This window comes from Siphateles boraxobius, unplaced genomic scaffold, assembly GCF_051911475.1.
Source record: "Siphateles boraxobius isolate OS27281-9 unplaced genomic scaffold, OSU_SipBor_1 18, whole genome shotgun sequence".
In the NCBI taxonomy this organism is placed as follows: domain Eukaryota; kingdom Metazoa; phylum Chordata; class Actinopteri; order Cypriniformes; family Leuciscidae; genus Siphateles; species Siphateles boraxobius.
This window is the reverse complement of record NW_027508788.1, coordinates 8,217,962-8,289,333: the sequence shown is the minus strand read 5'-3', so window position 1 is coordinate 8,289,333 and position 71,372 is coordinate 8,217,962. Positions and strand designations below refer to the sequence as shown.

Here is a 71,372-nt window from a genome sequence, read left to right as displayed (position 1 = left end):
TGCGGTTCTCGATGGCCGCCCAGCTTGTGCCCTTTGGAAGGACCCTCATCTTTCTTGGCACATAAATTGCCTCGAGATGAGGGCGGTATTTCTAGCTTTGAAACACTTTCCCCTACAAATAGGGGGCTACCATGTGTTGATCTGTACATGCAACACTACGGTAGTCTCTTTCATCAATCACCAGGACAGGTTGTGTTCGCGCCCCCTTTTTAGGCAGGCGCAGTAGATCCTACTCTGGGTAGAGACCAAACTGTTATCTCTGAGGGTAGTTTACATTCTGGGGCATGTCAATTTGGGGGAAGACTTCCTGTCGAGGCAGGGGCTGAATCCTGGGGGAAGACGAATCCATTTACAAGTGGAGGAGCAAATATGGCAGAGGTACGACAGACCAGAAGTTGATCTGTTCACTTCCAAGACGACCCACTGTCCCCTCAAATTTGCCCTCTCACCACCAGCTCCATTAGGGCTGGATGCCATGATACAGATGTGGGCGAGGCTGCATCTGTACACCTTTCCTCTGATAGCTCTTCCTCAAGGGATCGCCAAGATCCAGTTCACCTGCATCCAGTGGCTCCGCTCTGACCAGCCCGAGTTTGCTTCTGTGACATTATATCTCTCTTAGACGTCACTCCATTGGAGATTCCTGTCCGGAGAGACCTTATGTTTCAAGTGCAGGGGACAATATACCAACCCCAACCAGAGATTTGAAAACTTTGGGTCTGGCCCCTGAAGGGTACTAGCACACATATTCTGTTCTATCAACTGAGGTTGTTGAAACAATTCTGAGTTCCAGAGCTCCAGGATGTCGCTTCTAGGAGTTAGGGCCCACTCCACTATATGAGTGTTGTTTCTTCAAAAGCTCTTGCCAGGGGTGCACCTCTACTGCGTCAGACTGGTCACCTCCACACACATTTACAGTTTGGATGCGGATTCAACCCCAGCACCTTCAGGGAATGTTCTCAACAGTTGTCTGTGCCAGAGATTCTCAGCCTTGTAGAACAGGCATCATCCCTGGGCATGGCGGTGTGGGTATTAACATTCCCACAGCATCAATGCCATGATGCAGCGTAGGGCTGGGCGATATGGACCAAAAGTCATATCCCGATATATTTTGGCTGAATATCGATATACGATATATATCCCGATATTTTTTTCGCAAAGTGAGAGCAAATGTTCAGTCAAAGTCAAAGCCAAATATAGTCTTCACTGTATAAATTATACCTTGATTCGTATTAAAGCTATTATTAAAGTTCTCAGTCAAGAGCAGTGAGTGATTTCCTCTGTGTTTTTGTTGTTTTATTAACATTAAATAGATAGTTCTCCCAAAAATTTTAATTGTCATCATTTACTCTCTCAAGTTGTTTTAAACCTGAATAAGTTTCTTTGTTCTGTTGAAGTTAATTGGAAGAATGTGGGTAACCAAACAGTTGATGTACCCCAGTGATTTCCATAGTATATTTTCCCTATGGAAGTCAATGGGGACCCACATTCTTCAAAATATCTTATTTTGTGTTCAGCACAAGAAATAAATTAATACAGGTTTGGAACAACATTACAGTGAATAAATAATGACAGAATTTTTATTTTTGGGCGAACTATACCTTTAAGGACAAGCAGCTGCATGTTTACTACTAGGGCTACTGTCTCTTTAAGACCTGTACGCGACGCGTCTATACACGCATTTGGCAAGCAGATTTCTCTCAATTTTCTCGGTTTGCTTTCAGTTTAGACATAACCAACTTTCCTTATGTAAACTTGTGTGTTTTTGAGAGTATTAGCAAAATAAGACTCGAAAGATAACTTAGTCCAGTAACCAGGCGCTGTTTGTTAGACAGGCTTTTAGTGCATGTGCGGGTGCATGTGGGTGTTCGCGCTCAGTAAAGCGCATGTTAGAACAGCGCATCAGCAGTGAATGACATGTTTAACCGGCAAGGCTTTAAAGCAAATGCAAAAAATGAACTTTTGTGAACTCACTGAGCTGATGTGTCCCTGTTCCTCTGTGTTAATATTTGATGTGAGTATTTGTCGCGTTGTACACTAATGCTGTTGTTGAGACGGAGGCGCCAGAACTGCTACTGATAGAATGCACAATATACTATATATTTCTACAAAAGCAGTCAGCAGCTTGCTTGGAGCAAGGATCATAGCGCAAATTTGAACTATATCGATATATGCGATATGGTCTAATTCCATATCACATTTAAAAATATATCGATATATTTTTTTATATCGATATATCGCCCAGCCCTAATGCAGCATATAAATTCCTATTCGAAAGGGAATGTCTCAGGTTACATAATGTAACCTGGTTCCCTGAAACCATGAGACATTTTTAAAGTCAGCCCATGTAAGCCTCAACCAATTTAATCACAAACAGTAGCAGCTCAAAATATTGACACCAGCTTATTTGTTTCTACATTATCTGTGCATTCATTTATACAACTATAGTGTAATACAAGAGACAGTCAGGTAACATGAAAACAGTTCATTTAAAGTTATCTGTGATATTTATATTTTCAGGTTACATCATACAACTCATGCCACTTGTATAACATAGTAAATGTTGCCATGCCCCTTGGACACTGTTGTTGGAGGAGTGGTCTCAATATGCGCTCAATATAAATAGATGTTAAAGTCTGTACAGAAAATATTTTGTGAACTTGACTAAAAAAAAGTAAATTGAAAGATTTGTGCAGATCTTTTTGGGGGGTGGTTAGGTTACTGAATTTGTTAATAATAAAATACGACGTTATTATTCAATCACTTAAAACTCAGATAAAGTATATTAGGCTATATTTAAATTTGTATATGGTCATCTATAGCCTACTTATGTTGTTCTTAGATTAAAAAAACAACAACACAAGAGTCTTGCTTTAACAATCTAAAGGGTACAAGTGCATAATAGGATACTGGCCGGTCGCATCATAAAAAAATATTTTTAGGAGTTTAACAGTAGCAAAACAAAGGCGGAAAATAACAGTGTATAAAGAAAATATATGTATACATAAAATGAAAGCTTATACGTTTAATTGAAAACAGCAGAATCTTAATGTAAATTGGCTACTGTATATGGTTCCATAATTATATTTTAAAAGTGAACATGTTTAAAAATGGCATAATAGTAAAAGAGAAGCTCTTCTCTTTCATTAAAAGAGAAGAGCTCTCAATTACCATGTAACGTTAGTGCTTGTTTAATGTTAGTATGCAGGGAATAGATTAGACACAGAGTTTTGTTAGTTAGTACCGATCTGAGGGATTTTTTTTAGCAGAATCTTTATCAGAGGAACATACCTAGCTATTATCATAATGCTAATAATAGCTATGTGGTTCATTTATTTTGCCTCTCTTTGCACCCCCTGCTGGTGACCTATAGAAGTGTCGATAAAGCGCTGGGGAAGTGCACTTCAGAATCCAGTATGGCTGAAACAGTAGTAAAATATATGAACACTTATTTTTGTCTGTCTCAATAAACTCAGTAGTGCACACAGTACTATCCAACCACTATTTGTGGACATGATACTTATCTGTATCATTATCTGGGGCCGGTTGTATAAACATAGCCATTACGTTAAGGCAGTATCTTAAAAGGATAGTTCACCCAAAAATGAAAACTCTGTCAGTAATTAGTTACTCACCTTCATGTTGTTCCAACCCCGTAAGAACACGAATTAAGATATTTTTGATTAAATCTGAGACCTGGATCACTCCTCCATAGGCTTCTTAAGGGATTGACACTTGTTCCCCCGAAAAGTTATTAAAGACATCGTTAAAATAGTCCAAGTGACTACAGTGGCACAATCCTAAGTTTATCAAACGACGAGAATACTTTTTGTGCGCAAAACCCCCCCAAAAATAACGACTTTATTTCAACTATTCATTTACTTCTCTGTGGGCCTCTAGTCCCTTAACATAGTGTGATCGCGTATGAGCTACGTCACACGTAGGCTCACTATTGGCCAACGCAGGTCATGTGTGTGATGCGTGTGACCTATCCACCTTATTCTGCTCTAAACAATGGGCGCCGCCATGACGACGATTCCGGTTGCCTACTTCCGGTTCGTACTGTATTAGCAGTGAGAGAATGAGTTCAGGCTCTACATGTGCTGTTGCTGGTTGTTTTAACAATTCAAAGAAGATAAAAAACTTTTTAGAAACTGGGTGTTTTGAGCATAAGATAAAAAGGAGAGAATGCCTTTGTCCGGTTCGTATCAGCTACATTCAATACCAGAGAGTAGACGTTTTTGGTTAGCTGCGCTAAAACTGAAGCATCCAACGAAAAAGGTGTAGCTAATACGTTACCAGTAGGGATGGGCATTTCAAGCAAAAATAATATTCGAAGATCGCTGGGTATTATGCAATTAATATTCGAGAATCGCACCCCTCCATCACATCACGCACACATGCATGTAAAGGCTATAGGCTACACACCAGAGCACATGAGCAAAGCGGAGCAGTGTGACGCTTAAATATAAGTTAAACAAAAAAAAACCCATACGTTTTATATTTAAGTTTCACAATATAATGTTTTTTTTAAAATGTATTTCATCTATGTTGATTATATGAAAAGGGAACCGCATGAGATGAGTCATATGATCATAAGATGCCCAATATATCGAAAACATTTGGAATGGCTCAGACATGATTTTGACCACTTATCAAGTTTTGTTTTGTAGAAAGCCTTTCTTTAAAGTGAATTTCGTTTAGTATAAATTGTATCTTCATTTTTATCAATGTTTTATCAACAAATTGCCTGGAATAATAAATAAGAAGCACAAATAGTAGATATACAGGACACGGAGCCGCGGGCGCGTGAACTGGAGCGCGTCTTATTAATCAACGAAACTCAGCGTATAAGTTACTTTCCTCACATACATGATAAGTATATCTATAGAAAGCTTGAAATGTGTACTTTTAAACAAAATAATTAAAAACGAGCAGAAATGGGCTGCTCTCTGCTTATGTATAGGTTAATTCGTATGAAGTGTGCATTTCTCTCTATAGGCACGTTCACTACTGCGAAGATGGCGAGTCAGCATCATCAAATTTATCTTTGCAGTCGACACTTACAGAAAACACTAGTTATTAATAAACAATTCAAATGTTTAATGCATAATCATTACTTTTGCCGGGTTTTTTTGTGGCAAGCTTATGCGTGCGTTGAGATGCAGAATAGGCAATATATTACGAAAACGCTCATTATGGTTTAGCATTCTCTCCCATATAGTATACATAACTTCCAACCCAACTTCAGTCGTGCACGGGCAGGGGCAGCCCTACTTATTTCACATATTTTCTAACCAGCACATCACTGCGGCGTTCTGAGCAAGCGGCGCTTGATCTTCATAAAGCTTCGAACCGGAAAAGGACAACCGGCTTCCGGTTCAACCCCGCTATGAATCATGGGTAAATTCGTTAACCAGGAAAAAGGTGGATAACAACAGAAGCTTACGCTATTACACTTATGAATAAAGTATAAATATTGATGTTGTAATTGTGGTGTTAGTAATAATTGTTGTTATTACTATTATAATTATTAACATGCAGAATGAATGGGATGAGGTGTGTGTGTGAGTGGGAGAGGGGGATTTAGTCTGTAAACCTATTTTCTGTTCCACACTCCGGAGCAGAAGGTGGCGGAAATGCACCAAAAGTTGGATGCGAACCGCCGTAAAATAGCAACAACAAGAACAAGAAGATTACACTAATGAACTGACTCGAGGTTTGCCACATCTGCATAAAAATCTCGTGCATGATCGAAGCTTCCAGGGTCTGTCGCTGCTGTAAAGGTAAAAGTAGGCTACAACCAGACATTAAAACAAGAGCAATGTGTTGCTACTTAAGCACATGTCTGTCAAAATCATAATATGCTGGATTCATTGACTAAATATATAGGGCTGTTGTTAAAATGTTGACTCGCTTCAAAGATAGCCAACGCAGGAAGAAGAACATTTTAGCGATAAGCTGAATACCAACCAGTGATGCGCGGGTCATGTATAAACAACGCGCATCCGACCGACGTTTTCAACTAACCGCCCGCGCAAAAAAAAGAAGAAAATATTGTACCCGACCCGCATTTTTTAAAAAGTAGTCAGTGTTGTGCAAGTTACTTACAAACTGTAATACATTATAAATTACTTGTTAGCCTTCTGTTATTTAAAAGTAATTCATTACCTTACAATATTACTGTCTCAGAATTGCAATGCGTTACATTATCCTGTATTGGCCTACTTTTGAGTTACTTTTACCAAAATAGATATACAGTAGTAGAACTTAACATTCTAAGGCTGTAACGATATGAATATCAAACACTCAGATCCACGAACCTGCAGAATCGCGACACACCCCTTCCAAACTCCAAGAGTTATCCTTCCCGTCCAGATCCAATGCTACCACATCTTTAAATTACATTAGTATTATTTGAATTTTAAAGTTAACATTATAAAATACGTAGACCTACACCACAAAACTAGTTGAGGATACATTATTTAAAATTGGGGAATTCCAGTGTATGGACGTGACATTTGCAGTCAAAACTTGAAATATAAATTCTCAGAAAATCCATTTAATAGCCTACTGAAACGTCTGTTTATCCATAGGCTACCCCTTAAAGGAGTCCAGACATTAGAAAAATATCAGTCTACACATGCGTTTTATATTTAATATGAGGGAAATACACACGCATTCATCTGTGACAAAACAAATATTTAGGAGGCAACATTTTTTTTGTAATTCTGTGAATTACACTGGGCAAATCAAAAGTAATACTACCCAACGGATGAAGAAGGGTTGGCTCTCCACAGAACATAAAATTCTTGTTTTATTTTATTTTTCGTGTTCGCATTTGAGGAAAAAACAATGTAAGGACGTGACAGTTCTCTGGACGTGACCGCTCTGAAGCGGCACTAAAATAGGCTGTTTTAAAACTTTCACAGAGACCTCAAACAGAAGACACAAAGCCTTTCTTTAAAGTGAATTTCGATTTGTACTAATTGTATCTTAATTTTAATCAATGTTTCATCAACCAATTGCCTGGATTTAATAAATAAGAAGTAAATATAGCAGACAATAGACACGGAGGCGTAAATTAACTCATAAATTAACCGAAACTCAGCGTAGGCTATAACTTCACAGACCTTGCAACGCAAAGTTGAGATGGCTCATGTTGCCCAGAGAGAAAAACATTAGATGTCGGATGAAGAGATGCACGAGAGACGAAAGTTGTAGTATTTTCCTCGCGTTTAATAAAACCACTCAAACGTCACACTCGTCCGAATACATGGGGATTGAGCGAGAAAAAGTAGGCTACACAAAAACAAACACCTAACTCTGGTCACAATAGAAAAAGGAAATAAAAGAAAGAATACAAAGCGAGTCGGCAGAGCTGTTATCTCCTCTCCTCACTTGTCAAAATCTAACTGACACTTTGTGCACATGGGCGGTTCTCATTTTAACTCAGATTGCCATAAAACACAAAGTGACCGTTACAACCTGAAAAAATAGATTTCAATCTATATTGAAATGTCTACTTGTAAACAGAACAATTCAAAACGAAAGAAAATGGACTGCTCTCTGCTTAGCCTATATATGAAATGTGCATTTCTCTCTGGCGCATTCACTAGCCTACTGCGAAGATCGCGAGGCAGCAACGTCAACTTCATCTTTATTAATAAACAATTCAAATGTCTCCTTGCTATATTTGACATATTCATAATCATTCATTGCTTTTGCCGGTTCTTTGTGACAGCTTTTAGGTGCTTTATCGGCAGCGCCACCGCCACCCTAACCCCTAAAATCCACTGGATCCGTCTACGGCGCGGAACGTCAGCGTCGCGGATGCCGCAGCTAATCGCGGCCATTATAGTCAATGCTCTAAAGTCCACCAGCTGCGGACGCAGCGCGTCTCAAAAGCGCCCCAGAAGCGGCTCTCCGCGCCGCTTCGCTAAAGATGGGCGCCTAGTCTATTTTTGACGGACCCGCGTTCAAGCCGCACCGTGAATACAAAATAAAAGTCAAAAAACACTTATCAATTTCAAAATAAACACCCTGTGGAGACTCCGCATCCCTACAGTTTGGACAACAATGCCTCTGATTGGATACCAAGTAGGAAATAACAACAGAAAAAACTAATAGAAAGAATTCCCTTAATTAAGTAACCCACTTACCTATTGTAGAAGCACAAAGAGGAAAATTGAAGAAAAAAAATCAATAAGGTAGCACAATTAACTGTCTGCTCCTGAGCCAAAAGAAGACAAATGAACAACAAATAAACAACGTTCCGATTCTGAGGAAAAATGAAGACGTCACCAACGCTCCGCTGCTGAAACGCGTCTGAGACGCTTCCAGTGGACTTTGACGCCGAGCTAGGGACGCATCAAAAACGTGGCGCTGACGTTCCACGCCGTAGACGGATCCAGTGGATTTTAGGGGTAAGTCCACCAGCTGCGGACGCAGCGCGTCTCAGAAGCGTCTCTCCGCTCCGCAGAGAATAGGTAGCAGCTCTATTTTCGCCGCTTGCCGCTTCAAACATCGTACCGTGCAGGAAGTCAGACACAGAACGGAATAGAGGATCTGGTCGATTTTCAAAATAAAACACCTTGTAGAAGCACAAAGAGGAAAATTGAAAAAAAAAAATCAATAAGGTAGCACAACTGTCCGCTCCTGAGCCAAAAGAGGACAAATGAACAACAAATAAACAACGCTCCGATTCTGAGGAAAAATGAAGAAGTCACCAACGCTCCGCTGCTGAAACGTGTCTGAGACACTTCCAGTGGACTTTGACGCCGAGCTAGGGATGCATCAAAAACGTGGCGCTGACGTTCCGGGCCGTAGACGGATCCAGTGGATTTTAGGGGTGACCTAAAATCTTTTTAGGGGTCTTTATCTTTTTAGGATTTTAGGGGTGACCTAACGTCAGCGTCGCGGATGCCGGAGCTAATCGCGGCCATTATAGTCAATGCTCTTAAGTCCACCAGCTGCGGACGCAGCGCGTCTCAGAAGCGTCCCAGAAGCTCGTCTCCGCTCCGCAGAGAATAGGTAGCAGGTCTATTTTCGCCGCTTGCCGCATCAAGCAGCACAGAGTACATCGTACCGGGCAGGAAATCAGACACAGAACGGCATAGAGGATCCGGTCAATTTTCAAAATAAAACACCCTGTGGAGACCAACGCTCTGCTGCTGAAACACGTCTGAGACGCTTCCCCCTAAAATCCACTGGATCCGTCTATGGCGCGGAACGTCAGAGTCGCGGATGCCGGAGCTAATCGCGGCCATTATAGTCAATGCTCTTAAGTCCACCAGCTGGGGACGCAGCGCGTCTCAGAAGCGTCCCAGAAGCGTGTCTCCGCTCAGCAGAGAAAACGGGTCCTTCTCAAAAAATTAGCATGTTGTGATAAAGTTCATTATTTTACATAATGTAATGATAAAAATTTAAATTTCATATATTTTAGATTCATTGCACACCAACTAAAATATTTCAGGTCTTTTATTGTTTTAATACTGATGATTTTGGCATACAGCTCATGAAAACCCAAAATTCCTATCTCAAAAAATTAGCATATCATGAAAAGGTTCTCTAAAAGAGCTATTAACCTAATCATCTGAATCAACTAATTAACTCTAAACACCTGCAAAAGATTCCTGAGGCTTTTAAAAACTCCCAGCCTGTTTTATTACTCAAAACCGCAATCATGGGCAAGACTGCCGACCTGACTGCTGTCCAGAAGGCCATTGACACCCTCAAGCAAGAGGGTAAGACACAGAAAGAAATTGCGGCGTGGCATGGAGGCAATCAACCTGTGGCACTGCTGAGGTGTTATGGAGGCCCAGGATGCTTCGATAGCGGCCTTAAGCTCATCCAGAGTGTTGGGTCTTGCGTCTCTCAACTTTCTCTTCACAATATCCCACAGATTCTCTATGGGGTTTAGGTCAGGAGAGTTGGCAGGCCAATTGAGCACAGTAATACCATGGTCAGTAAACCATTTAGGGCTGCAACAACTAATCGATAAAATCGATTATAATCGATTATGAAAATCGTTGTCAACGAATGTCATTATCGATTAGTTGGTCTGCTTACGTCACGGGGAGCGTTTACTGGTACGCACACACACGCAAGGTCTCTCTCCCTCAGGCGCTCTGCCGAGCGCGCGCGCTACACGGTTTGGAGCAGTCTCTTCTGTCTCGCATGCGCGCTCTTGCTTGCGCGCTCTAGATTTCGGGAGTTTGAACTAATTCGCGGGCATCAGGGAGCCGCAATCAATATGCGGGAGACTCCCGGGACTTCCGGGATGTCTGTATTTTGTCTCGAGCATCAGGTTGTGCAATCAGTTCGCTCGCAACGTAAGTGATGGATTAAAATAGCGCTACCGCAGAAATAGGTTAAATTAAAACGGTGTTTACAAAGTGAAGCATTAAATACAAAGGCAGTTAATAACAGCAGCAGTAAAATATTGTTTTTTAGTCACTGTACTCAGTGGTTTTCAGCGAATGCTTGTGCACTAATGCATAATTTCTCCTGTCCTTTACTCAAGCCTGTTAGCTTGCTGGGTAACGTTACCTCCATTCCGTTCTCTTTTTATAGACTTGGTCTACTAAGTTTTAATTGTTTTTCAAACGCGATCTACTGCGGCTCTACATTCACACAATTGTTTTCAGTCTTTCTATATTTATTTAATCAATTTATCCTTATATTATATTCTTTTATATATTATATATATAATATATATTATATTCTTTATCCTTATATTCCTTATATATAATTAATTTTAAATAAAAATTAAATGAATTATATATTTTAGATGTTTTTAGTTTGTTTTTAGTTCAGATATTCACATCTGAACAACATGTCTGTGTAAATTTGTTTTAACAAAAATTGTGTTAAAACATAATATGTTGGATATCATTTTTTTAACAATAATCATGTTTGTCAACTTGCCATCAGCAATTATCATTAAAAACAATGCAAATATTGATATTAGTAAAACTCAATGTGTGGCTTTTGCACTTTTTAAAGTACACTTTTACACATAAATACCCTGATTTACGGTTTTATTTAGTTATAAAAAAAAAAATCTAATTTAATTTCTATCCGATTAATCGATTAATCGAAAAAATAATCGTCCGATTAATCGATTATCAAAATAATCGTTAGTTGCAGCCCTAAAACCATTTACCAGTGGTTTTGGCACTGTGCGCAGGTGCCAGGTCGTGCTGAAAAATGAAATCTTCATCTCCATAAAGCTTTTCAGCAGTTGGAAGCATGAAGTGCTCCAAAATCTCCTGATAGCTAGCTGCATTGACCCTGCCCTTGATAAAACACAGTGGACCAACACCAGCAGCTGACATGGCACCCCAGACCATCACTGACTGTGGGTACTTGACACTGGACTTCAGGCATTTTGGCATTTCCTTCTCCCCAGTCTTCCTCCAGACTCTGGCACCTTGATTTCCGAATGACATGCAAAATTTGAGCAACAGTCCAGTGCTGCTTCTCTGTAGCCCAGGTCAGGCGCTTCTGCCGCTGTTTCTGGTTCAAAAGTGGCGTGACCTGGGGAATGCGGCACCTGTAGCCCATTTCCTGCGCACGGTGGCTCTGGATGTTTCTACTCCAGACTCAGTCCACTGCTTCCGCAGGTCCCCCAAGGTCTGGAATCGGTCCTTCTCCACAATCTTCCTCAGGGTCCGGTCACCTCTTCTCGTTGTGCAGCGTTTTTTGCCACACTTTTTCCTTCCCACAGACTTCCCACTGAGGTGCCTTGATACAGCACTCTGGGAACAGCCTATTTGTTCAGACATTACTTTCTGTGTCTTACCCTCTTGCTTGAGGGTGTCAATGATGGCCTTCTGGACAGCAGTCAGGTCGGCAGTCTTACCCATGATTGTGGTTTTGAGTAATGAAACAGGCTGGGAGTTTTTAAAAGCCTCAGGAATCTTTTGCAGGTGTTTAGAGTTAATTAGTTGATTCAGATGATTAGGTTAATAGCTCGTTTAGAGACCCTTTTCATGATATGCTAATTTTTTGAGATAGGAATTTTGGGTTTTCATGAGCTGTATGCCAAAATCATCAGTATTAAAACAATATAAGACCTGAAATATTTCAGTTGGTGTGCAATGAATCTAAAATATATGAAAGTTTAATTTTTATCATTACATTATGGAAAATAATGAACTTTATCACAATATGCTAATTTTTTGAGAAGGACCTGTAAAGTCTAAATGCCCATCTTGGCGAATATCCTTGTAAACACTGCTGGTTATGTCTTAAATTAATGTAAACAGTTTAGAAAGAAATTGGATTATTAGGATGTGTATATTAGATCCATGCATTCAGTCTTAAAGTGACAGCAGCAGTCATTAATGTCTCTTGGCTAAAGATATTTTATAACTTTAACAAGGATTGTTCGTTCTATATTTACTTTATTATTATTACAGGCTCAAGGCCCACAGAAGACAATACTGAACACAGATCAATAAAAACATCACACATTCATATATACACATTATATACAGCAACAACAGAAGAATAGAGCTAATGAAGGCACAAATACCAGTGATCCCATATTTTTGACATGTACCTCACAGAGCTACGACTTGGATCTACTATCTGAACAATAAGCTCATTCATGGATCGGTCCAGCCTGTTCATAAACTTGAAAGTTAGATTTCTCACCAAGGCCATGAAAGTAGTTAAACCCAGCCTACAGAACAGCTGGCTTGCCCTGGTACTTCTTGGTTTCTTCAAGATAATCCTGAGACAGTCATTATAGGCTACTTTTAGCTTAAGCAGGCTCTCCTTCTTATATCTAACCCAGAGAGGAGCTGTGTAAAGAGGTGAGCAGTAAGTTCGAAACAGGTTGATTTTGACATCTGTAGTGCAGTGATGGAATTTTCTAGCCAGCATGTTGGCTTGGACATATAGCACTCTCCTTTGTCTGCTCATATCAGCATCATCCTCCAGTGTATCTGTTAGGATGTGCCCCAGATATTTTGTGGTATTAGCTACTTTCAGCTCTTCTCCAGATAGATAGAAAGAAGGGAATTTAATGTTTAAATCATCTCTTGTGCTACATATCATAACCACACTTTTCTTTGCATTATATTCAATATCAAATTCTACCCCATAATCAGAACAGATATTAGTAGCTGTTGGAACCCACTGCTGCTTGGCGACAGAATGACTAAGTCATCTGCATACAAGAAATGATTAATCAACATTTCTCCAACCATACAGCCGGTTTGGCATGTCCCCAAGTGCCTGGACAGGTCATCCATGTAGGCATTAAATAAGGCTGGAGATAAAATCCCCCCCTGCCTTACCCCATTACTAACATAAAAAGATGTAGATAGAGTGTTCCCCCATTTAACCCGCACACTTTGGTTAGAGTACCAAAAGGCTAAGATTCGTACCAGGCTGCTGGGGACATCCCTGTGCATGAGTTTATTAAACAATTTAAAATGATTAATGCGGTCAAACGCCTTGGACGCATCAATAAAACCTAAAAGCATAGTAGAGCCCTGACTTCTATATGCCTCAACAACCTCTTTCAGTGCATAGATACATTGGTCAGTGCTATGTTTGGGCTTAAATCCGAACTGATTATCAGTGGTGGATATACAGTCACTTATTTTGTCAAGAATTAAACTTTCAAGAACTTTTGAGATAATGCTGGCAAGGGCTATCGGTCTATAATTATCAATACTACCAACCTTACCAGCTTTGTCCTTGATTACTGGAACCAGAATGACTGACATCAGGGAATCAGGCAATATTCCATGGCACACCAGCCCAGAGAAACAAATGGACAGTAGCACTGCTAACCTGGGGCCAGCTAGCTTTAGGTGCTCAGATGTAATGTTATCCATGCCACAAGCTTTTCTGTCAGCAAGTTGCCCTATGGCCTTAACAACTTCGTTTGGATGAAAATAGATATATTTGTCCTCTATCACACCAACATCATAAGGCTCACTCTTTATACAGTTGAATAACGCTGAATAATGCTGCCTCCAGAGGTCAACAATGTCCTCTGGTGCAGTCACCCCCTCAATGTTACAAGGTTACTATCTTTGGAAAATCTCAACATACGTTTATAAAACAAAGACTTGCTGTCTGCCAAGTCAGCATTAAAATCACCTAAGACATAAATACATGTTGAGCTGTTGTCTTCGATGAAAGACTGAATACAAGCAAGCCTGCTAACATACTCATCCACATGATCATATGATTGATATGGTGTATATACATTAAGAATAATAAAAATCTTTCCATTGAAATTAAATTCTAAGCCAATGGCCCAGTCCACGTTGAGACGCACAACTTTCACCATAGAGTCAAATTTTACATTCCACAAGATCACCACACCTCCAGCAATCCTACCTTTTACGATCTTGGTGCTGAGGTCAGTAGTTGATTCACCAGCACCATGGAAGTCGGGGTGCAAGACATTTAGTTTGTCCAAGTCTTGTTTGGCCAGCCAGCTCTCCTGAATGCACAGCACATCACTGTCACCCAGCAAAGCGTCAACAACAAGGCGCCTGGCCTTGTCAGCTGCCGTGTGACCAACTCGGAGGCCACGAGAGTTGTAGGACACCACACGCATTTATGCACTTTTGTCAATCCCAGCGGAGTCGCTGGTTCGCGCAATCGGTGAAGGGGCCGACGGACCCATGTGTGCTCCATGGAAGAGCACCTGCTCTCCGGTTGACTTGGGTAGATTCGCCCCGCCTACCCCTTTGGCACGTCGGGGCTCGAAGTAACGTCGGATGACTGACCCAGCAGGCCAAAACAAAGGGTTATACATTTGCTTCCACTCATTCCATTCTGCTGTAACACAGAAGGAGCTGAATCTGCTGTTAGGGATGTCTATTTTCCTACACTTAACCTCACGCTTCATCTGCTCTTGAAGAAAGAGACACAGAGTATCAGCTTCAAGGTTCGCGTTAAATTTAGTGGCAAAGACACTGACCATCTTCGTGCCCACAGTTGACAGATCATCGTTGTTAATCACCGCGGTCCCAGTGATACCAGTCATCTTTCGTGTATACCGTTTCCCTTCATAAATTTTTACAGACCGTTTGCGGCCCTTTTTCACCACAGTACTCCCAACTATTTTTCTTAGCCGTTACCTGGGCAGTTTCCTCCTCGCATGCAGAGGTCAACAAGGCTGATGCTCCTCTAGTTGGTCCCTCCCGCTGTGGAGTTTTGTCCATAGGAAAAATATCCTCTGGCATATCCATCTCCGTCTGAGCCACAGGCCTACTTGGTCGTGGATCTTTGTTACGCCGTGGATCCTCGCCGTCAGGCCAACGAGGAGTAGACACTGCCGGCTGTCCTGCAGTGGGGAAATCAGCACTCCCACTGCTCACCACCCCACTGATTTTAGGGTTTTCCACCGCCGCCAGTCGTTGGGTAAGGGAGTCTGATATCCCCAGCAGTTTTTCACAAGCAGTTGCCTGCGAGGTGATTGACATCCGCAAAAGTTCAATGTCGCCGTTTAGTTGCATAATCCGCCCCAGTAGCGCAGAAACATCCACATGCTTGAATGAGACGGGAGGCAGTTCGTCAATGTAGTGCGAGACAAATCTAGGCAACTCCACATTCTCTTTTGAAGACAGCCAGGCACATTTTGATGTACAGTTCATCTTTCTTCTCTCCCCTATGGGAGAACCAGCGTTTGTTGTCAGGAAACAACTCTGCCATCACAGCCTTCGAGTCTTCAATGCGTTGTTGACTGAAGCTAGATTTAACCAACTTAATGATGTTATCTTGGTCAAGAGTTCTCAACTTAATCAGGAGAAAGTTTAACAGTTCATCTTCCACGATTGTTAGGCCATCGGAAGTTTGATAAATCACAGGTTTAGTGCGCACAAACGCACCTGGATCTGCCAGACGCTGCCGACCGTCGGCCATCTTGGATCTTGTATATAATTTTTTTTCTTGTTATTTTACATTTGATTATTCAATTTCTGTTCCTGGATACTACTGATCAACCTACCTGAAAAACGTACAGCCCTGTTTATTAAATTTGCATATTTGTCCTATAGTATTTCTTCGTGCTTTTGCTTGAAGTTTGTTTATTTGTTATTATCACTGACTGTTTACTTATTGTCTTTAATACATTTTTTAACTTGGGCAAACAAAACATTGCATAGTGCTGCTATTGCATAGTTTTATTTGTTGTTTGTTGAGTTTGATATAAAACTTGGTGAAATGATTTCAGTGTAGTACTTTTTAAACATTTCCAGCACTTTGTTTAACAATACCGTAATAATATAGATAACTGTGATAATTTTGGTCACAACAATCATGATATCAAAATTTCATACGTTTCAGCTCTATTTTGTATTTATATCTTATTGACACTACATGCTCTTGAAAGGTTCGCTTTCGACTGGAACTCGAGCCGGGTGCCTTGACAGAGCAGCTTCTTCAGTCTGCTGGATTTGAGGAGCTGTTTGAAGTTGTGACTGTGCGGAGCCCAAGCTAAAGATAGATTGGCTCGATGTGAGACGAGCAGTTGTGTGCTCAAAATTAGATGACAATTCCTCACACCTGCACGAGTGCAGCCTCTCCGTCACCATCTCCCGTTCTTTCCCGATCTCCACACTGAGGTTTCAAGATCATGGAGGAATCCGTACTCCACTCATGTACATACGCAGGCATCATGGACATACACTACAGTGGTCGTATGTGGCGATACAGAGGGTGGAAGAAACGCTTGCAGGCTTTCTCTCCCCCTCATCTGCATTGTCTAGGAGGAAACCTGTATACCATAGGTTTTCAATCCTGCTCCTGGAGGGCCACTGTCCTGCAGAGTTTAGTTCCAACCTGCTTCAGCACACCTGCCTTTGTATATTCAAGCGATCCTGAAGAGCTTGATGACCTGATTCAGGTTTGTTTGATTAGGGTTGGAACTAAACTCTGCAGGACAGTGGCCCTCCAGGAGCAGGATTGAAGACCTCTGCTGTATACTATAAAACTACAAAAACTATCAAACTATATTGAACTTTAAACTTTATATATTGTAGAATTAAAACACTTTGAACCCAAATGTCAAAAAATGTACTCGAATCAATGAACAGCATTTATGTAGCTCCATTCTTACAGATCATTAACCACAAAAAGTTGTTTTAGTGTTTAGTTACCCTTTAAGGCGAAAGAGTAACTTTGACCTGACGTATTGACGAACGCGGAAGCACAGAGGATTGAGCGAAACAAAACACCATTCACGAATTAGAAGTTTAAAACGATAATGTTTTAAGAGAAATGTTGGAGGAGTTTGAGTTTGTTGCCCAGCCCTGTTTGTTTGAACCGCGAGAGGCGTCAAAGCTTACACTACTCCTACATCCTACGTCATACATCGTCAAGTGTTACTCTTTTGTGACTTGCGTTGGCCGTCTGTTGGAAGTTAGTTATTTTAGTCGATAAAGTTTTAAATATGGATATTTTTCTTACACAAACTCATTGCTTCGCTTCAGAAGGCCTTTATCAACCCAGAGCCGTGTGAAGCACTTTTATCATGGATGGATGCACTTTCATTTCAAAACATAAATGGCCATTCACTGCCATTATAAAGCTTGGAAGAGCCAGGGCATTTTTTAATATTACTCCGATTGTATTCGTCTGAAAGAAGAATATCATATACACCTAGGATGGCTTGAGTGTGAGTAAATCATGGGGTAATTTTCATTTTTGGGTGAACTATCCCTTTAAATAGGGCTAAATCCTTCCCTCTAGACAAGTACTTCCTTAAGGTTGATGCCGGATAAACGAAATCATAGTAAGCATCCTTCTACTCAAGCATTCTCTGTTGTGTATCCCCCTTACAACTCTGCTCTTAGCGCTCTAGGCTGAGGCCTGTCCCGCAGAGACGGAGGAAGGTTTTGTACACTGGTGCTCCAGACACCGGTCACGCTGATGAAAGTGAAAGTGAAAGTGAAAGTGACACGTGATGGCCAAGTATGGTAACCCATACTTGGAATTTGACCTCTGCATTTGACCCATCCAAGTAAGTGCACACACATTAGGAGCAGAGTAGTGAACACACACTGCAAACGTGAATGCACACACCCGGAGCAGCGGGCAGCCTTGAGTGGCGCCCGGGGAGCGATTGGGGGTTAGGTGCCTTGCTCAAGGACACCTCAGTCATATTCCTGCCGGTACTGGAATCGAACCAGCAACCTTTGAGTCACCAGTCCAACTCTGTTACCATTAGGCCATGACTGGCGTCTCCCATAGCAACAACACCAAGAAGCAGAACTTCGTTCCCCGTTTAAAAATAGAAGTAAAGCTCACTGAACCCTTTCACTTTAATTTTGAGGCCAGATTGAACAAGTGTTGTTGAATCAAAATGTTGTGAGGCCAGATTGAACAAATGTATTTTTAAAAATGTATCTATTATACCATCATAAAATGTTTTTATTTATACACCCAATTATGCCAGAATTACATGAAAATCTCTGCTGCATTCAGATTTAAAATGTGACGCTACATTGAAGGATGCAGGGTCCGTCACTCTCCAATGTTAACAGTCCCTACAACCAAACATATGCAAAAGCAATGTAAGACCTTCTCTGCTGCGATAATGCTGGCATCCCTTCTTGTCTGGTAGGAGAAATCTGTCTCTTAGTCGTATGTACATATAATAAGATAATAAATGTGAGAAGAATACATAATAAAGAGCAACAAATGGACATTATACAGGTTTGTTCATACAGTATAATGTGAGCAAACAGATTAATGCTGAACTATTTCTATGATCACTCTATCTGTTAATAATTGAATAAACTATTTAAGCTCATATACAGTAAGGGTGGTTTATTTACATGCATGATGAACTATACATAAATGTTGTTTGTAGATGCAAAAAGCCCTGAAAAGACTTAACAGTCCAAAGGTGTACAAATGCATAAGACAGTCTACATATTTAATTATAATTACATGGAAATGTTCTTGGTGAGGTGTTAACAGTTTTTATTTTATGTTTATACTTATGTCCCGGTTAGGAAGTATTTTTATTTTAATATTAGTTGTTTTTATACTAGTGTAATTTCAGGACCCATGTACAAACTTGTCAACAATAACTTCTTTATTAGAATATAAATAAAATGAAAGCATTAAAATGAAAAGAATGAATATATATATATATATATAAAAATGAATAAATATTATGTTAAAACATGCACAGACATATCACTCACCCAGATAACCGTCTTAAAAATATTTTGGCAGATAATTTCATCTGAGAGTTTGGTGAACAAGTTTAAATATCGCAATTATTATTATATTATGTTTAAGGTTTTTCAACTTGTGAGCCACAATATCTTTTTGGATATAACCATTTGTCAAAAAACCATAGAGTTAATGTACATTAATAGAGGGCTTTACTTTTCCTGAACGATAGCAGAAAAAATATTTGAACAATGGCCACACGGCTTCATCTCTCATACCATAGATCAGAGGACTAAGGCAACGTGGTAAAATGAGAATAATAAGAAAATTTAGATATCTGAGATTTATGAAAAGAGAAGAGTTGGTACCAGTCATCATGTACAGTGATCTTTCTATTGTGGTATACAGGAAAGAGGTGAGACACAGTCCCAGCTGAATCAAGTGCAAAAGCACCGTTCTGAGGGCTTTTTTAGCTGAATCTTTATCAGAGGAAACAGACCTGGCTGTGATCATAATGCTAATGTATGTGAAAATGATGATCACTGCAACTGACACAAAATAAAGAACATCAAACGCTTGATATTTATCCAGCTGCCATTTGTATAGAAACAATTTTTCTAATGTGCAAAATATAATACCGGCTAAATAATTGGGGTTGACAGTTAAAACAAAAATAATGTCTGTTATAATATTTATAGAACTTAGAAGCCAGATGATTCCGATGGCGATTCCTGTCCTTTTTGGTGTGGCGATGTTGCAGTGTCTGAGAGGAAAGCAGATTGCCACATATCGCTCCAGAGACATCAGTGCGAGAGTCAGAGGAGCGTTACGAAAAGTGCAGTAGGAGATAAAAACTAACAGGATGCATATGGATTTGGGTATTGGAAGGAAACACTGAGCCACTGCATACATTAAGATTGAGACCAGCAAAAGCACAGAGTCATTCATAAGCATGTGGCCAAAAAGAATGTAGCGTGGCGTCTCCAGGAATACGCGCTTGCTTCCTAGAGCAAAGAGCATCACACAGTTTACAAAAACAAAGAACAGAGATGTTAACACAGCCACTGCAGTTTTAGTACTGAGCCCAGCATCCATATCTTGATTAAAGATTTGCTGATAAGTGAAAGACGCATCCCCAGCTGTGCCATTGGACCCTGCCATAAACTGAAAGAAACACTGAAACAAGACTTATTTGAACAATTTATACTAATGATCAATGCAGTTTGATGTAATCTTTTTGCATCTGTTGATTATGTGAATTAAAGATTAATATTTTCAAAAGTTTGCATTGGACACAACAGACCTCTTACACAAACGTGTTGTCTTTCTACAGTGAATAAGTCAGACATCAACCTTCCATCTGCTTCAGCTACTGTACATCCAAAACACAAACACTGCTCCTGAACTTATATAGATGTTAAACAGAGACAGACAGAACACATGGGTATAGGCTATTGTACATGCCATTGGGTGGGAGGGAGTCCTTTTTTATTCAATACTAAATTAGTCATTTTGTGCAATTAGTGAAAAGTTTAATAGAAAAAATAGAACCCAACTTATTCCATTTTACAAAACCCTGTTTTTCGGTCACTTTTTTTTATCTGAGAAAGTGCTTCATGTGATCATGCAGCGACATTCTTGCACATTTTTAAAGAGTGCACGTGTGTGTTGTGGGATTACTAAAGTAACAGGAGATGAGGAGAAAGGCCCGTACCGACCGCACTGCGAGGCCAGCATAGTCCATGTGAATGTAAATGTGAACGCCACTTTCTTGTTTTAGATTTCTTGCAATAAGCGTTAAAGATTTAATAGACTATTTGTAGTTGAAATGATGAAAATCTCTGATGCATTCAGATTTAAATAAGTGGGCTAGCCTACATTTGAAGAATCCAGGGTCTGTTACTATAGGCCTACAGTGTCCACAGTCCCTATAACCAAACATGCAACAGAAATGTAAGACCCTCTCTGCTGGTATAATGTTGTCATCCCTCTTAAATTCAATAAAATACATTAAAAAGAGCAACAAATGGACTCACCACATGGACATTATACAGGTTTGTTTGGAGAATATATTGTGAGCAAGCTCAACTCTACAGACAGAAAATTAAATAATGACCTATTTTAGGATCACTGTAAAACTAAACGTTTTGTTTAGAGTTACAAAAAACCTAAGTCTTTCTTGTCTAAAGTGTAAAATTGCAAAATACAGGCTGTCTGCAAAATTATATAGAATTTATATAGAATTCTAATAAGGTGTTAAGTTTTTTTTTCTATGGCACTCCTATACCTGTTTAAGAGACATTCTATTTTCCCAATATATATTTTTTTTTATCTGTCTTTTTCCCCCTTGTACAAATGATAACGTGTAGTTTCAGAAACCAGGTATGCAGAAACTTGCCAATAACCATTGTTTAGAATATGAATATAAAATTAATTAAAAAGAAAGTATTAAAATGTAAGCGAAGATATAGTGAAATTTGAAATTATACATGTGTGTATATCACTGACCCTTTTAGTCTTAAACATATTTTTGCTAAATTGATCTGATAGTTTGCTCTAGGAATTGCTTGAGGGCATTAACAGGTTTAAGACACAACAGTCCTTACAGTCAAACCTGAAAAACAGTTGTAAAATTTATTTACTTCAGAGAACTCAAAACCTGTTTATTACAACATGCCATGTTTTAGAGTGAGCAGAGCTTTAATGCATTAGTACTTCTGCAACATTCGAAAACAACAGTCCATGAACCAAAAGAACACATATGAGTAATAGTCAAATAATTTCTTCTTTTTTTTTAAGAAAGAAATTATTTAATTTATTTCTGATTCATTTCTGATAAGAATGTAAATGTGTAGGCTACCTTGAAATGCAATGTAAGTCTTTGGATAAAAGCGAACAAAATTGCCTGAACAAAAGCAGAAGAAATGATTTCCATTACACGAGAGTAGATGTTACAACTTCGTGCTGATTTGTACTCGGCTTTCGCCAAGATAAGCAACACTAAGACGTAGCTTTACAGTAAACTATGTGTGGCGTTTCCCAAAGGACAAAAGGTGGTCAGTTAGCGACTACGCCACCCTGGAATCCTGCCAGGGACAATACAATAATATTTCTTGTTTAAAGCAACACAGGTTCGCTCGCAGTAAACAGCGGGAGACGTGGATGCAAAAAAAAGGTATACATTTTATTACAGATAAAATTTGAGGTTCATGAGCAGAAAACAAACCTTCAACAACAGTTATTATAGACCACAACAATTACACCATTTGACAAAACACGCAAAACGACTGAGTAATCAGTTACAGCTGAATCTGGACAGGGGAGCTGAAGTTTGACAATAAAACACAATATGGCCTCCACGGCAAATCACTCTTCCCAAACCCCTGTGCTTCGGCACTCTCGCACACGTACACCACTCAGGACACAGCACTCGTGATAACAGACCACAACCAGCTTTCCGCTCCTGCACTTAACCCCTGTAACAGATTCAGAGCATACACCACTCAGGCTTTCTCACACTAAACAGTCACTTTACTAAAGACAACAGAACAAGGTTTTCACCTCTCTACTTACACATACAAAATTATAATGCCAAAATAAACCCAATACAAAAAGAAATGAGTAGAACCACTTCTGGCCACACAAAAAAAAAAAAAAATAAGAAAATAAAAACTTCACGTTTAACAAAATTCACATTAACTTGACCAGTGTAATATCACAACCCAACCATACACACATTAACAATATAACAATCTTACAGAAAGAAAATAAACACACACGCACCCACACACACATGCACACACACACACACACGCTTCGGTAACAAACACAAAAAAACAATTTCGATGCAAATATCAGAAGCAAGCAACAGCGCCTCCAGACGATGTCCCACGTAGTCCAACAGCACGGAACAAATCGCCCATAACGAACACGACCACTCTGTACCCAATCCCTCTGTAAAATTACCAGTTAACAATTAGACGAAATATCCATAATTTAACTAGTTGCAGCTGTTCATAAAAATCAGTTTCTCTCTACAGGAGATCGCCACCCTTAAATTATAAACGCAGATACTTTATAAGTGCGATCGCCAGACACCCGATCAGTTAGGCAACCAGATATACTTGGAAGCTGAGGGCTCGTCCAGTTTATCGTGGGGAAACGTACGCGCCGGTGACGACCAAGCGCCTTCGTACTGGGCTACAAATAGCCTATAAACACCCGTGCTTGAATCAGCCTCACTCCAACCTTTGACTGTAAACACACAAGGATACTGCTACAGTAGAAACGGATACTCAGATAACACAATCAACTCTTTCACCTACCCGAAGAGGGACAGTCTCGTCTAGGATTGAGCCAAGTAGGGGACATCTCTAGGGTCTTCAAGTGGGTACCTTCCATCCTCAGTGTTTCGTCGACTAGCCCACGACACCTCAAGAGGGCTCGACAGTGACTCTGGCGCCCAGAGTCACCCCCCTCCGTCCCCCACTCAGCTCAGCCCAGCTTACTGACCTCTACATCCCTCCTGCTGCTGAGACCTAACCACAATGTCACAATCTCTCCGCAACCCAACCATACGCGCCAACCCGTTTGACTAAGGCTGTCGAGCCCCACTGGTGCGTTAATATGCAGTTTCAGTGGGAACGGTTCCGTATGGCATACCACCTACCGCAAAACACAATATCTGCCCAACCACCCGTCATTCACAAAATATACACAGGAACGTAATGACTGTAAATACTATACAACCTATACAAATAAACCAACAGACTCTTCAAGTTTTCAAGAATTCTACGAAACCGTAGCATGGCGGCCTGTACACAGCCAGCTAGAATCTTTCCGTCTCAACCACAGCCAGTTGCTGCTCCTTTCTGCTGCTTCAGATAAGTTCTTTACTGTGCGACGCAACTCTTGGCCACTGATTTCGACGTCTCTGAGGAACCGGGTTGTAGAGTGTGCCACAAAACCTCGACAACCCACTTCCACTGGATAAACCTGGACTCTCCATCCTCGCTGTTCTGCTTCAGTGGCCAGATGAGCATACCGCAATTTCTTCCTCTCATATGCCTCATCTACCGCATCCTCCCATGGCACTGTTAACTCTATCAGTTGAACAATGCGTACTGATCCAGACCACAAAACAATATCTGGTCGTAGGTTAGTGGTGGCAATCTCAGGTGGAAAAATAAGCCGTTGATCAAGATCAGCCAGCATCTTCCAGTCCCTAGCAGCTTCCAGTTGTCCTGGGCGAGAATTGGTGTTAGCACCTTTTCTTGGTGGTTGCACGCCTGGGCGGAGGAATATTGTCTTCTGCGTGTAATGTTTTGCTAGAACAAGCGGCAACTTATTGGTCATACTACGCTTGCCTTCCAATGCTAAAGCCAAACATCGCAATACTTGGTAATGGCGCCAAGTAAACCGACCTTGGCTAAGAGCCACCTTACATCCTGTCAAAATTTGCCTTAATGTGGCAGGTGATGAACACAAAGGACAAGAGGGATCCTCTCCTACCCAGAGGTTTAGGTTCTGTGGTGATGGGAGAACATCATATGTTGACCTAATAAGGAAACTGATCCTACTCTCTTCCATTGACCAAAGGTCTTGCCAGCCCATTTTGCGTTGTTCCACACTCTCCCATCTCATCCACTCTCCCTGCTTGGCCTGGAAAATGGCCTTTATACATCTCATCCTCTCATCCTGCTTTCGCACCTTGTGGACTACCAGCTTCCTCCTTTGAGCTGGGCCTGCCTTGTGCCATTTAGGAGGAGCTAAACTGAGCCCAAAACCCCCTCTTCCATGCTGTACCTGTCCCACGATATCCCCAATTTGAAGGTCAGCCTTTGCCTCTACTACAGACTTCTTTGCTGACCACTTTCTACCAGTTTTTACCACAGGGGCTGCCTCCCTTACACATTTGTCGCGTGACTCTGCTAAAGTCATTTCCAGTCTGACCTTGGCACACTTAAATTTCTCGGTTAAAGCAGAGACTGGCAGCTGCAATACTCCTTTACTATAAAGTCCCACTCTGCTTTTGGCAGCGTGGAACTCCCAACCATTTCCTGATGTATGAACTTATTAACGCTTCCAGCTTATCCACTGTTGTCAAAGAAACCTCGTACACAGTCAGTGGCCACAGCAACCTTGGCAGTAGACCAAACTGAAAGCACCAGAGTTTTAGTTTGCCTGGTAGAGCACAGCTGTTTATGCTCTTCAGCCCTTCCACTGCTTGTCGTCTAACTTCTCCCACTCGAACTGTGTCCTTTAGATCCCCATCGTACCATCTCCCAAGACTCTTCACTGGCTTCTCAGAAACTGTTGGTATTGCCTCACCATTAATGAAGAATGTTTTATCTACTACCGTTCCTTTAACTATCGAGATGCTCCTTGATTTAGAGGGCTTAAATTGCATTCGTGCCCATTCAATATTATCTGTTAATTTCCCCAATAACCGATTAGTGCAGGCTACTGTTGTAGTCATGGTTGTCATGTCATCCATGTATGCTCTGATTGGTGGTAGTCGCATCCCAGAAGCCAAGCGCCCTCCTCCTACTACCCATCTTGATGCCCTAATGATTACTTCCATTGCCATGGTAAAAGCCAGTGGAGAAATGGTGCATCCTGCCATTATTCCAACCTCTAAGCATTGCCATGCGGTGCTGAATTTTGGAGTTGAGAAACTAAATTGCAAATCTCCAAAATAGGGTTTCACTAAATTTGTTATTGACATTGGTACTTTGAAAAAATCAAATGCTGCCCTAAGAAGCTCATGTGGCACTGAACCATATGCATTAGCCAAATCCAGGAATGTCACATGGAGCTCCTTCCTCTCCTTTTTTGCTGACTGAATTCGTTGCCAGATAACATTGTTGTGTTCTAAGCATCCTGAGAACCCTGGAATGCCCGCTTTTGAACTGAAGTGTCAATGAAGCCATTCTTTAATAGGTAGGTGGACAATCTCTGGGCAATAATGCTGAAGAAAATCTTACCTTCAACATTTAATAGTGAAATAGGACAAAACTGACTGATGCTTGTAGCATCTTTTTCTTTAGGTATAAAGTCTCCACCTGCTCTGCGCCATGCTCTAGGTACAACCTGTTTTTCCCATGCCACTTTTATCAATTTCCACAGAATTCGCAGAACTCCTGAAGCACTCTTGTACACTCTGTATGGAACTCCATTAGGCCCTGGAGATGATGAAGCCCTTGCCTTTCTCACAGCCTGCTCTACCTCTTTCCACTTAGGTGCACAGACCTCCATTTGGTATTCTGGTGGGTTGATAGGTGGTATGTCTGATGGAATTGACATAGGCTCATGCCTTTTTGCATCTGTATGCGTTTCCTCAAAATATCTCTCTAGCTAAACCCTAGATGCTTTTAAAGTGCCATTCTTCTCCCTGTTGAATAACTTCTTCACGAATTTGAATGGGTCTTTATAGAAATTAGCCCTCGCACGTTCCTTCTTTTTGTAGCGTTTCCGTAGACACTCAGCTCTGCGTAATGTTGCCAGCTTATCTTTTATGGCCCTTTGTAAGAGATTGAGTCCCTCCTTCTGACTTTGTTCTGCTCTTTTCCATTGCTTGCTCAGCTGTCTCCTTTCTCTAACTAACCCTTCAATTTTCTGCTGCCGTCTAGACATTCCATGATTAGTCTGTAGTTTTTCCTTCCTTTTTTCCACACCAAACCTCTCACTTCCATATGCGTAAATGATGTCCCCAAATTTATCCAGCTTCTTTTCAACTGTACCAGTTAATCTTTCCAATGCAAAGCATAGATCTGTGTTTACCGTGTCCCATGCAGTTTTTTCACAAGCTCTTGGCCATCTAACTCCAGGCCTATGCCCGTTGAGGTTCTTTTCTCTCTTATGCTGTTTAGTCTGACCGGGTTCACAAGTATGAATATGTTCATCACTAACTGTGCAAGCCCTCCTCTCCTCTATGACAGGGGTGCTGATATCCTGCGAGCTGTGGTTTGCTTCCTGTCGCTGGATTTAATTCGACTTACTTGACTGACTTCGTAAGAAGTACTGATCAATGCAAGGCCCTTGTCCCTTCTCCCTCAAGCATTTAATTTTCCCTTGATGAATCATCAAACCCCTGACCGTTGTCGCCTTGCTCCAGCCACAGACACAAACTTGTAGTTCAATGACCTTACTAACTGCAGATCTTGGACTAGTCTTACTCTCCATACTCATATCCGTTTCCATTCCTAAGTGGTTAACCATGTTGTCCAACATTGAGTCATCTTCCGCCCCCGCTCTCGCAGACTCTAGGGGTATTTTTCTCTTTAATTTCTTAGAAGCCTTGGGCAGGTGTCTCCAGCATCCTGTAAACACGGAGCTGGATACTGCTGACAAGGGTAACTAACCCTTACCAGCCCCATTGGGGTCTCTTTCCTCCTGTCAGCTGTCTCTCCAGGCTGTCACAAGGTCTTTCCCTTGTTGCCAGCAGCACTATTCACCGCAGTCACTGGACGTATCCAGATCTTCATGATTTCCATTACACGAGAGTAGATGTTAAAACTTCGATCAATATTTGAACAAGGGTCACACTGTTATAAAAAGACACTTGAGCCACATGTGTGTTAATATAAATCATATGGGTTTGTCTCTAGTTAGTTTTCAGTTGGTGTCCATGATTTTTTCATTAGTTGATCATCAGTTACACCTGTTGTTAATTTCATTGATTGTTTTGTCTATTTAAACTCTCTTTCCTTCAGTTCTTTGTCAGTTCTCATCACGTTAGGGTTCCTGTGTTTTCTGAAGTTCTGTGTTAAATAAAACTTTGACTGCTGCGATTAGATCCATTTCATCAACTTTATTGCAACCTCACCATGACAGAAGAACTGACCCAAAAGCATGGATCTAGCAGTCAGATTCAGAGGAACCAGTCCCTAGGCCTAGAGGCACACATTTCCTGGATTTGTAACATCTATAACGTCCACTACAAAATAAAGAAATCACAAATCACGCCGATGTCAGCCTGCGTGTGTTTTTCTGGGCGGGCCTGAATGAAAAGACCAAGGTGTGCCTGTCTGGAGATTAGCCTCTGGGAAGTTTTAAGGAGTACGTGGAGTGGTTAGCACAATGGTTCCCCATTCACAATCTGCAAGATCGAGGAGGAAATCAGCGTGCCAGCCCCAGCCATCAGCCCAGCGACAGTGAAGCCTGTGCCCACTGCAGGCGCAGAGCTGGATCCTGCTACTATCGGAGTGCCAGCATCATGAACTGAGCTATAAGGGTTGTCCCAGAGCCTGAGCCCGACATAACGTCTGACCAGGTGCGTGAGCCGGCTACAACGACTGTTCAAGAGGGATTACTGGTGGAATATGAGGGCTTGATGTGGGGCCTAAACCCCTCTACAGCGGCTGATTAAGTGCTGACATTGAAAGTGAGTGTGTCATATCTGTTTCCCTGTTCACTGAGCCCGTTTCGTCACCCAGCACCTTGTTATCAATGTTCCTATCTTGCCTCCCACTGCCACCGCCTCTGTCTGTTCTGAGTTGACCAAGAGCGCCGTTCCAGAAAATCCTGCCTGTTCCACGTCAACCAAGAGTGTTATTCATGAATTGTATGCCTGTCTGATGTGACCCTGATGTTAAGCCTGCCTGTTCATCCCCATCTTCACTGCCTCTCCTCAGGCCTTTGGCTCCTGCCCTGGTCACAGTGACTCGCCTCGATCTGAGTGTTCGCCAGCTTAGTCTTGGATTTTCGACCACATAGCTCCGCCCAGACCCTCCAAGGCTTGTAACTCGGCCTGTCAAGCAGTCTGCTCCAACTTGGCTCCTCGCCCCCTTGGCTCCACCCGGGACTGTCATCCCTACTACTCTGCCAGGCTTCCTTATCCCTCCTGCTCAGTCAGTGCTCTGCTGGCTCCCCAGACTTCCGTGCCTTCAACTTAAGCTAAAACAACTCGCTGCAGACTGTAGCGCGGTGACGTCACATATTCACGTCACGTATGTACGCACGCATGCGTCAAATCCTAACCATTTACATCCGGGGGGAAGTACTCTGGGTTCGGGCCGAACTCCGAGCTCGGAGCCCTCCCCCCGGACAGCGCGCCAAATACGCATTAAACTTTACTCCCTCTAATTATTTGTAAGTGTGAATTCGTGAACGCGTCTTTAATACAACCATGCGCAAATTTTACATATTTTTCAAAAAATGTAATGTATTAAAAGAACTCAAAGTAATAATGTAAGCAGCAATAAGAAGTACAGCACACATCCTAGTTATATGCCTGATCTAAGGTAAAAATAAGGAATTTCAGAGTATATATTGTGTAATATCTGTGTAGTATTTTATTTAAAGTTTATTTTCACATTCTGTTGCACTTCACTGTGTAAATTACTGTAAACATTAATGGCACCTTATATTTCTTATTTTAATTATTCCTATGTAATAGTTGTTTATTTTTGTGCATTGTATAAGGCTATTATAAAACATTTATTCAAATAAAGTAGTTTGAAGTTAAACCAACTACTACATACAGTACATTGTCAATCTCTGTATCCCATATAATGCATGCCAACTCAAAAAAACAAACTCATAACATTATAACCTTTATTTCAAAACAAAGATGATAATTGTGTAAAAGAAATGTGTACACATACAGATAATCACTTGCATATTACATCCACACACACACACCTCAGCTTGAAATTCCCCTCCTTCATTGAAAAAACAAATCAACCGAGCAATAGCCCTCAACCTCCTTATCGGAATAAAATCCACACAGGACTCCCCTTCTGCCATCACTCACCCAGGTGGGCAGTCTTTGCAGTGCAACTACAGAGTCAATGGTTAGGGCACCCAGAACTCTTGCTTATACTGTCTGGAAAATGCACTCCAGTTCACAACACCTAATTTAGATAAAATACAGAACAAACAATATTGAATCATTTTGACGAAAGGCTTTAATATAGTACAGAGTCATACAAGGAATTTCTTTTAAAAATATTTTAAACATATTATAGGAAGATGTTAGACAAATATATGTTTGAGTGTTATTGGCTTTGTCTGTTAGAGACTTACTTTGTTTATAAACAACATAAACTAGGTTAAAAAAAAATTTTCAAGACAAACTTTAGGTTGGCTTGAGAAAGCCTAGCCTGAAAGTTTGAAATAGTTTTAAAAGCTTGAAGTTTGAAGTAGTTTTCAAGCTGAAGGTTTTGAAGGCAATACAGTCTATCAGACACAGACAGACAGATAGACATGACTGATAGGGAGATAGAGATAGATGGATGGACAGACAGACAAATAGACATGACTGATAGGGAGATAGAGATAGATGGATGGAAAGACAGACAGATAGAAAGAACAGACAGATAGATGGATAGATTGCACAGACAGCACAGTGACAACACTGTAAAACTCCCTTGGTTTGTAGACCCAGGGCTTACAGAATGAACACTTCTAATATTTTTGTTATGAGTTTAAATGTTGGCAATACATGTTAAAACGGTATATGCTGTATTGCTGTAGCCTACTCATCGACAATAAAGGCCGATGTCTTGTATAACTTTACCTGTGGTTGTGTGGAGTATTTTCGGTTTACAGGAAATTAAAAGTTAATATTACTCATAAATAAAAACAATTAATATTACTCATAAACATTGTTTTTATTTTACTGTTTTCCTCAATTATTTCTACTCAATTTTATTTATTAATGTACCAAATACAGTTAACTTACTCAGATCTACTTATTTTTTTAACTTACATTTACTCAGTTCATATGGTATATGTAATTGATTTCATTGCCTTACAATGTAATCAATATTTTTGTGTAAAAATGTTTCACCAAAAAAAATGAGTAAATCATAGTAAAAGTTTTTAGTGTGTTTATAATTACGACAATACATTACAATAATATGGTTAGAAATACCAGATTGCAATATCAAGCAGCAAAATGCCTGTTTATAAAGCTAAAAATAACTGAAAGTGAATGACACCGGAAGCCGGAAACATTCAGTTTACGGATAGTCTAGTTCTTACTTTAAAAAGGTGGATATAGCTTTGTTATAAGTTACAGTGTGATTACTGAAATGTTCTCTTCATGTATTCTCTAGTGTCTGTTTTTGATATCTGAATGCAGTTATGGACTCATTTTGTCTTTGAGAAAGGTTGTGTTAGTCTTCTTGACTACAGGTTAAGGAACCACGGGCATTATTGGAGATTGACTGAGTTGTTATTCTGGACAGGCTGGTGCCCAGCAACCCAAATCTGCGACCTGGAAGGTCACGACGTGCCTAACTTCAGGGTCCGAGTGTCAGCTGCATAATCAGTGGAGATATGCTCCAATCTATCTGTTTATGTGTGGAAAATTGCTATGTTTATCTATCTTCTTAGCCAATCAGAATCATTCAACTTGAAGCAAGGACGTAGCTTAGACCGTGGTGAAGGTAACTGCTATAATCTTTGTAACTGTAAGCAGGACGCCCTACGAACTCCTGTGTGAGACTTGAAGCTGACTTCTGCTGATGAAACTGCAAACTATCTTCAGTAAAACCTTTCTGTAATTTATTATAATTCTGACTCCGGGTCTTCATTCATCATATCTGATTCTGAGTCTTAGACTGTAAATCCCCTTACAAAACCATAAGAAAAGAAATTAAGAATTCAAAGCACATATGTTACAGGACAATTTATTATTTCTATGTTTAATGAAAAGTTAAATAGTATTATCTAATTTAGAAGGTTGTCCAACACACTAGAGCTCCATGCAGACAATAAATGCTGCCATATTAATATTAGGAGACTGATATTTGGATTTATAAATAATAAATATAAATGCAACATCTTTTTGTATTAATTAATGGCTTGATTGAGAACTTTGACTGGGCTTTTGGTAAACTTATGGGGGGAATAGTGGGAACATTGTTTTGCTTTTACAGCAGCTATACTGTTATATAAATTGTATCTTTATATAACATTATATATATAAAGATAGAAGCACAGAAAACCGCATGGGCACAGTTAATCCAGTCTGCCCTAAATTGCTCCCTGATCTCCTCATTATGACATGTATTAATAATTTATGATTCTTCTGTCAATCAAGTGTGTTGTATTTGTGAAAACATGGCTTCCTTGGGGAAGAACAGTCTGTGAGCGCATCAAAACAAAGACACACAAAATAAAGATTAAACGTGTATAAACAACCAGTCCCCAGTGGTTTATACACATTTACCCATAATCTGTTGTTCAGGGGTCCTCAACCTTTTTCAGGCCAAGAAACTCTGGATGGATAGAGAGATGGAACATGTTCCCCTGATTCTTACATTGAATATTACATATTAAAAATTATTGTTGAAATATAGACCTGTATACATTTCATATACTCTTTATGCTTTCAGTTTTACTTAATATATTTAAGACTTTACACTCTCAGAAAAAAAAGATACAAATCCGTCACTGGGGCAATAGACCTCTAATGAAAAAAAACATATTTCCCTACATATGAATGATCAATATATTAAATGTTTTAACAGTATATTTGAAAATATACAGAATAATATATTGTGTTAATATATTACAATATATTGAATAATAAGGAATTGCCGGGTATCACATATTTAAAAATATGTGACAATATATTTACTAATATATCATAATGTATGTAATTTTATATTTAGTAATACACTTCATAATAGATGAATATGTGATCAGATATGGTATTGCATGCATGAAACATTGTAAATATACTGTATAATATTTACTCATGCATGCAGCATAAACACAAATAGAGGACATAAATTAATAAAGCCTATATGTTATATTTTCTAAAATTATTTACACTTTTACTGACTCATAAGGTAATAATCAAAAGCACAAGTTCACCTGCATACACTATTGAGTCAAGAAACTTTCACTGTGATTAGGGGTGAACAACAATCATTATTTCATTATGCCAATTGCAACCTCACAGGCTCTACTCTTCAGTACAATGGTACGCCCAAAATCTTAGAAATAGCAGAAAACATGTTAAATTCCAAAATAATAGAACATTAAACACTAACAGATATCCCCCTATATTAATATTGAGCAAAAAACATTGAATAACACTTAATTTTAACATTTGCCCTCCTTTAACAGTCAGAAGCAAAGCATGCTGGGAACTAGAAATCTGTGTAACTCATTCTGTGAATGTGGGTGCACAATTATATGGGAACATGTATGTTCAATATATGTACACAATAAAGGACACAACTGTGTGATATTACATGTAATGCTATTTTTGTCTTCATTTATACATATTTTATATGTATTAATATATAGCCATACATGGTCAATGCATGTATTGCAGAATATTGCAAAATATAAGCACTATATGGAAATGCATTTTGTAATATACCGCATTATATTTTGCAGTATATTCCCATATATTTTTGTTCCGTGCAGGGACTACCCTTTCCAAAGATACTAACATATACCATTTAGGTACTAATATGCACTATGAATGTAATATGCACTAATATGTAATATGTATTCCTTTAAGGTACTAAAATGCACCCTTCAATGGTAAATAAGGTACAAAAATGTACCTTATTATGAGACTTTTAGAGAGTGTACGATCCCATTATTTAACATTAACGCATAATGAGCAATATGACTTGTAATAATATTCATTCATCTTCATTCATGTTAGTTAATAAAATGAAAAATACAATTGTTCATTTTTCAGTGTTCATTTTATCCTCAACTTACCTAACACTGATTATCAAGGGATTCCTGACATGACCAAAAGTGAAGACTTGTTTTTCCCCTTAATGATGTCAAGTGCCTGAGGTCTAAAATGGCAAAGATTTAAATAATTAATGAGCTTTAATGAGAAGGTTTTAATGTTGATCTTTGGGGTGTTTTTGCTGCTCTCTTGTGTCTCTTACTTAAATGTTTATAAAGTATAAAGTCTGTCCATCATCATCATCATCATCATCATCATCATCATCACCATCATCAGGTCAATGACGTATCTATTGAACTTGAAACGTATCAATTGAACTTGAAAATCTCATTCCATTTTTGTCTTTTTAAACAAATTGTTGTGTTGACTGCATTTGTCAGCCCCCACTAGTACCCAAATAATTATGAGATAAAGATGAACAAACAAATACATCAATTTATGGGAGACCAACTCTGGCACGAAATTAGACAAACTATTAATATAGTAGCCTAGTATTAGTATTAATAATAACAATAATTTATTAATAGTATTAATAAATTATTATAGTATAGAATAGTAATAGTATAACAATAGTATTAATAATAACAATACATTTTCAGCCCTGACATTCATTCTGGCATATTTCTTAATTTAATTGTATTTTATTACTAACATTTTCTGAAGGTTAAACACCTTCAGTGACTTGGCAAAAAAGTATTTATTTTTTAAGAGTTTGTAATACACGTGTTAGTAGATTGATAGCAAATAAGACTCACATTATTATTTTTTATTGTGTTAACTGCTTTATTTAACTGCTGGTTTTCCCACGTAGCGCCTGTGTTCTCCTGTTTACAGGAAATAGGTTGCGAGAGACTCACCTGCTGCTCGAAACTGGGTGGGAAGTGACACTTTACGATTTACAATAAATATGTTTGTTTTTCAGATCCAAAACCTACATTAATAATAAAATCAACAGGGTTATACCGTCTGGACTCTAAAAGATCATGCAAAAAAGGGCTGGATGGAGGGCAAGTTTCTTGTGGTAAATCCAGCAGCAGACACCTACGCGCGCGTGTCAGCGGGTTTCGCTATAGGTGAAGTCAAAGGGCCGCCTGCATGACACATGAACGGCGACACAGTGGACTGACAGCTGCCAATTTGACAAATACCTCGAATGACATGGAACCGCTCAAATCTGGGAAAAAATTTCCGGTATGTTTTAAACAGTATCTTTATTACTATTTATTTTTTCTTGTTGTCAGTTGTTTCAGGCGTTATTAGCCTTAAACAACAACTGCTGAGGCTATTTGCTCTTTGTACAGTGCTGCTTGTGTTTGGTAAATTATATAATTAACAGCCTCATTTGTCGGTAGTTAAGATATAGGCAATTTTATTATAGGCTATACATATACTATACCTATGTCATGTATATATCTATATATATCTGTCTATCTATATATGTGTGTGTATATATATATATATATATATATATATATATATATATATAGCCTATATATATAGCATATATATATATATATATGGTTATATATTATAAAATAATTGAAATAATTATTAATTATATTATAGCTGTAATTGTATTATATATTTAATGTATATGCCTATCTAATTTTATTTGCTTCACTGTTTTATATAGCTTAAACCAATTGTTATATTGACATTGGAGTTTCAGTCTCAAGTTTACATTGTGCTTGAACTTAAAAAATGATTCTTCAGTATCCTCCACCAATATTTTAAAAATAATTATCTACTGTAAATATATATTTAAAGATGTTTAACCAAAAGATTGCCATCCAAAGAACCTGTTTTTCCTCAATTACAAAAAGCTGCCACTTCAGTCACGTGACACACACACACACACATACTTGTGCCAACGCATACTTGTTTGGGGTGGATTGTTGACGCTGATGAGAAAGGTGTTGGTTAAGGATTTAGAAAACAGTTGCAACCACATTATAGCAATGTAGGCCTACTCATACCAGTGAGATTGGACTGCTTAAGAGGAATAGCCTGTTTTCACATGGGTGGTTCAAAATTGCATTTTAGTCATGTACAGTACAGTGTGTCCTCAGGATAGTTACAGAGAGTAACTCATTCTATACGTAATACTAGTCACATGTAACCAACTCAAAAAGCACAAGCGTATTTTAATTGTATTTTATATTTCTCTGTAGGACAGTGGCTTGGACCAGAGAGACCAGTTTCTTCCTACATCGAATACAGATAAGTTACGGAAGAAGAGGATATCATGCAGGGCGATTGTGCTAATAGGTCTACCCACAGCATTTGCCATCATTGCATTAGTAACTGGACTGCTAGTGTGGCATTTCCATTGTGAGTTATTTAACCTGCAACACACTGCTATTATCACCGTAAACAGCAAATCTGAATGATTTTTACTCCAGCATGTTCATTGTTATAGTCAGGCCAATTGGAAAGGTGAAGAAGTTGTACAGTGGTTATTTGACCATCTCCAGTCAGACGTTCTCAGATGCTTATGAAAACTCTAACAGCACTGAATATAAAGAACTGGCTTCAAAGATCTCAAAGCAGGTGAGGTGGTCATGTTTCTTTGGAAGTTTTTTTCCCCATGTTTTTATTTGTGTACTTCATTAATGACTGTTTCCAGGAAGTGGTATATTAAGTTCATAAGGGTAATTTTGACTTAATACTTTGCATAATTCTACCTTGTCTTTCAGCTCAAAACCATATACGGTCAAGTGCACTTGCTGTCAAGGTACCATGTGGTATCCAGTGTGCAAGGTTTCAGGTAATTAAATAATTCTACCACTCATGAGAGAAAATCATGGGTAGTTGACATGAGAGGTCAATCAGAAAGTTCACTCTTTCCTTTTTTCTGTAGTTATTTTATATGCAGATGACCTTATATGACCTCATATGAACTGACAGACAGCATGGAATATTTGTTCTTTAAACGCTAACTCACACAGCACAGACAAACACCAGCAAACAAGTATGCCAATGGATTTAGAATTTTATGACAAATAACTGTCATATTCACACTGCCCCAACAGACACCGACAAACGCTGATTCAAAGCGTTCAGTCGGGTGAAAACAAACCCCGTCCAACACCAACAGACGCCGACAGGGGTAACACCCAAAAAAAGAAAATCCAACAAAACCCACAAACATGTTTGTCTGTGCGGTGTGAATTGGCCATAAAAATACGTTTGTCAAACTGCAGGACTATTTAAGTGTGACCAATCACAGCTACCCTTATATTCAAAATCAAGTCAAGCTAATTGACAATGGACAAGTTAATGAACAAGTTATTTGTCAGCCAACCTTGAATAGTCCACCCCAAAATCTCTTTTGAAACGAAGCCATAAATGTATTAGGGCATCACAGAATATGCCGGACTCATTTCATACTATGAATCTCATTCATGTTTATTTGCATTGATTTGAATTGTAATTTTCATAAAATTTTCCTCCCTAGTGAGGGCAGTAATAACGGTATCGTCGCATATTACCTGTCTGAGTTTAATGTGCGGGAGTCCAAATTATCTGCTGTGGACGAGGCCATTGCATCCATGGATGGGGTGGAAAATGTACGGAAAAGCCGGCGTGGTTTTGGTCGCAGGACTGACAATAGCCTCACCATTGATGGCATGACATCAGGAGGTAAATCTACTGGAAGAGGGTTTCATATTTCCCGCATAGTTTCAGTCTGTTACCTCTCTACAGAAACTACAAAGAAATATGGGTCTCATTTTAGTCTAGCACTATTGGGTCTTAATTGTTTACAGTCAACATTCATATATCTATTTTGGTGTGTATTACAGCTGTGGATGCTCGGTTAGCTGGCAAAAACCTCAAACGTGAGTAAAAGATACGCTCCTTACATTTATCTATTTATGTGTTCATATATCAGACTCGTATTGAACTTGTCCTGTCTTTCAGGGTCCATTAAGAAGTCTTATCATGCCCATGAGAACCAGACAGGCATTATCCGGTCTCCTGGTTTTCCTGATTCCTCCTACTCTCCCAACCTTTACAGCGAGTGGCAGATTCGGGCCGACCCAGAGCACAGGATCAGACTAGAGTTTGACGTCCTAGAACTGGAGAAAGACTGTCGTAATGATTTCATCAAAGTGTATGACTCATTAGCACCATCAGAGAAGCAAGTTATAACGGAGTAAGTGTTCGTACGCTTTCAGTCATCCTCTCCATGATACAGTACCGCATGTGTGAGCAGTGTCACATTACACATGCCTGTTTGTTTTCATTTTCTTTGTGGTATGTGGAATCTAACGACCATGTTCATGCAGGAAATGTGGATATCGCTTACCAAATGAGAAGCTCATTTTCATCTCCTCTGGGAATGTCATGCTGGTTACACTGGTTACTAATGAAGAGAAAAACTTCCCAGGTTTCAGGGCATTTTACTCTCAGATTCCAGCCAAAATTCAAGGTAGAGTTGAATGATATAACTCCTGTGTAGGGTCCAGAATTCCCTTTTGACACATTTGACAATGGCAAATTGACTGGATATAAATATTTCTTGTCTGCCATGAAACTGCATTATTTAAAAAAAAAAAAATTCCTTTTGAGCATAGTATAAAATCAGATCATTGTCACTTGCAACAGCATATACCCATATGCACTGTCGCAAAAATGTAAACACACATTTTGATTTTGTTTCTAATATATTCATTTTAGTTTTTTTAATGTGAGGAACATTACATACACTATTGTTCAAAGGTTACAACTAAATGAACTGACATAAGTTATTTTCGTTATGAAATTACTTTTGTATTTGCAAGGGTCAGACAAACATTTTAACAATTAATATAAACCATGTTGCATTGCAGTTCTCTATAAAATTACAGGACACTTGTAAGCAGGGGTATCTTAAGATAACCCCTGGGCTACAGCATTATGGTTGGCTGCTAAAAATGCATCTTGTCAATACACAGTTAAAATTTACAACACTGTCCTGCCTAAAAATATGGGTCAAATATAGGTGCGTGTGCAAATTCATTCTTTGCCAGTAGGTGGCGCTTGTGGAACAGCAGAATTTTAGGTGCTACATAAATAAAGCTGCGCTGCGCTTATAAACACTACGTTATTATAGGCATTATATTGAGGTAATATGAAAAGAAAATGCTATAAAAAATTATTTAAACACATAAATTTAAAAAAAACATTATTCATCAGCAGATCAAAACAATCACTTAGTATAAATGTCAGCAGCGGCTTTTTTCACTAAGTTTAAATAGCAATAGATTCTATTTACAGGCTACATTAAACGGTATGCAATAATAACAGAGTGTAAATGATTATTAAATGGATGCCGCCTTATTGAGACAATAAAGCTACACCTACCTCCCCTATCCAATAAACACTTTATTATTAAACACACTTTAGACACTTTATTTCCACTTTTTGAATATTTCTTAATTTTTATTGAAAATAAATGCCTTTCCGATCTGATATGTGATGGTAAAATGAAGTAGAGCGAGTTCGGTAAACGGCAGATTTGCATCAAAATCGTGTAATACGCGCCTTACCCTCACACTATTAACACACATTATTTTGTCTTGCCCAGCCAGGCTTCTATGGCCGAAGTTAGGTTAAATGGTCTCTAACGACAAGGCGGCCTATGCGTAGTGTAAACAATGAGTTTTGAAGTTATTTGGTGTAAATAGACACTTCGATAAATGTGAGCTATTTGACGATACTCTAATACTGAAGCGCCAGCACGTAGAACGCATAACAGTTTTTTACTTGCAACATGCAGTGCTCTCGTTTAATTAATTAAATCATTGCATTTTAAGGTTTAATTATCACGTTTAAGCAATTTTGGGATTCCTGTTTTTCCATCCCCAGATTTAAACACAGATTATATCCGCGCGAAAGTTACTTAACTCGCGTTCAGCGCAGAGCGGCTCTCTCGGCCTGTATGCCGTTACAGAAAGTTGTCCAGTCATTATTGTTGTTCATTAATGCTCCCCTGCTTGCAAGTGGCCTGCCAAAGCCAGGTGTTTTGGAAAATGTTAAAGGAAAAGTTCACCCAAAAATGAAAATTTAGTCACCTTCATGCCATTCCAAGCCTGTATGACTGGAAAAATACACACAAAATATCTTCTTTTGTGTTCCACAGAAGAAAGAAAGTCATACAGGTTTGGAACGACATGATGGTGAGTAAATGACAGAATTTTCATTTGTGGGTGAACTATCCCTTTAATTCCGGATCCTGTGCTTGTGTGTTAAATCAAGCAAATCTAAGGCCAATATTTGTGTGAAATAAATGACTTGTCACATTCTTTAGGCTGTGGAGGGAGACTAACAGGGCTTCAGGGTACCTTCACATCACCTGGATATCCCTCCCATTACCCACCTCAGATTGAGTGTGTCTGGAACATTGAGGTAAAATTGATTTGTTCTTACATTTTCCTTCATCATTGTGTTTCTTGCAGTAGTTCCTCACAATATTGTAAGTTCTTAAATGTTCTTCTGTCTCACAGGTTCCACCAGGAAAGCATATCAAGATTAAGTTTGACAAGTTCTCTATACAAAGTCCTGAAAAGGACACCATCAGCTGTCCCACAGACTACTTGGAGTTAAATTACAGGTAAGTTTCTTCATTGTAAAGGCATTATTTACACAGATATGTTGCTTCAAAATAATCATAATTGACCTGATTAGATGTTACTAACTGTAAAATATATAGAAGTAGATCATTTATACACTACTACTCAAAAGTTTGGGCTCAGTACAATTTCTTTTTTAATAAATTACTACTTTCATTCAGCAAGGATACATTAAATTGATCAAAAGTGACAGTAAGGACATCTATAATGTAACAGAAGATTTCTATTTCAGATAAATGCTTTTGAACTTTTTTATTCATCAAATAATTCTGAAAAAATGTATCATGGTTTTCATAAATTTACTAAGCAGCACAACTGTTTTCAACATTAATAATAAGAAATGTTTCTTGAGCAGCAAATCAGCTCAAGAATGATTTCACTGAAGACTTGAGTAATGATGCTGAAAATTTAGCGTTGTTATCACAGGAATGAATTACATTTTAAAATATATTTAAATAGAACTGTTATTTTAAATTGTAATAATACTTCACAACATTACATTTTTACTGTATTTTTGATCAAATAAATGAAGCCTTGGGTTGGTATAATAAGAGCCTTCTTTCAAAAATAATAACAAATCTTACCGACCCCAACCTTTTGAATGTTAATGCACACTCTATTATTTTCCATTATTTTATAAGAATATGTGGAGAGAAGCCACCTAAAACAGTGTACACTATCAAATCAAACCAAGCAACAGTCAAATTTCATTCCGACCTGTCCTACGTGAGCAAGGGCTTTTCGGCAGAGTTTGAGGCCTTCGAACCCACTAATCGTGAGTAGAATCATATTGTTTTCTGCTGATTTTAAAGCGCAATGTTCTAAGCCAGTCCATCATAACAAAAATATCTCAATCACCTTTCCACAGCCTGTCCTGGGAGGTTCCAGTGTGACAGTGATCTCTGTGTGTCTACTAACCTACAGTGTGATGGCTACAATGACTGTGGAGATATGAGTGATGAGAGGGACTGCAGTAAGTTTATTCCACTTGTACTCAGTCTTTCTATAGTTGTTTTCACAAAGAGAAGCTCTTGAAATACTATAATAATGTGTCATTTGGGATTTTACATTACTTTCTTTACTCATGCATGCAGACTGTAATGTGACTCAAATCAAATGCAAGAACGGCTTCTGCAAGCCCAGTTTCTGGCTCTGTGACGGGGTGAATGATTGCGGAGATAACACTGATGAGGAAAACTGTGGTAAGGATGAATCCAGCTCTCAAAGTCATGAACTACGGAGCAAGAGTAATGGAGATGATTTCAGGTTGTTTTTTCGATTTTGTCTGCAGGGAATTGTAAAGCTCAAGAGTTCAGGTGTCGAAACGGCCGCTGCATTTCAACACAGAAGCAGTGTAATGGCTACAACGACTGTGGAGATGGCTCAGATGAATCCCAGTGTGAGAAATGTAAGAACTTTCATTCAATAATGCCAATGTCTTTGCCTGTTGTCACATACACTGTAAAAAATATGGATGACGTGTCTCCACTTCCTTGCACTGTAGAAAAATGAAGCCACAGTAGTTGAAGAAATAGTCATTGACATGTTGCGCTGATTACGTGATCGGAGCCTGAGTCTGGGCAGTACCGAGGTATCAAGGAGGCTCAATCGCAGACTCAATCGCAAACACAGCTGTCAATCATGACGTTAGACTTATAACTAAAATATTATAACTTTATAACTAAAACCACATTTTTTTGTAAAGCGAACACTTGAGCATACCTCAGCGTGATAAGAACTACTTGAATGAATGAGGCATTTATATAGCTCTTTCATATGTACTACTGTACACCCAAAGCGCTTTACAATCATGTCGGGTCTCTCCTCAACCACCACCAGTGTGCAGCATCCACTTGGATGATGCGACGGCAGCACACAGTACAACGGCGCCAGTGTGCTCACACACACACCAGCTATAGGCGGAGAGGAGAGAGAGTGGTAGAGCCATCGAAATGCTTTGGCTTCAGTTTTCAGGATGTTTGTGGCACACTTGCCCTGTCATCTTTTCTGTTTTTGGCCTCAATTTGACCTCAGTTTATTTCTATATTAAAAAGTGCATATATTAATGATATTATTATGTATGTATACCTCAATTGCTTACGTATGATTTCACAATTAGTTTCTTATCAGCAGCACAATTTACCTTGGAGGTTGACTATACCTGCTGTCAACATAAGGAGTCACACTATTGGATTTAATTACTTCTCTTTTATATCTAGCCATAGATGTTCGCTGCTCTGATCACTCCTATAAGTGCAAGAATAACCAATGCATTAGCAAGCTGAACCCTATGTGTGATGGAGAAACTGACTGTGCGGATGGATCGGATGAAGCAGAGTGTAGTAAGTTCAAAATTATTCTTTCTTTCCTCTGAGAAATCATGAGGGATTTGTTGTTCACAAAAGTGACATTGAAGACTTTTATAATGTTACAAAAGATTTTTATTTGTTCATCAAAGAATCCTGAAAAAAAGTAACACGGTTTCCACAAAAATACTGTATGAAGCAAGCACAACCGTTTTGAATATCAATTCAAATTGTATAAAATTGCAAAAATAATTGAATATCAATTCAAAAGATTACAGTCAAATTTGACAATTTTAATTGTTGGAAGGTTAAGACCTCTGTTATGTATTTCTGATACTGTATGTTTAAAACCATCACCACCATTTTTCATGCGATGTTAAATTAATGATAGATAATAGTTTTGATTAATAATAGTTACAATGTTAATACTTCTTAATATTTATAGTTCTCCCTACAAAAAACAAACAAACAAACACACCATTAATATTATGTGTATTTATATCTGTTCAATTTGCGGATTCACTGTAGAATGCGGGACAAAGCCCTACAAGTCCAGTCGTATTGTGGGTGGAAAGGACTCGAATGATGGAGAATGGCCCTGGCAGGTCAGCCTCCACATGAAGACACAAGGTCATGTGTGCGGGGCGTCCGTTATCAGTAACCGCTGGCTTGTCACTGCTGCTCACTGCGTGCAGGACAGTGAAAAGTTCAAGTGAGTTCTCATCTTGTTTGATCCTCTCCGTCTCTCCTTCACTGATCCTGACTGATTGTTCGTTCTTTTGCTAGGTATTCCCAGCCTGACCAGTGGGAAGTCTATCTAGGCCTACTTAACCAGGGTGAGACTAATAAGTCAACTCTAAAAAGTGTGAAGCGCATCATTTCTCACGCCCAGTACGATCCCATGAGCTACGACAATGATATCGCTCTAATGGAGTTGGACAGCCCTGTGACTCTAAGCCACACCATCTGGCCTGTCTGCTTACCTGAAGCCACACATGACTTCCCAGCTGGCAAATCTGTATGGATCACTGGCTGGGGCAAGACGAGAGAGGAAGTTGGTAAGTCGTGTAACAGCCTATAATCTGTTCAAAAGTTCAAAAGAGTCATTGATATTTTTTTCTGTTTTTGAAAGAAGTCTCTTATGCTCACCAAGGCTGCATTTATTTGATCAAATATACAGTAAATATATTGTAAAATACTGTGAAATATTATTACAATTTAAAAAAGGCAAAGCTTGATTTTCAGCATCATTACTCCAGTCTTCAGATGCTTCAAAAATTATTCTAATATTCTGATTTTATGAATAGAAAGTTAAAAAGAACAGTATTTATTTTGAAGTGAAACCTTTGTAACAAACACTTTTGATTAGTTTAATTCTTACTTGAACAATAAAAGTATTGATTTAAAAGAGAAATCTTAATGACACCAAACGTTTAAACGGTAGTTCATAACCAAAAGTTTAGACTGCCAAATTTAATAATAATAGGGCATCAGAAATTTGAAAAACTATTAGTCTAATAGTTATTTGTATTACACTGTCATTACTTGTACTACTTGTGATCTAAACTATTTTTAAACATGTTATCACTAGTAGTTCCTGCAGAGTGACTAGGTAACACTGGAGTTATTATTGATGCATCACAGTTGTTAATGTTGTGATTGGTAATTAATTGGTAATTCTTTATAATCTGTCATATTTAATGGTTCTTAATGAGGCTAAACTCCTTCAGTAATTATTGATTATCTAAAACTTTCTCAGTCCTAAATTTACTATTACTTACTGATTAGTTAATATTCCATATTAGTTTCCATATCAGTTAATAGTAATAGCTGAAGTGTTAATGTAGTAGTACTCATTTGTCCTGCATTATCTATTTATGACGAACCATTATTCTAAAGTGTGACCGGAAACAATTTTAAAGTATTCACTTTTCCAGGACAGTTACAGTAATGTCATGCTTGATTCTGTCCTGGTTTATTCTAAAATTAACTTTTTGAATGTCATTTTAAAACTAAAGAACTATGGAATGACACAAATGGATGTGTGGGAGTATTGCCATCTTATTTTAGATCCCTCACAGTATTTTTATACTACAGAAAAAAAGATATAGAGACAAATCAATACTTTATACTACAGAATTAATTTCAAGCATTTCAAAATGTATTTTTCATTGAAGTTCTGTGAAAACTAATTGTAACTTTGGCAACAACAAAAAAAGAATCGTTCACTTGTTAGGAAATTAAAATTCAGTTATATCAGTTGCCTGAAAATAACAATAGATAAATCAACATATAAAATGGTTTTATTTTACAGAGCAAATAAGTGAATCATGGCTGAATCCTAAAAGTGCATTTGAACCAAAATCATTATTTTGACACGACTGCCAGACTGGCCATTTTGTTGATGTTGTTTTTGCACATGTATCTATTGCCTAACACAAATTTAGTGAAGTGTGTCTAAACTCTAAAACAAAAATGGTAAAACTGGTAGTGTTGCTATATTTGTCCAAACCACATAATGAGAGAACGTACTTACATCCTGAATGTCATTGAGTAAAAATGTTGATGTAACAAGAGTTATTATGATGTAAAAATGAGTTAGTAAACTGGGAAAATGTCTTCTCCTTGCTCTAGATGATGTTGCATCAGTGTTGCAGAAGGCAGAGGTGCGCATTATTAACAGTACTGTGTGCAGCAAGCTGATGGATGAAGGGACAACACCACGCATGATCTGTGCAGGTGTATTGAGTGGAGGTGTAGATGCCTGTCAGGTAAAATGAAAGTTTTTGATTGTTTTGTTTTTTTCACAATCAGATACATGTCATAAACTTGTTTCTCAATATTGTACAAAATATTTCTCTTTCACCTGCCAGGGTGACTCAGGTGGGCCAATGACTTCCACTGAGAGCAATGGGCGCATGTTCCTTGCTGGAGTGGTGAGTTGGGGAGATGGCTGCGGTCGCAGGAACAGGCCTGGTGTGTACACACGGGTCACAGAATACCGCAGCTGGATCAAGGAGATGACAGGGGTTTAGTGTCTCAACGGTGACAAGAAATGGACTAAAGCCTAACAACCTGTATTGAAAGTTATTCAGGAAAAATTAAGGCATTCATATTCGTCAAGTCATGTTTCCGGAGCCGTAAAGATTCTTATAATCAGCCCACATGATGTGCACGGGAAAGTTTTCTTGGATGAAGATCTGTTTTTGTTTTGTTTTTTCATAATAAGGAGCTCTCATTGTTTCGTAATCTATCTTTGTGTTTCTGTATTTGTTTACACTCTTAAAAGAGGTTTGTCTATATGGACTATGCTGTTGTTTTAGCTCAAATGAACTGTGTTCTCTTTCTGTGGAGGAAAAGTATTCTTGCTGCCTTGCTAAGTCATTAAAACTTCAGTGCTTCTCAGGGATTTTTGTAATGTAATTGATGGGGTAACATGTCAATGGACTGTGCTTTGTTTTTATTTGTATTACATTGTAGCTTTATAATCTCCTTTCATATCAAACAGTCTTCATAATCAGATCTGTGCACAAATTATATTATTTTATAGTATTTTATGGCTAAATAATAGGAAACAATTTTAGAGTATTAATTTATTCTAGACAGTTAATGACCTTGAATGTCATTTTAATTTTTTATTTAAAAAAATGTTTAAACATTTTTTATTTTGCATAATGAGCTTTGTTTTACTGTTGTGTGTATCTGTAATATTTTGTTATAATATCAGATTTTTATTTTTTGTTAATGCCCTCCTTGGGGGATTGGCGTTCCCATAATGTGCCTTGCTTTAGTGGGTTCTTTGATAAAAATTAGAAGTGAAATTCTAATCTGCTTATTTTTCATGTTGTGAATTCAGGACTTGAGGATGAATCCGGTGGAAATAATGTGGATGGTTGAACAAGTGCTTAATTAATCTTTGAAGTTTTTTCATTTCATTTATTAAATCTTATTCAGACAGCAATTAAGTCAAAGCTGAGCTTTGTCCACTTGTTTACCCAAGATATTATAATAGATCTTGGGAAATTTGGCTGAAAATGTTTGCTTGTGATGCTGCCTCTTTGCCTCTAGGTGCAGTGCAACATAAAGAAAAAAATTATAATAAAAATTAAAAATCTTAATATTGCATTTCCTTTAACATTTTCGCATTGCACACACACACACACACACACACACACACACACACACACACACACACACACACACACACACACACACACACACACACACACACACGATTGGTGTGTACATTTAATTGTTTATATTGGTGTGCACATTTAATTTATATTTGTATTTACGCTGCAATATGTGGATTTTTTCCGTGTGTGTGTGTGTTTCCACCCATAGACTGTAAAATTGATATTTAAAAACCTTCAACAGATGAACGGAAGTTTAGACGACAAAACCGGAAATGTGCACCAATGTTATTATTCCTACCGCCCTTGTGAGGAGCAAGCTAACATATACATTCCTAATTTCCATCAACACTCATGGTAAGAAGCCTTAGACATTTCCCTGATATACATAAATAGATAAATTAAAATGATACGTTTAGTTAATTACACCATCATAGATGTAAAGCGTGAAAAGGGCTATTAGCTTGTTGTATTAGCTAGTAGCAGAATTAGCAACATCAAGATAGTGTAATGATTAACTTACATGTGTCAAAGATACATACGTACAAGTTGTCAATAAACCTTCACGGAAATTATAGTTTTGTAATACACAAGCTAACATGGTAAAGTACCTTGACAGGGTGCAGGGTGATCAATATGATTTTCATTTATCTCTTTACCACAAATTGTATATAACGTTAATACAGTCGTGTGGAATGTAGAAATTTAATTAGGATAAATAAAATGGTTAAGTAATTAATAAATACAAAAACATAGGGCATTTCAGATGTCTTTAGAGTTTGCAGATATTTAGACTGTTTCCTAGGTTCAAAATGTCTAATTTTGTTAACCTGCAGATACCGTTCTTGCTGCTGTGAAGGGTTAGGTAAAGATGGATGCATTGGATCACATGTTAACAGACCCACTGGAGTCTGGAATGGACCAGGATGGTCGTGTGATGGAAGAGTGCATGTTGGGAAACTGTAGAGTTCGGGTTCCTGAAGATTTGCTGGAGGATGTGAGTTATCAGCCAACGTTTCAGTGATAGTTCCACCATTTTCATGCAATTTTGAAAACATGAGAGTAAAAACTGAACCAACTCTTTATTTTGTGGGCATGTGTATCTATGTGAGAGCAGCCAGAGATTTTCTTTTCAGTGATGAGTGAGAGCACATGGACAGATGTTCTCACAGATGCTCAACGGACACATCTTCGTCAACTCCTGCCTCAGTTCTCCGAGAATAACAACTCAGAGCAGAACAGCATCATCAGCGACCTTTTCAACGACCAGAATTTCTTCTTCGGAAACCCCTTGCACATTGCCCAGAAGCTCTTCAGAGGTTATCCTCCTTCCTTTTTATTTTCAATCCTAGTATTTTCATTCATAAAATAAAACTTCATGCATATTAGTTTGTTTATCTCTCCGTAGATGGTTACTTTAACCCAGAGGTTGTCAAATACAGACAACTTTGTGCCAAACCACAGAAAAAAAGGCACATCTACTCCCTTCAACAGTACTACCACACATTACTCAAGCAGATCCTGGTCTCCAGAAAGGTACAGTTAATCACAGAAGAGCTAATTCAGTGTCTGTTACATGATCAATGTTTATCTCACCATGTACACTGCCATTCAAAAGTTTGAAGTCAGTACGTTTTTTTTTAGGAAATTAATACTTTTATTTAACAAGGATGCATTCAATTGATCAAAAGTGACAGTAAAGACATTTATAATGTTACAAAAGATTTCTATTTCAAATACATGCTGTTAGTTTGAACGTTTTCCCTCTGTATATTAAGCAACACAACTGTTTTCAACATTGATGTTAATCTGAAACGTTTCTTGAGCATCAAATCAGAATATTAGAATGATTTCTGAAGGATCATGTGACACTGAAGACTGGAGTAATGACTGCTTAATAAATCAGCTTTTCTATGACAGAACTACATTATATTTTATAATATATTAAAATATAAAACAGTTATTTTAAATTGTATTAATATTTCACAATATTGCTGTTTTACTGTATTTTTGATCAAATTAAAGCAGCGTTGGTGAGCACAAGTGACTTTTTTTAAAAAACAATGAAAAATAGAACTCCAAACTTATGAACGGTAGTGTAAACAATGCAGTATCCTTGCTGTTTCTTGAAAGTTCAATGCTAGATTTGTACTTGCACCATATAGAAAACTAGCACAACTGAAGTCATGTGATCCTCGACAGGTCGACACAGACCTGACACAGGTAGTTGCGGAAGAAATCGAATAGTTGGTGCAACCTCTGCTGTAACTCTATGCAACATACTAATGTGTTTTTCTCTTGTAATGTAGGATTTGCTGGATTTGGCTGTCCGCAGTGGACCCGAGCTTGCGGTAAAACGGCGGTACCCTGTCCCTTCTCATAAGGAGATGCTGGAGCAGAGGGTGAGACGTCGAGTTGCTCACATACTGAAGGATGTGAAAACAGAGTGTGGGGACAGTAATGTGTCATCTGATGAAGATGGTGGGTGTGATGCAGTGTGTGAACTTTTTCAGCACCATTGTGTGTTCATGTAATGATGATTAATATGATGGTTTTATGTTCATATAAACAGATACAGCCTCTTGGTTGCCTGTTCCTCCGTCGCCCTCCTCTCCAACTCCAACCGTCTCTCTCAGGGTCCTACCCAGCCTTTCTACTCAGGACATGAAAACCAGAGGTCAGTTAAAGCTGTTTTAAAGCTCCCCGGAAATGAAGTTATTAGAAACTAAAGCTGATTTTCCATGTAGACAAGCCTGAGCTGGGTGAGAAGGAACTAAGAACCATGCTGCAGAGACACAGAGAAAAAAGAAAACGTCAGCCAGTAAGTTGCCTGAAGGGGTCATTTATTGTTTTTACTGTCCCTCTTCTGAGGTCCAGTTATAATGTTAGCAATGTTTTGTTTCTTATAATATTTTATTGTAACCTTTTCCATCATCTTTCTGGCTCTAAACGGTTAATTTCTTTCCCCTGCTGTACCTTTAAGAAACTTGTGATGTCACCAAGTTTCAAAAGTGCAGAACAAGCCATTTCTGCTGCTAAGTTACAAATACAATAAAGGGTAATTTTTAAATGGGACGATTTAAAGAAACAGCATGACTTAAAGAAAACAGCATGGTTTTTAATTTACATCAAGTTGGTGAGAGAAGACACGATTCTTTTATGACCTTTTTTTCAAGCATATGTGAAGTTTTGAGAAAAATTGTGTAAAAACAAATAATGAAAATGAGATTAAATAAACAAATAAAAAAAGATTAAAATAAATAAACAAGTAATACATTAGTACAACAGTACACAGAGTAGAAAAAAAAATGTAATAATAATAATTTACACATTTATAATCATACATTTTTCACAGTCTAAGTTGGGTCTTTATATGTGAAAATATATAGCTGCCTTTTCAATTTTAGAATGGGGGTTCCGACATGCACGAGGATGATCATATATTATGGGTCCGGGACATCTAAAAGTTTGAAAGCCTTTGCACTAGAAGACAAGATTGGTATGAGTAATGATTTTATTTATTGATGTCATTTTTAGGATCACCCTGACCTTATGATCTCCGACCTCCATCTTGGTGATATCATGTCACGAGTCAACATCGGTAGAAAAGGATCCGTTACAAGTGAGAATAAGCTCAGTTTATTCTCTTCAATATAAGATGCATGAATCATTGCAGCATGTGGGAATCTATGTCTGTTTTGGCCTGTAGCCGTCTTTGACCTGGCCCTTCCTAAGAAGAAGATAAAGGAGGAGAGGAAGAAGAAAAAGATGCGCCCTATTAAAATGGAATCGGAGGAGGTCTGTGATGTTCCCATGTCGGCAGCTTCCATGAACTCGGGCCTTAGTGATACCCCCGCAGTTCCTACACAATCCGTTAAAGAAGAGTAGGTCTTTGTTCTGGACATAAAATACTTTATCCAAAAACGACTAGCATTTTAATACCTTGCACTTATCTCTTTCGTTTGTACCAAAGGCCCATAGACGAGTCCCAGACAAGCCCTGACAGAGTGGAAGAGATAGCAATGAGCTTTTTTCATTTGCTTGAGGACATCCTCAGACTGGAAAGTCTAGCAACATCCTCTGCGGTACATGCAGCACCTATAAATGCATACAGAATTGGTCAAAAGTTTAGACACATTTACTAATTCTTTATTATTACAATTTTCCCCATTTTAAATATTAAAGTCATTAAAAACTGTTCAGTGACCGATGGTAGAATGGAAAAATATGCAGTTTGCAGTATGATATTTAGTTAGAAGAAAATTATATATTTGTTAGCAAGGATTCATTGAATTGATCAGATATGACAGTGAAGACATATAGGCATATATTAGAATGATTTCTGAAGGATCATGTGACAATGAAGACTGGAGTAATGACTGCTGAAAATTCAGCTATAATCACAGGAATAAATTATATTTTAAGATATATTAAAATAGAACGTTTTTTAATGATAATATTTCACAATATTACTGTTTTACTGTATTTTTAATCAAATTAATGCAGCCTTGGTGAAATGAAGAGATTTCTTTCAAAAACAATAAAAAAATCTTACCGTTCCCAAACTTCTGAAGGGTTGTGTATATGGTATGGGAATTATACAGTGAAACAATTAAAAATCAAAACTATATTATATATTACATTCACCAAGCTTCGGATATGCACAATCTTCTACATGAGGTGCATCCTGGGAAGCTCTCAAACAGTACTGAAGGACTTTCCATTTATGTTGGACAGTTTTTGGCCTCTTTTTGGCCAGCTCATCCATTAAAAAATCTTTAGATTTTAAAACTGATCATAAGTGAACACATAGGAAAAATTTGTCTGCATAACTAATTTCAGCATTTCCTTTAGGTCAAAAGATCTTGTGATCATGAGAAATATACATGCAGTCAAGAGTTTCCAGTCTTTGCTGCAACATGAGATGGCAGAAATAACTGAAGCTTGCAGAAATAGCTGAAGGGTGTTTAGTAGTATTTCACTGTCTTCCTCTTATGGTTGCTCTCAGTTGGAGGAGAAAGTCCAACAGTGGCAGTCATCTCCGGCCAGCGCACTCAACCCCTGGTTCTCTATGGCCCCCTGCTGGTCAGAGTTGGTTGTACCTGCTCTACAGTTTCTCACTGGAGAGAGCAAAGGTATGCCTGAATATATGACTTTTTTATTTTTATGAAAGATTCATGCAGCTATTAATTCACGATTTATACATTCAATGATGCAAGTTGATATTTCGGTTTATGCTTTATATCTCTGTTTCCAGCTGGTGTAATGGTTCTGCCTACTGGCTTCATACCTTTTGTGGAATACAAGGAACTCTCCCAGCAATGGAAATGGATATGTACGATGATCTCCCCCCGACCCCATTTTCCTCTACTTGTGTATTATTATTTTTTTGGATTGAAATATTCAATTATTAATGATTATATATAATGTTTGGGTTGGTAAGGTAAAAAAAAATGTCCCATGATTCTACAGAAATCGTTTTAAAATGCTGATTCAGTGCTAAAGAAACATTTCTTAATATTATCAACGTTGAAACTGCTTAATTTATTTGTGGAAATAATTTTTTCAGGATTCTTTGATGAATAGAAAGTTCAAGCTAACGGCTATTTTTTTAAAGAGAACAACACTTTTGACTAATGATGCTTTATGCTTGTTGCTTAAAGTTTACCGCAAAAATAAAAATATTGTTATCAATTATTCACCCTCAAGTTGTTCCAAACATGTCTGGTTACAACATTGTCCAAAATATCTTCTTTTGTGTTCTACAGAAGAAAGAAACCCATACATGTTTGGAACAACTTGAGGGTGAATAATTGATGACAACATTTTCATTTTTGGGTGAATTATTCCTTTAATAAAAGTAATAATGCCTTAAAAAATCTTACTGAGCCCTACAAACTTTTAAACAATAGTATATACTACAATTCCCTTAAAAAAAAAATGATTAGGATATTAGTTTTGTAAAGACTGCCAGTTAAGCCACCAGTTGTGTGCATTTCTTCACTGGTCTGTGCAGGTCCGAGTCAAGATGGAGACAAAGATCTCAGTGCCCTGTGCCAGTTATGGCTGGAGTCAAAGGATCATGTGATTGTCAAGGTAGCAAACGGCTTTCATGCTTTTCCATGATGATGTAAGGGCACTCTCTGATTCCTGGTTCTATGTTTGTTTTACAGCAGGAGGGTGAGGAAACCGCAGAACTAACTCCTCCAACACCCAGAGTGTGAGTTTGACAGTGGATTACAGTGTTTACTTAACATAAGCATCATAATCAAACAACAATTTCTTTGTCTTTTTAGTTGAGACCGATGCACACATGCTTGTCATTTCATGCGTTTTTTCTCTTTATTAGGTGGACTGACTTTGTGGTGAGGCCTAGTACAGGAGAGGAAAGGCATGTTTTTCAAGAGCAGGTTAGTGCCTGGGTCACATCTACCGTGAGGAGGTGTCCTGTCAATGCATAATTTTTACATAATTGTGCTGCTTATGAAATGTAGTCTGTTATTTTTCCTTTATTCATTGAAATATTTGTGTGAATTAGGAGCAGCAACGTTATGATCAGCCACATAAAGCCTTTACTTACCGAATGCATGGCTTTGAATCTGTGGTGGGACCAGTCAAGGGAGTTTTTGACAAGGAGACGTCGCTCAATAAAGCACGAGAGCATTCTTTGCTGCGCTCCGACCGACCGGCCTATGTCACCATACTATCTCTTGGTAACCACTGGGTGCTCTTTCTTTTGCAGTTCTGTTTGGGATGTTACATAGTTTAGTAAATGAGAGCCTGGTTTTCTTCACCATTTCTGGTGTCAGTTCACCCAATAAAGAATTTGGATAATTTCAAGCTCATTTGAGTTTCTTTCATTCAGTCAGTAGATAGAAGCTCAAATAGGTTTGAAACGGCATGAAGGTGACTATTCCTATTCCCTTAATTATTCTCAGAAAGCAATATCAGTTTTCAATTGAGGTCAAATAAAGAAAATGTTTCCTGTTTTTATCAACACAGTGAGAGATGCTGCTGCAAGGCTTCCTAACGGAGAAGGGACCAGAGCTGAGATTTGTGAGTTACTGAAGGACTCCCAGTTCCTAGCTCCCGATGTCACCAGTGCTCAGGTCAGACACGTTTTTCACGTCATTATAACACATTAGTCATTGTTACACTCACACATTTTGTCCATTTTTAGGTGAACACTGTGGTGAGTGGTGCCCTCGACCGCCTGCACTATGAGAAAGACCCTTGTGTGAAATACGACATCGGCCGCAAGCTGTGGATCTACCTCCACAGGGACCGGAGCCAGGAGGAGTTTGGTAAACAATCCTGTGACCCTTGCAGTGATGCATGTGCATTACATAAAAAAGTCAAAAGGTTTCATTGCCACAGGCAAAATGTGGTACAGTATGTGTGCGTACTTATGAATGGCAGACAAGTTGAACAGGTCTAGTACTCAGAGAAAAGCAGGCGGTGTCAGGTTTCCATATTCAAATATGAACCTGCAAATTCAGATAAAACCAAAACGGTAATATCAGTATTAATATACTATTGTTTTTTTATATTTAAAATTAGCTTTTATATTTATATTTTCAGTTTGTATTTTATTTCTGTTGTACTAAATGTGCTTTTGTCATTTTTATTTTATTATTATTTTTATTTATTTACTTAAAAACATAAACTTAAATGATGGGTTTGTTTTACATGTTGCCTTGGCAGCTAACTGTTTTAACTCAATTATATATTTTATCTAATATTTATATTTTATTATATTTCAGCTTAGTTCAATTACCAAAAACGTTTTTTTTTTTAATAATTTGTTTTAGTTTACAAATAAGAACACTAAATCAAACAAGGATGTTGTCATAGAGTTGGCCATTTCTCTCTTAACAGTCGCCAGCGGAGAGATATAACCCTCCACACCAGATGCTTCCAGACCTTTTCCTGATTCACAAATAAATATGCAAATAAAGCTTACGTGTGAAAAGCTGGCATACTGGCTTTAATGATTCAAAAATAATAAACGGATCCAAACACTAACTGTAATCATCTTTCTTGAATCAGAGCGAATACACCAGGCCCAGGCCGCAGCTGCTAAAGCCAAGAAAGCTTTGCAGCAGAAGCCCAAACCAGCACCAAAACCTGTAAGTGCTTCAACACTCACACACGTCATTGTTATCGCGCTAATTTGAAATGTAAAGCATCAGAGTTGGTCCATGCTGATTTGCATAAGCTGTCACATACGTTTATGTTTTTGTGTGTATGTTTGTGTGTACTGTAGAAGGCAGGTGGTAAGGAGCCAGGAAGTAAGAATGGTGCTGCAGAGGCTGGCCAGAGCTCAAGCAGTGAAGGAGTAGCCATTGCGTCCACCAGCTTGTCTCAAAATCCTTCCACCCCCACACCGAGCACCCCTGGAACCCCTAAATCGCCCCTCCCTCCCACAGCAGCTACTCTAACCAAAGTATGCGCCCCAGAACCCATCAAAACTAATCCCAGGTCAGTGGTTGGTAAACAAAATGATTTTATGTGTAGTGCAGCAAAAAAAAAAAAAAATCATAATTCACTGAACTTCACTGTATGTCTTTGCGGAACCCGTATGACTGACTTTCTTCCGTGGAAGAAAATTCCAAAGAATGTTTATGCAACTGTTAAACTACTTTTCTGTTGAAGTCATTCAGGTTTGGAACAATGTGACAGTGAGAAAATGACAGAATTGTCAGTTTTGGTTGCTCCAAGCAGTGCTTCGGGTGAAATGATTTTGAGTCCTGGCTCGCGATCTCTTTCCTCCTATCACTTACTATCTCTCTTCATTTCTACTTTCGAATAAAGGCAAAAATGGCAAAAAATATAATGTACTTTTTTTTTTTATTTTTTTTTATTTATTTATTTTTTATACTGAAGTTGCCGTCACATTTAGTATTGTTCTGCAAGTTTTCGTGTGCAAAATCCAGTCATTTCAATAGGAATCCATCCACACAATCTGGAATTTTGTCTGAGGGCGAAAGTTTTTCCCATGCAGATTTTGCAACAGGTTCAAGCTGGTCATGTGTGTTCATCACGTTGACCAACAGAAAGCTGCCTGGTTTGAAAGTGACTTCTGTGTGAGCTGTGCTTTATGCATTGCTTCACTATTGACAAAAGAAAATTGACCTTTTTATCTGTGTAATTTGGCTGGAATTTTGCTAATGTGATCGTGCCTTAATGCAAAACAAGGCTGATATTCAGCTGTGTCATCAATCACATTGGGGCGGCAGTGGATCAGTGGTTCATGTAGGTTGTCTACAAACCGAAAGGTGGTTCGAACCCCGGTTTCACCTGACCAAGTGTCGAGGTGTCCATGAGCAAGACACCTAACCCCGGCTGCTCCCGACGAGCTGGATGGCGCCTTGCATGGCTGACACCGCCGTCGGTGTATGAATGAGTGAGTGAATGGGTGAATGTGAGGCAATATGTAAAGCGCTTTGGTGGCCATTGTGTCTGTGAAAGCACTATATAAATGCAGTCCATTTACCATTTGCTATATTCTTTATATTTGACTTTCATGATCACAATTTCACTTTTTTCCCCGCAGTGTCCTGTTGGTGTCTCCTCCCTCCATGTCTCAGTTAGGAACGTTGCTGTCTGCGAGTCAGCCAGGTCCACAGGTTTCCCAGCAGGCCTCTCCGCAGCCTGCCACTCGGGTAGTGGCACACTCGGCTGCCATTGGCTCTCTGCCTCAGGTGCGAGTGGTCACTACACAGCCCGGTCTTCCAACGTCCTCTGTAAGCCAGGCCGCCACATTAGTGCACCCGAGCCCTCACCACATCAGGGTGCCGGTCACTGTGGCGCATGGAAAGAACATCACGCAGGTACAATACATTATCTCTAGCAATAATGTTTGCGTGTTCAGTGTAAGACAATGGGTCCAACACTATCAAATGCATGGGTCACATTCTTGTTTGTCTTTCTTTGAACAGGCAGTGGTGACTCTACCACTAAGAAACCAGTCTGCAGGAAGTCCCATTCAGGTGCAGGCCTCACGGGGTCAGGCCAGTCTTACTGTTCCAGGTCTTGCATCTGGTGTCACAGTAACCAAACCTCAGACGAGCTCCCCCGCCAGCCCGGCACACAAACCAACATCACCTGCTGTATTGCAGGGTGTCAGCAGCCAGAATATCATCAAACAGGTACAAACCTACTCAGAATGCATTAGACTCTGTCTACACCTAATATAAGGTGAGGACGTTGAGACAAATAAACATTATCATGAACAATGATATACACCCATTACATGCCCTAGAGGTGTTTCGACAGAGCACATTCAGTGGATTCCATCAAAATGTAAAACTGAACGGCATCGCCTGCTGCTATTAGGCTCTTTAATGTGCAATAACTGAGTCTGATTTATATTTATTTATTTATTCTTATATTTTTTACCTATGTTCTTACTATTATTAAAATAGGGTTGTATGCTTTTGTTAATTTTGTTTGTGTATTTGTTTTTAGTATTATCATTATAGGGTATAGCATGTTTCAGAAAATATATTATAGGGTATAAAATGCTTTAGTGAAAGTTTTGTTTTATGATTGTAGTTAGGTAGATAGATTGATGTTGTCTGTGTGCGAGGACAAATGTGGTTGCTGCTATTGTAACAAATCTAATTTCCTGAGAAGGATTAATAAAGTATCTATCTATCTAAACTGAGGATGCACAATATATCAGTATATTGTTTATTGGCCATTGTAAATGTTTATATATATATATATATATATGAGAGAGAGAGAGAGAGAGAGAGAGAGAGAGAGAGAGAGAGAGAGGGAGAGATGTTTGATATCTACATCATAATTTCCCTTATTTTAACATTTAGATTACATTTGCTGCCCTTTAATGTTCATTTAAAGTTAATCATTAAATACACTAATAACTTCAATCTCAAAATAAATATACTTTTTTATACTGTACATTATAATGTTGTGATGCCTAAATTCACTTTGAATTCACTTTTAAATCACAAATTTGATTTAGTAAAAATACTACAGATTTCAATATTATTTATTTCCAGGATTGGTTGCTTGCTTTAAAAAAATAAAATAAAAAATAAAAACAGGTCCTGGAACTGCAAATACCAATATATGGTTGGTACCAATTTTGTAATTAAAACAATATTAATGTTTTTATTTTATAGTATAAATATTTATTTGTCATTGTACATTTTCCTTGCATAATGAAAAAACATTACAATTAAAAAATATGTATATATTAGCAATTTATCAGTTATTGGCCATAAGATAAAAATAATTATCGACATCATTATTAGCTAGAATGTATAAGTGCATCCCTAATTAAAACACAGTATGACAAACCGAGTATATTGTCTGTTCTATTTCCCTGTCAAATCTCACTCACTTTTGTTTTAACCAGGTTGCGATCACTGGTCAGTTAGGTGTAAAGACACAGAGTGGGGCCGGGATCCCTCTTACCGCCACTAACCTACGCATTCAGGGGAAGGATGTGCTCCGCTTGCCCCCATCCTCAATTACGACTGACGCCAAAGGTCAGACAGTACTTCGCATCACTCCGGACATGATGGCCACCCTTACTAAATCTCCATTGGCCACTGTCAAACTCACCCCAGAAATGCTGAGCAGTGCCACTAGCTCAGGCAGCAAGAGCATCTCTGCTACGCTACATGTATCTCCATCCCAGCCTTCACCCCCTACCTCGATCACCACTGCATCCACAACAACTGAGAACCTGGCTGCCAAAGTGCCTACCACGGGCACCGCCACCCTAGTAAAGGTTCACCCTGAGCTGAAGGCTGCCTGTGACACGGCCATCCGCCTCATGCCGGCCCTGGCCGTCACTATGACTGACCCCAAGGCCCGTACATTCTCAACCGTCACCTCGTCTGACTCTAAAGCAGGAACCACTATTCGAATAGTGCCAAACCTTGGTGTGATTCCTCAGAAACACGGTCAGACTGTCTCAATTAGCACAACCACCACAAGTACAAAGCCTGTCACGGTATCATCGGGGGCGGCAACTGTTGCCATAGCCACCAGTGGAGTGGGAGGGGCCAAAAGCGTGACACTGGGCCCTGCAACCACATGCTCTACGCTTTCTCTGGGCACTGCTGCGGCCACGGTCAGACAGGTGCCAGTTAGTGCTACCGTAGTAGCCACACAAGCTGTAAGTTTATCTTTTAGTATGAGATTCTGTTCATCAGCACCTTTCAAAACCAGTGATAACTAAACAAAATGTTAATTGCTGCAGTCTATCTAAAAATAATTGTCTTTTTTTTAAATCGGGTTGAATGAATGATTCAATGATTCACACATAAAGACTTGTTTCATTCGAAACAAATTTCGTGAATGAATAATTCAATGTCAAATGACATGTTTAATGTCACTTGTCGCCACCTATTGGCGTAATGATGTAATTGTAATCGCTAAAGTAAACGACAGACCACAAACCTTTGAACCGTAGCGTGCATTGCATACTGAACCAAAACCTACCTACTGCATTATTGGTGCATTCTTGATGTAAAAGCGGTTAAAAAAAGTTTTTGGACCAAATTGCTTTCCAATCCTTTCCTTTGTAGAAAATGCAATCCCACAATGCATTGCGACAAGCTTAGTGGATAAAAATCCAAGATGTAAATAAAAGAAAGAATTGTTGATTAAAAAATTCCTTATTTTAATTGATCCTGAAAAGTATTAATTAAAAAACTGTTATATCTAATAAAGAGTACAGATATGTAAGGCTTATTAGAGTAGCACATTATTAATGTTGCAAGTCTTGGGGTTCATTTTTAGTTAGGATGCTTTCTATCAATGTAATAGACAGGGCTATGGAGCAGAGCCACTGTTTGTTATGCATAATTGCCTGTTATGATGACGTTTGAAACTCTAATCTTTGCTCTTTTCAGGGGAAGCTTCCCACGAGGATCACGGTGCCTCTATCTGTCCTCAGCCAACCGTTGAAAAATAAGAGTGTGGTCACTACTCCCATACTTAAAGGGAACATAAGCACCAAGTGAGCATTTCGTTTCATCATCTAATATTGCTATAGTAAACAAACAGGCTGGATAAACTGAGACGGTAGTTTATTTATCAGTAGTTCCCTATCAGCTTTTTAAGGTCCTAATCATTTGAAATCTTGACTTCCCTTTGTTTTTAGTATCAGCAATCTGGGGAGGAACATAATCTTGACTACCATGCCGGCAGGAACCAAGTTGATTGCTGGGAACAAGCCAGTCAGCTTTGTAACTGCTCAACAACTGCAGCAGCTACAGCAGCAGGGACAGGCCACACAGGTTGACTCATCTGACTCCCAAACAAACTAAAACTGGTCTTACAAATCAAACCATACATGTGTGTGAACTGTAACCAAGTATGTTTCTTTACCCAAGGTTCGAATCCAGACCGTACCGGCTCAGCAGCTACAGCGCACAGCCGCCAGCTCTCCGAAATCCACAGTGTCTACGGTGGTGGTCTCTACTGCACCCTCGCCAAAAACAAACCCAGACCCTCAATGAGACATACCACATCTCTAGTCTATAAGAGAAAACATCATAAAGATTCACAGACCTCGAAACAAAAAAAGCATGTGCACAAAGTTTTGCTCAACTTTCCCATGAAACTTGCGTATGGGCAAAGCGGTGTCAGATTCTAAGCACTGGTCTTGTCCTGACTCAGCTTTTTCTGTCATTTTGTTCTAATTTTTGGAAGTGGAAAAAGAGGTATGATTTGGATACTGATATAATATCGGTGTGAACTGGGAAGCAATTGCGCATGGCTTGTATCAGTCTGAACTTGGTTAATGTGAATGGCCTTTCTCTAGATGATGTTGACATGTACACAGAGGCAACTTTGTTTATTTGTGCTTTTTATATCTCAAGTTCTCCTAAAGAAATGTAATTTAACAAGTACTGTTGATATTCAGTAGCCACTGTTTGTATTGTGATAAATAAATGATTGTGCTACACAAATCAAATCAAAACAGCTGTTACCTTCATTCAACCTGACGCCGTTGTCTACTGCAATCTAGGGATTAACCTTGAACTTGAATTGTGTATATGTAAAAAAAAAAATCATTTGCCTGCTTTTTGCCACTTTATTTCCATGATGTGGCAAGTAACATGAATCAAGCTGACCATGCAGTGCAAGTGACAAACAATTACATGCTTGTATATTCCTCATTTGAATTTTATTATAAAACATTTTAATGTGCATGCATCTACTATAGGTATTTAGGATTGAATGTCATTCATGTATGCGTTTGATATTCTAAAAGAATATCATGATCTGTTTTTCCTCTGTGGTTTGTCAAATTCTGCCAGGTGCTTCTGACACCTGTGATAACCACATTATGTACATGTCCCTTTTTAATGAGATATTTGCGGCATGAGCACATGAAAATCTTTTGCAGATAAATTATGCAAACATAAATTCATAAAATCCTATTGGAAGAAAGCTTGCTAGCAGTAAAAAAGGCGAAAATATTGAATTCAGTGCATTCAATCATGGCAGTCATCACAGGCTCCAACTACTCTTCTTCTGATTCCTGGAGCAAAGCCTTCTGGGAGCAAGAGTCTGAGGCAGGAAACTTTCTGAGCCCCATCTCCATGTCGCCTATCTGCCTTCCATCACACCATTTTGAAGACCTGGAAAGATCATGGGCACAGTGTAAGTAAAATAAAGACAAATTTGTTCGCCCAAAATGACAGTGTCCACTCACCAAAAAACTCCACAGTAGCAGAAGCCTGCAATCAATAGAGCCACAGCGTAATGCCAGCAGAAGCACATGGTGATAAACATGATGTTGTCATGCAATTCCAGATTCCAAGGTGATCCACTCAGAGGATACAGCACAAACCCGATCTGAAACATAACGAATATTTTCATATTGTAATTTTGATTTTTCCCAGAATCATATGAAGTGGGTAATTTTCTTCACCTATGAGTTTGAGATGTTGTCTTTACCTGATAGAACCATGTTCCTTGTAGGATGGCCAAACTGCACCTGAAAAGTTCCAGCACTGTGTTATCTCGCTTAAACACCTCCAACATTGTGCTGGCGGATCCACCAAACACCGCAACCAGAAGCAGAGAGTGAATGTGCTGGTCCAGAGGAGCACGATTGTGGACATGGAAATAGAAAAGGAAACCTGGAAGAGAAACGCCATGACATTTCAGCAGGTACTATGGTGGGCTATCACTGCATATTTACTTAATTAAAGGCTCATTTTGCTTGATACCTTCCACAAAGAGAGCAATGGAAAGGGAGAGACGGTCAAGACCAACTGGCACATGGCGAGAAGTCATGCTGAGAACGTCTGCGATGCCAGAGATACCGAAGAACAAGTACATGGTGCTGTGCTGCCAGTTCATCAGCTTCACCCAGCCATCCTGATGATACAGATGTGCATGAGGACCATCAGGTACAAACTGCTCTGCCATGACCCCTGGGGAGAGATTTTAGTGTAAAACACCAGAAGTTTTTGTAAAAAAAAAATAAAAAAATAATAATTTGTATGGAGGAGAGCAGCTTGGACAGTCTGCTAAACTTCTTTAACATAACACAAAAGAAAGTAAATATGTTTTTTTTAAACTATTCCTTTAAGTAAAGATATGCGCATCCTGTATATGTTAATTTTAAGAGTACAGTGTAAAAAATTATCATGATTTTAACGATGAAAGACTGTTAAATGGTTAACAGTCATTTCCTTACTATATTCGGTGGATAACTCTAATAGATTTAACCTTACATTTATTGTAATTTTACAGTAAAATGCTGTTAGATTTACAGCTTTGGAAGTGCAAAGGGTGTCATTGTATAATTTACAGTGAAAGACTGTAAACTGACATTCCCAGAATTCCCTGCATTACACTTCACATTTTCATTTAGATAACCATTTCTTTTTAGTTATGTACGTTAGTGTTTTATGTTACATCTATTGTTGTTAAATGAATGTTTATTAAATTATTTTAGTGTCATTTGGGTTTAATATTTGTGTGAATGACACTGTGCACCTTCATATTCGTATTTACCTTCTGAGCTTTTGGAAAAGCTATTGTGATGAGCTTTGATTCATCATGTGACTGTTTTTGGTCAACCTGTTTTTGGTGGTTGTCAGTATATTGCAAAGGTACAAAGCAGATATTAGTACTTTAATAGGTTGGTATAACATTATTTAATGAAATACAGTTTTTTTACTGTAAATTTATGATAATCTTAAATGTCTGGCAAGGCAACCACAGCTGCCAGTTGTTTTTTTACCGCAAATATCACAACTACACATTGTACAAAGAATGTTACCTTGTAACTCACCAGCAAATGCAAAAAAGATCTTTAGACCTCCTTCAATTAAGTCTATGCGGTTGAAGAGTACAGTGTGCATTTGTCTATCTCTGTCTCCATGTTGCCTCTCTCTTTTCCTTCGTATCTGTCGGAAAGGGTACTTAATCGACCACCACAGGCCAAACAGCAGGAAGAATGTTCCTGGTAGTGCATGTCCCTTGAAGTTGGCCATTCTGCTCTTTGAACAAAAACATAACAATGTGGAGTATATAAAAAGTATATAAATATATTAAGGCAAAACTCTGTGTGTGTTTGTGTGCACTCATGCAAAAACAGAATCCAGAAAAAGACAATTGTTTAAAGTTGTCTTTGAGTCATTGTGTCATGCACACCAAAGTTCACTATGAGCTTTTATAGCTTATAGACAGTTAGGTCCTCCCTGATATTCATTAACTAAAGAAATAAATATGTAGATATGAAATGTTTTATTGATAGGAATGTATGGTTATGATGTCTTATCATCATCATCATAACATTATCATCTGGTTGCCTGTTGGGATCCAGGGAGTTTTTCCTTGCCAAATGGGCACTAAAAAATGGGCAAAGCCCAAAATGGCTAAACACTAAGCTTTTGATTGTCTTAACCACAAATTATTGGTCATGAATTATTGCAAGATTTAAGCAAATATACTACTTAAAAGCCATTTCTCAGAGAAACATCAAAGACAGAATATGGGAAGTTGTGTGTGAAGTTGTACAGTGATGCTCCAGAGCGATGTCTTCTAAAATCGGCTTAGAAATATAATAATAAATGCATGTCTAGCACAGTGAAGCATGGAGGAAGAGTTTCATTGTGTGGGGAGCCTTTTCAGCTGCTGGTATTGGTGAACTTCACTGTAAAATGTCATTTAATGCTTTGGAATACAGACAAATATTGCAAAAGGGCGTGGTTCCGAAAAATGAAAAGATTTTAAAGAGGAATGATCAAAAGTTTATTAGACCTGTAAATAGTTGGCCGGTTTTGGCTTGGCCCTTTTTCCTTTCTTTTTCTTTTTTCCCAGAAGTATGCTGTTAGTGTGATGAATGCAAATCAAGTTTTTCTCGGTAGGCAAGTAGCACTTTTATTTACTTGCGTGTGTGTGGGAGAGTTTATTGTTGACTTTTGTCTCTGTGCACTAGTTAAGATAAAAACCAATAAGAAAAAAAATATATATCCTTGGTGACCACAGTATTGGATAAAATATACTGTTTAAATTGTGCCAGTTAGAAATAGAAAATTTTGAAATAAAATAGTTTTTTTCCCCAAAAACAATATAAATAAAAACCCTGTAATTAAATACATTGTGAAAGACTCTCTTGCTTGTTTCAAGGAGATTTGCGATTTATGATGTTACAGTATAATTTGGTAACACTTTACAATAAAAGGTCTCATTTGTTAAGCGCCTGATTATTTCCCCCTTGTGGGTCATATTATTACACTTAGTTAATGTATTAACTAACATGAACGAACAATGTCAAGACTATTGTTCATTCTTAGTTCATGTTAACAAAAGTAGTTAACTAATGAAACCTTATTGTGAAATATTACAAAAAGTGTTAGCCTAAAAATCGTCTAGAGACAAATTAATAATTTGAGATTGTGCTGTATTAGTATTCACGTAGTCCATAAAATAAATCACTATTCTATGGTACGAATTTTATTTTTAGCCTATTTTTTTTTTTATTGTGTAGGCTAGCGAAAATTGGAGATGTAAGGTGTTAGCTTGTTTGTGTACCCTACCTGAACGCTGGGCTGTGTTGTCACGGCGGGGTGCCCAGTGCTCCTGTGTGGATCTTGTGATGGGAATATCCTAGTTACCTGTCTGCAAAAAGCGCACCTGCTCACCTGCCTTACGTTATAAATATGACCACGCCCCTCCTGCGCTTGACTGACAGCAGCGGTCAAATAAAGATGACCCCGCCCATCTGCTCCTGCAGTGCAAGGTGGTGCTTTCAGATTTATTCATTAAAACTTAATTGTTTTTAATTATTGGCTTTTATATACTGTCATTTATATTAATAGGCAGTACTTTTTAATTAAGATAATTATAGAATTTGTCAAATACATAAGTCTTAAAGGGATAGTTAACACAAAAATGAAGAAGAAAAAAAGCGAGAAAGAAATCTATTTAGGTATGCAGTTATTGATTTATTTGTCCAGGGAATGTATTGTAAGTTAATGTATAAACCGTTCACGGAAGCTTCCACACAAAGTCATACAACAAACAAAGCTTAAGCAGAATGAACTTTGCTCTCTCTTCTTTTATTGCTGTTCTGAGGCTAAGCACGCTCACCAAACACTCACAGCAGCTGTATAGGGGAATGACGAATGACAGATATTTGAAAACTGTAGCGCCACCATGAGGAAAAATAATGTATCAATGAAGTCTAAATTATAATTTAAACATTGACCTGGATAAATGAAAATTCCAAAATATAGAATCCTGAAATATCGCAGTTCTTGAAGCCTACGACATATAGGGAGTATTCACGCTTGTTAACATTTAAGTGACATAGGGGATCAGCGAAAAATATCTTGGGAATATCCTAGAAAATAATACAATAAACTTTGTGGATAAAAAATAAACACTACAAAATTTCACAAAAAATCTTTTTCTCTCTGAAGGGGTTTTCTGAGGATGGTACGGGGGCCACCAGGGGGTCTTCTTTCGCATGGGTCTCACAGTAAGCCATCAGCTCAGCTGCTGCTTTAGATACCTGTGCCAAGAGAGACAAGCCAACACTACACATCCAGGAATAACATCCCATAAATCTGATTTTCTTTACCCCTGAAATAAACGTAAATTATTTTAAATCATTTCTCATTCATTTTAAATAGCTTTTGCAATTATTATTATTATTATTATGTTAATGAATAAATCTAACCAAACTCTTTTGGCATGTGTCTTACCATCATCCTGTCAATATTAACCTCCAGTTTCAATTGTTCCACTGTTTTTCGTGCTTCTGCAATCTTGGCCATGTTATTAGACATTCTGCTCTCCTGTAGACACCAAATTAACCCTGCAGGAATATGGCAAAACAAACCCCAGGTGAGTCCATCTAAATGCATCTGGTGGATAACAGCTTAACTCCAGTTCTACAGATGTCTGATGTTTTAGTTCCCTAAACAGACAGTGCTATTGGCTCCTCTAGGCTATTAAAGACATCTCTGTTGCAGTTGCAGTAATTGTTATGCTGGGTCTCAGCTGGTCGTGTTTTGGATCAGGCTCAGTGGGAGAGAGGAGTGCAGATATCCTCCAGAGAGCACAAATAATCTGCTCACTTATTAATATAAAGTCACTTGACACATTCACACTATCATTCTTCTTAATTTACTGTTAGCTTAAAGACCTAAACAATATGTTTACGTTGGTTTCAGATGTTCGAAGGAACGGTTTATGAGTTTTGCAAAATCTTTAAAAGTATGGAAATGGATATCATTGGGAACATAGATTTTCATATGTAAATTTTACAATGAAATATAAATGCGGTATAACCATTCGTCATATTATATTACAGTTTCAGTGCATAGATGTTGCTAATACAAATCTTCCTTTTTAAAGTTTCCAAGTACTTTGCAGATAATTGAAAGAAATAAATCCCCCCCTTTAAAAAAAAATAAATGTAAATGTTTCTACAAAAACAAAACACACATATTTACACAGCATGCTGCTTATATATCCAAATGGCTTACCACAGTTTATCCAGATTTATCCGTGATGCTGGTAGAAGAAACGTCTTGTTATCGTTGATTGTTTGTTGTACACATTACGACCTGCAGGACTGAATTAAGAGATAGTAAGGAGTGGAGGGATGGGTAAGGCTGCCTCCTCTTATAATTAGCTTTTATGCCTCCCCCATATTGGGCTGAAGAGGCAAGTCACAGGCATCATGGGGTGTGACCTTCAGCTGAATATCTCAGTCATGCATATAGTGTATGAGTGATACCTGCCTGCCAACACAATGAGCTGCACTGAGCTTTTATGTTTTGTGAAAAAGTGCCGTTTCAACAGACAGATAAATCATCCATAAATTATTGGTCAGAAGAAAATAATTAATGGAAGATGTTTTCAATAAAATGTAAAAATGTTTAATATTTGTACTATAGTACACCGTTAAAATAAATTGTTGTTTCAACTCAAAAAAGTAAGTGTTTTTGCTGATTAAAATTTTAAGTATAGTCAACTTAAATATCCAAGTTGTCAAATTTCACACTTCACATTTCAAGTTGACTAAACTTAAAATTTTAAGGCAGCATGAACACTTATCTTTTTTTTTTAAGTTGAAACAACCTTTTTTTTGTCCTGGGGGTACAGTGATGTTTTACATGCCCTCCTATAACAAAAGTTTACTATCTGTGAAGACCAAAGACTATCACAGTTTTTCTTGATTGCTAACACACTACCGTATAACTGATTCAGTTGGTCCAATTTCCCAAACCATCCATTCAGTTCTCGAAATAACACATTTCACCTGCATTTCACACACGTTCCAATTTTCTCAATGTTTTCTGCAAAACTCTACACAAATGTCCTCACTTTGCCCAGGTTTAATCCTCTTCTCATTCGGAAAACACAAGTACACAATTAGGCTACCTCAAGTGTCATACTGTGAACTCAAAGCACACATTTATCCATGTGTAAACATTAACTGATGACACACTCAGAATCTCAGGATAATATTATTTGGGCCACAGGTGATTGATTATGTGCTTTGTAAAATGAATCCTATAATGGTGGAAGACAAAGAGGAAGAGAAGGGGGAAAGGAAAATTATGGGACAGGGTCAAAGGACATTTGTTTCTGATAAAATACAAACTATTGACCATGTTCTTGTGCATGGAGGGAAGTTGGCCTACAGGCTCATCTATAGGGTTCTTATACATACAGTATAATAACAGTGCACACTTTAGATGGGAGACTTTCACTATTCTATGTAAATACTGTAGCACATGTTATGCACCCTCAAACTCATAATTGTCAATTGATTTGTATCCATGTACTTCTTACATTTGGCATATTTGCAGAACACAGAAACGACTGCCTGGAGTGAGAGAAAGTCACGTCAGAAGATCAAGAAACTTTATACTGTATGGCAAATATGATCACCAATACTGTAAGGCAATTTGGCCAAGGATGCTGAATTATTTATTTATACTGTACTGACTGTATACTGTATTGTATACCAAGTTTATATTCAATTCTTTGGTATTTCAACTTTTCTTTTACAGTGCTCTTTATAGAAGTGTACTGAAAATACACTTTCCTTAAAGCTTACTATTGCATTTCACTGTCTCTGCACCCCTCTATGTAAGTTGTATAATAGATCTTATTCACGGCAGCGCCATGTTTGATTTTTAATGGGAATGAAAAAGGAGGCTGAGGGACAGACATGCATCTCTTCAATGGGCTATTTAATGTGTTTTTGGATTGTTCATGAAACACTGGAAAAATATCTTTCCAATAAATTTCAGTTGACAAACAACTTCCAACAATATAAGCTGTGGAAAATTGTAAGTAATCTAGGAGCTTTACAGCTTTTCACAGTGGATGCCATTGGAAACACGGCAAGTCTATCATCCCTCACAGCCTCACTCACCTACCTGTCATGGCACTGCTCTGAATAAGGTCTATAAACATTACGTATGTAACAGTGTGGTGTGGTGTACTGAGGAACAGGCTGAAGACTGACAAAATCCAAACAACACTTAATAGCAACACTCAAGAATCAGGTGACAGACAGGGAAACTCACATTAACGTGGTGTAGGTATTACAGTGACCAGACAAGGAATGCAGGAGAAGGAACAACTTAAGTAGTGAACACAACTAGGATAATTACTAAACACAGCTGACGGACATGACCTAATAATCATGGTAACCAAGGAGACGAAAGAATGGCGGGAATCTGAACAAAGAAACATGTGACAGATGAAAATGCAGAGGTCCATGAATTTAACTGAACGTGACAACGTAATGATTCCTGATGGCCAAAAAGAGTTTTTTTAACAGTGTTCTGAACTGATCTCACTAGTGCTCTCTAGGCAGTGGAAGTTTGAGGTTTGTACAAGCTGATGAGTGGTTTGAGAATTATTTTATTTTATTTTATTTTATTTTATTTTATTTTATTTTATTTTATTTTATTTTATTTTATTTTATTTTATTATTTTATTTTATTTTATTTTATTTTATTTTATTTTATTTTATTTTATTTTATTTTATTTTATTTTATTTTATTTTATTTTATTTTATTTTATTTTATTTTATTTTATTTTATTTTATTTTATTTTATTTTATTTTATTTTATTTTATTTTATTTTATTTTATTTTATTTTATTTTATTTTATTTTATTTTATTTTATTTTATTTTATTTTATTTTATTTTATTTTATTTTATTTTATTTTATTTTATTTTATTTTATGTGAAAATAAATATTGCACACCAGATAAGGACAGTGCCTGCAGCAGAGAAACTGAAGCGGTTAGGTGGTTCTCATCATTAATACCTGAGAAAGGATTGTTTGTCGATCTCGCTGCAGGTGGCCCACAGCTCCTCTAGGGCTTTAATGTCAACGTGCTCATTAGCAGCTGTTTTCAGACATGATTTATTGATCTACAAGTATAGTGCAGATGTGAGAAATGCAGTTAAATCCAGCCTTGAATTATGTACTGAAATATGGGAGGGGGCATTATCATATACAGTAGGACACAACAACAGTGTCCTATATGGAAACATGATGTAATCTGACGTGTCTTTCAAGAACGACTCAATGGATTATCTTCCCTTTGCACCATTCATACAGTATTGTGCAGTATAATGGTTTTGATATTTACATGCTTTTGAATATGTTAACCACAAAGCGGTTTATTGCTGTGAAACCAGGAGTAAAAAAAATCATAAAATTTAAATTATGATTTATTTTCACATTTCAAGCACTGATTTTGTTAACTTATTTGACTTACAACTAAAAGGTTAAGTTTCAAAACTTTTAGACGCTTAATAAACCCTTGCTTCGTTACATTTAAAACCATAAAAATAATAATGCACCAAGTCTTGAATGTTTCTGCATCACGTTTTTGCAGAGATTCCCTGCAGTAACATGGTGTTTAATTCACTTTCAGGCATTGAGCAGATTTACAATGAGCAGAATGTATAATTGTGTCTGAAAACAGAGTGTTACAGCTGTTCTTTTGCGTAATTGACATTATATGTTAATGTCTTTTAGGACTCTGTCTTCGGCCTTGCTTCACATCTAACACGTGCAGTAGTATCCAGAAATGGAATCGTTCCAGTTTCCAAACAGGCCTTTCTTCACTTCCTTAAGGTGATACACGATGCCAGCAGAAAACTTCTTCTTGTATCCTTCCTTCTTGGATTTAGACCACACTGTCAGGGAGCAGCCTCGGCCGACCACTAAAGAGGAAACACGGTTGTCCCAAACCCATGGCATGATGGGGGTGTCTTCATCAGGATAAACATTAATGAAACTGCCAGTACAGCTGTCATCATAGTAGTAGCTGCTGTCTTCGAACATCTGGGCGCAGAGTTTGCTTCCATAATCATCTTTCAGGGTGGCTGGGTCGGGACAATCTGCATTGAGCCCCTCGAAGCACAGAGCAGCCAGGAGAAGAGCGATGATCCCCTTCATGTTTTCAGCGTGTTGAGCAAAAGGAGATCTTTGGCCCTGCCCTATATATACGGAGCTTCTTCATACCAATGACGTGCGTGAGAAACGTCAGGGTTTCCAACAGACTCCGTGAAGGTTGCAGCTGCAGCATTTACACAAAGTTCTTTGCAATTCTGTGAAATGTGTTCTTAGAAATGTTTATAGACCTTTTAGATAATTTTTGGGAACTGAAAATGCATGCAAATTAAACAAAAACAAACATCACAGATATTCACAACCAACCAGCCATATAGTGTCTTTTAGTCAATAACTGAATCGAATTTTAGAATAGAAGTGGGGGAAATGTTCATCTCTTTGAACATTAAGAATTTTTAATGGTTCAACAATACAAGTTAAGCATTTCATTCATATCAAGATCGTGACATTTGGGTGTATAGCTTAACTTTTGGGTGTATAGCTTAACACATAAATGATCATTATATTTGAGCTTGATAATGAGATTACACATGAGAACACTATTTCATAACTTTGACTGAAAAGCAATTTGGAT

The 71,372-nt window shown here is 38.3% G+C and overlaps 6 protein-coding genes and 1 long non-coding RNA gene across 8 annotated transcripts; 2 read left to right on the top strand and 5 right to left on the bottom strand.

The window, feature by feature from the left end:
- Positions 1-19,350: 19,350 nt before the first annotated feature.
- LOC143740716 (odorant receptor 131-2-like) lies at positions 19,351-20,332 on the bottom strand. The gene has a single exon (XM_077232708.1). It carries the CDS (start codon positions 20,320-20,322, stop codon positions 19,351-19,353), a length of 972 nt encoding a protein of 323 aa, XP_077088823.1. The 5' UTR covers positions 20,323-20,332.
- Positions 20,333-22,328: 1,996 nt separating this feature from the next.
- LOC143740715 (uncharacterized) lies at positions 22,329-23,493 on the bottom strand. The gene is made up of 2 exons (XR_013204886.1): positions 23,236-23,493; positions 22,329-23,115 (listed from the first exon to the last, which is right to left on the bottom strand). It is a non-coding gene; the product is annotated as an uncharacterized LOC143740715 (long non-coding RNA).
- An 11,154-nt stretch (positions 23,494-34,647) lies between these two features.
- On the top strand, positions 34,648-46,873 carry st14b (ST14 transmembrane serine protease matriptase b). Its single transcript, XM_077233210.1, has 19 exons — positions 34,648-35,026; positions 36,007-36,166; positions 36,255-36,385; positions 36,532-36,602; positions 37,293-37,477; positions 37,639-37,674; positions 37,757-37,991; positions 38,125-38,267; positions 40,128-40,225; positions 40,324-40,430; positions 41,091-41,224; positions 41,318-41,422; positions 41,544-41,651; positions 41,741-41,857; positions 42,669-42,791; positions 43,284-43,467; positions 43,542-43,813; positions 45,390-45,526; positions 45,629-46,873. The coding sequence occupies exons 1-19, from the start codon at positions 34,931-34,933 to the stop codon at positions 45,788-45,790; spliced, it is 2,604 nt and encodes an 867-aa protein (XP_077089325.1). The 5' UTR covers positions 34,648-34,930; the 3' UTR covers positions 45,791-46,873.
- Positions 46,874-47,154: 281 nt separating this feature from the next.
- Positions 47,155-60,854, top strand: nfrkb (nuclear factor related to kappaB binding protein). The gene is made up of 26 exons (XM_077233206.1): positions 47,155-47,245; positions 47,725-47,885; positions 48,006-48,207; positions 48,297-48,424; positions 49,198-49,369; positions 49,461-49,565; positions 49,636-49,709; positions 50,426-50,510; positions 50,598-50,772; positions 50,862-50,973; positions 51,897-52,023; positions 52,146-52,223; positions 52,905-52,984; positions 53,062-53,108; positions 53,238-53,298; positions 53,427-53,601; positions 53,891-53,997; positions 54,069-54,192; positions 54,938-55,017; positions 55,155-55,369; positions 56,445-56,721; positions 56,830-57,039; positions 58,275-59,042; positions 59,782-59,888; positions 60,033-60,168; positions 60,265-60,854. The coding sequence occupies exons 2-26, from the start codon at positions 47,760-47,762 to the stop codon at positions 60,388-60,390; spliced, it is 3,897 nt and encodes a 1,298-aa protein (XP_077089321.1). The 5' UTR covers positions 47,155-47,245; positions 47,725-47,759; the 3' UTR covers positions 60,391-60,854.
- Positions 60,855-61,042: 188 nt separating this feature from the next.
- Positions 61,043-65,051, bottom strand: tmem45b (transmembrane protein 45B). 2 transcript variants are annotated; one of them, XM_077233207.1, is made up of 6 exons: positions 64,936-65,051; positions 63,186-63,393; positions 62,113-62,319; positions 61,838-62,022; positions 61,593-61,735; positions 61,043-61,518 (listed from the first exon to the last, which is right to left on the bottom strand). In XM_077233207.1, the coding sequence occupies exons 2-6, from the start codon at positions 63,385-63,387 to the stop codon at positions 61,401-61,403; spliced, it is 855 nt and encodes a 284-aa protein (XP_077089322.1). In that variant the 5' UTR covers positions 63,388-63,393; positions 64,936-65,051; the 3' UTR covers positions 61,043-61,400. The 2 variants fall into 2 exon arrangements, with proteins under 2 accessions (XP_077089322.1, XP_077089323.1); XM_077233208.1 differs by having other exon boundaries at positions 63,186-63,388; positions 64,936-65,030.
- A 588-nt stretch (positions 65,052-65,639) lies between these two features.
- Positions 65,640-67,008, bottom strand: gng8 (guanine nucleotide binding protein (G protein), gamma 8). Its single transcript, XM_077233209.1, has 3 exons — positions 66,892-67,008; positions 66,106-66,218; positions 65,640-65,912 (listed from the first exon to the last, which is right to left on the bottom strand). The coding sequence occupies exons 2-3, from the start codon at positions 66,187-66,189 to the stop codon at positions 65,784-65,786; spliced, it is 213 nt and encodes a 70-aa protein (XP_077089324.1). The 5' UTR covers positions 66,190-66,218; positions 66,892-67,008; the 3' UTR covers positions 65,640-65,783.
- A 3,245-nt stretch (positions 67,009-70,253) lies between these two features.
- On the bottom strand, positions 70,254-70,879 carry LOC143740979 (syncollin-like). The gene has a single exon (XM_077233205.1). The coding sequence runs from the start codon at positions 70,841-70,843 to the stop codon at positions 70,448-70,450; it is 396 nt and encodes a 131-aa protein (XP_077089320.1). The 5' UTR covers positions 70,844-70,879; the 3' UTR covers positions 70,254-70,447.
- Between the last annotated feature and the right edge of the window lie 493 nt (positions 70,880-71,372).

Excerpts from the sequence above, each read along its gene's own strand:
- LOC143740716 (XM_077232708.1), bottom strand. The coding sequence starts at position 20,322 with ATGGCAGGGTCCAATGGCACAGCTGGGGATGCGTCTTTCACTTATCAG.
- st14b (XM_077233210.1), top strand. The coding sequence starts at position 34,931 with ATGACACATGAACGGCGACACAGTGGACTGACAGCTGCCAATTTGACA. Across the intron at positions 37,992-38,124 it reads GAGAAGCAAGTTATAACGGA|GAAATGTGGATATCGCTTAC; the intron begins GTAAGTGTTCGT and ends ATGTTCATGCAG. Across the intron at positions 40,431-41,090 it reads TACTTGGAGTTAAATTACAG|AATATGTGGAGAGAAGCCAC; the intron begins GTAAGTTTCTTC and ends TTATTTTATAAG.
- nfrkb (XM_077233206.1), top strand. The coding sequence starts at position 47,760 with ATGGATGCATTGGATCACATGTTAACAGACCCACTGGAGTCTGGAATG. Across the intron at positions 50,974-51,896 it reads GTCTAGCAACATCCTCTGCG|TTGGAGGAGAAAGTCCAACA; the intron begins GTACATGCAGCA and ends GGTTGCTCTCAG. Across the intron at positions 55,018-55,154 it reads CCAAACCAGCACCAAAACCT|AAGGCAGGTGGTAAGGAGCC; the intron begins GTAAGTGCTTCA and ends TGTGTACTGTAG.
- tmem45b (XM_077233207.1), bottom strand. The coding sequence starts at position 63,387 with ATGGCCAACTTCAAGGGACATGCACTACCAGGAACATTCTTCCTGCTG. Across the intron at positions 62,023-62,112 it reads CATTGCTCTCTTTGTGGAAG|GTTTCCTTTTCTATTTCCAT; the intron begins GTATCAAGCAAA and ends TTTCTCTTCCAG. Across the intron at positions 61,519-61,592 it reads TGCTACTGTGGAGTTTTTTG|GTCTTCAAAATGGTGTGATG; the intron begins GTGAGTGGACAC and ends TGATCTTTCCAG.
- gng8 (XM_077233209.1), bottom strand. The coding sequence starts at position 66,189 with ATGTCTAATAACATGGCCAAGATTGCAGAAGCACGAAAAACAGTGGAA. Across the intron at positions 65,913-66,105 it reads TTAATATTGACAGGATGATG|GTATCTAAAGCAGCAGCTGA; the intron begins GTAAGACACATG and ends CTCTTGGCACAG.
- LOC143740979 (XM_077233205.1), bottom strand. The coding sequence starts at position 70,843 with ATGAAGGGGATCATCGCTCTTCTCCTGGCTGCTCTGTGCTTCGAGGGG.